At 48.4% G+C, this 70,264-nt stretch overlaps 3 protein-coding genes and 1 long non-coding RNA gene across 4 annotated transcripts; 3 read left to right on the top strand and 1 right to left on the bottom strand.

Moving 5' to 3' along the window:
• Positions 1 to 39,884: 39,884 nt before the first annotated feature.
• On the top strand, positions 39,885 to 41,866 carry Hoxa13 (homeobox A13). Its single transcript, XM_047562679.1, has 2 exons — positions 39,885 to 40,803; positions 41,525 to 41,866. Exons 1-2 carry the CDS (start codon positions 39,885 to 39,887, stop codon positions 41,767 to 41,769), a joined length of 1,164 nt encoding a protein of 387 aa, XP_047418635.1. The 3' UTR covers positions 41,770 to 41,866.
• An 8,641-nt stretch (positions 41,867 to 50,507) lies between these two features.
• LOC124990948 (uncharacterized) lies at positions 50,508 to 55,073 on the bottom strand. Its single transcript, XR_007109847.1, has 3 exons — positions 53,475 to 55,073; positions 51,353 to 51,717; positions 50,508 to 51,201 (listed from the first exon to the last, which is right to left on the bottom strand). It is a non-coding gene; the product is annotated as an uncharacterized LOC124990948 (long non-coding RNA).
• Hoxa11 (homeobox A11) lies at positions 54,432 to 58,179 on the top strand. The gene is made up of 2 exons (XM_047561517.1): positions 54,432 to 55,287; positions 56,754 to 58,179. Exons 1-2 carry the CDS (start codon positions 54,576 to 54,578, stop codon positions 56,984 to 56,986), a joined length of 945 nt encoding a protein of 314 aa, XP_047417473.1. The 5' UTR covers positions 54,432 to 54,575; the 3' UTR covers positions 56,987 to 58,179.
• A 7,282-nt stretch (positions 58,180 to 65,461) lies between these two features.
• Hoxa10 (homeobox A10) lies at positions 65,462 to 68,589 on the top strand. The gene is made up of 2 exons (XM_047561214.1): positions 65,462 to 66,443; positions 67,622 to 68,589. Exons 1-2 carry the CDS (start codon positions 65,462 to 65,464, stop codon positions 67,894 to 67,896), a joined length of 1,257 nt encoding a protein of 418 aa, XP_047417170.1. The 3' UTR covers positions 67,897 to 68,589.
• Positions 68,590 to 70,264: the final 1,675 nt, after the last annotated feature.

The following is a 70,264-nucleotide window of genomic DNA, read 5'->3' as shown; positions in this document are numbered from 1 at the left end:
AGCCAGGCTCCCCAAGCTGATGCTTGTCCCTCCCTCTAGTCAGTGACTGGATGGACCCAGTGCAGCTGTCCTCATCCAAGAGTAATTTCCCAACACCAGCACAGCTTCCTCCACCATCTTCGCAGATGGTATGAGTTATTCTTTCACCATTACTCTCCTGAAATTTGCTTTCATTACAAAACACAGTGACACCCATTTCTCCTCTATTCTACATAAGAGTCCTTTAAAGGACACAGTAGTCCTTTTCTCTCACAGTTGTGGGTGACCAGTGGTCCTTATTCAAATGGTCAGGATCTGACTGAATGTCACCACCAGGCCTGATCTTTATTCAAAGGTCCCAGTCCTCCCTGGCCTTGAAAGAAGCTGCGACCCCCAACAATCCCTTACCTCCATAAGGCATCCCCTACAAAGGCAACCCCCCCAACACTGCCTGCTGGACCTGGTCAGTCCAGGGGCCTCTTAGTGTGTCCTATCTGGCTTCAAAAGTACCTGATGGATAGAAGAGTCAGGACCCACACAGCTGGTCTAGTCTTCACACTGCTATCCAACACCCACAACACACACAGTCACTCACACCCATGTACACACACTTTCTCAGGAGGGCAAAAAGAAACCCCACCTGGAAGTCTAGGACCCCATGATAAGAGCAGTCACTGTTCTAAGCATATCACAAGTATTAGCATTTTCCATCTAAACAACAGACCCTGGGGGAAATATTATGGCTCATCCCTAGTTTGCAAGTTGAGAAACTTGAAACACAGGGAGGCTGCTGGTACATACATAAGAGGATTCAGAATTCTCCCTCTGAGCCAGGCGTGGTTGTGCATGCCTGTAACCCCATGGCTCAGAAGGCTGAGGCAGTAGGATCACAAGTTCAAAGCCAGCCTCAGCAACTTATCCAGGCCCTAAGCAACTCAGCAAGACCCTGTCTCTAAATAAAATATAAGAAGGGCTGGGGATGTGACTCAGTGGCTAAGCACCCCTGGGTTCAACCCCTAGTCAAAACAAAAACAAAAAACAAATAAACAACCCCCCCCCCTCTGTCCTGAAACCCGCACTCAAAACAACTGTAGGCTGGAGGTGTGGCTCAGTGGTACTCACTAGGATGCATGAAGCCCTGGTTTCAATCCCCAGTACTGGGGGAAAAAAAGAAAAAGAAAAAACAACAGCAACAAAATAATTAAAACCTTGAGCTGTAAACAAGGTTCTAGGCATTGGGTTCTGTGAGGCTTAGAAAGGAAAGAGGAAGAAAGAAAGGAAGGAAGGAAGGAAGGAAGGAAGGAAGGAAGGAAGGAAGGAAGGAAGGAAGGAAGGAAGGAAGAAAGAAAGAAAGAAAGAAAGAAAGAAAGAAAGAAAGAGGGAGGGAGGGAAGGAAGGAGAAAGAAAGGAAGGGAGGGAGGAAAAAAAGGAGAAAGAAAGGAAGGGAGGGAGGAAAAAAAGGATGAACAAAGGGACAACTAACCTCTGGCTACTCCCTTTGAACAGGAAGAAGAGTAAAGAAAAACACAGTTGCAAACTGGAAAGTTGCCTTTATATGACAGGGAGCAGAGGTAGAGGCCTGTATGGAGGCTAAAGCCACCCACTCTCAAAGATATGGGGTAGGAGAAAATAACTACTATGCTCAGTCTGTTGGGGTCTTTGGAGGTCTAAGTTGGGAGTTCAGGATTCTCAGGATCTGAGGTCAGAAATATCCAGAATATCATTGCAGCAGCTGATCCTAAGAGACAATGCTCAGTCCCTCTCTGACCATTAAATTTTGAGACTCTGAGCATTTTTCTGAAAAGGAGCAGGACTCACCAGGGCCACGCAGCCATTTTAACCTACGAGGGGTATGGTTCCTTCACATGTCTGGCAGTTTTCTCCCGAGACAGATAAGGGGCACCAAAGCTGGCCTTCAGTTCTTGAGTTGCCTCCATCCCCTACATTCCCTCTAGAGTCACCACCCAGGCGCATCACCTGATCCATTTGTTAGGGATATACCTTTACCAGGGTCTTTTCCCTTACATGGTAGCTACCTCCCTTAAACTGCCTTCCAGGATTGATTGATCTGAGGAACAAAAACTGAAGGACTGGCCAGGCCTTCCCACAACTGTGACCTGGCCTGAGCACATACTCTGCTCAAAACCCCTAGGCCTTGACTCTGCATCGGGGGAGAAAATGGTCTAGCTGTGGCTTCTTCTGTAAAAGGGAGAACTTCCCTTAAGATGAAGACTGGAGTTTAGGGAACTGCCAGGTTCTTACCACATTACCCTGTGAGTCCCTTTCCCCTATGGAGGAAAGGGATAGGTTCTCAGTTTTTGTTGTTGTTATTTGTTTGTTTGTTTTGTGGTACTGGGGATAGAGCACAGGGCCTTGCGCATGCTAAGCAGGTGCTTTACCACTGGGCTACATCCCCTGTCCTGTTCGTTTTTTGTTTTAAATAGATTTTGTCTAGAGGCAAACCCTTCCAGACTCTGGAGGACCCCAGGGTCAGACAAAATTAACTGCCTTGTCCTCCCCTGGGTTAACACCCAATGCTCATCCCAATCATTAAGAGAAATCAGAGGAAGCCTGCCCACTGTCAGGGTGGCCCAACCAAGGGATCCTGGTTCCCCAACTGGCTAAAATCTTTTAAGTCGTGAGACCTCTTCCCTACATTGAGGAGCCCTTAATGTACCCTCCCTGGTACCGGCCTCCCTGCGAATCTCTCTCGTGGAAATGTGGCGGTGGCGGAGACCATGGTTGCGGAGGAGGAAGAAGAGGAGGCCATACCCTCTTTCCCTCGCCCAGGAGTCTTACACTGTGGGAGAGGCGGTGGTGCGAAGGACAGAGAAGATCTCTGGGTGTAGATGGTAGAATCACCCCTGCACCCCCTCCCAAGACTGAGCGGGTGGGCAAGTCCAACTAGTTGGGCGGGATCAGTCTCTCCCTGCTTTGAAATGGAAAAGCCTTTTGTGGGGATATCTGGGAACTGACTAGAGTCCCCACCAGAATAGTCCTCCCTCCTATTTGAACTTCAGAGCGCCCCATGCGGGTACAGTCCCTCCAGCTACATATGGAGAAAACAGACTCTCAGAGAGGTTAAGAAACTTGTCCCGGGACACACAGCTAGGAAGTGGCCGACCCAAGGTTTTAACTCGTTATGCGGCCTCCAAAGGCTGTATTCTGGCTCCAACGTTATTCCTGCGCCCCCAGGACCGATGACCACATCCCCTAACATCTTGCCTTGGGTATGATTGAAAGACCAGGACAGGGACCACCCTTCCCAAATCGGTTGGGCGGCTGCGGCTATGGCAGTTACTGTTAACATCCGAGAAACGGGGCACTACGGAAAGGGCGGCTGAACAACAGGAAGGGCTGCAGGGCGCCGCGACGTGGAGGGTCGGTGCGCTCCAGTCCTGGAAGTCGGTCGGTGAGTATGTAAAGGTGCGCGCGTGCCCGCGGCAGTGGGTTTCGGGAGTGAGGGACTAACGGGGCTTGTTGCAGTGAAGGAGCGAAGGAGGAATGTCCACCCAGAAGACGGGGTGCTGCGGAACCAGGACAGCAGTGTGAACACAGGCTGGGCCCGAGCGGGGAGCCTCAGCTCCTTCCGCTCCTCTCCGGGGCTGCGCCAGCTGCAGCCGCAGCCCAGGCAGCGTCCCTTTCCGGTCTGGAAACAGTCGACTGTCCCGTCCTGTCCCCGCAGCCCCTTTCTGCGTCCTCCGCCCCTCGCTGCCGCAGTGACAAAGCGCAGCTCCCGAACTGCTGTCTTGGTGCGCCCCCCACTGCCGATCGCCAGAGACGGAAGTCGCGGCGCGTCCCAAGATCCTCGCTGGCTCTGATCCCAGGGATCTGCCAGGGGGACATCGGCCCAAATCACCCATCTTCAGGAGGGAGTCAATCTTGACTGGATAGGGCGTTCTACTCTGCCCTATAAGCCAGCATTTTGTGCTGGACCCCAGGAGGGACAGGTGGCAGTGCTCCGTCCCTTTAGCGTTGGTTTCTTGGGACAAGTAATTAACTGCAGGTAAGGGCTGGAGGTAGATCACCTGTGATGTTATCCCCGCCCCAAGCCCTCCTCTGAGAGAGAACGAACATGCCACTCCAACACTCACACGCACACACCACACCTGTGGAGGCCTGGATAAGGGGCATTGCATTGGGTGGAAATGCCATATAGATTCCTCTGGTCAGCCAGTATGTTCAGTCATGGGAGGGACTGCACCGTCCCCCCATCCTGTTGGAGAACAAAATGGAAAGAAGGGCCTGGGGACTAACTGGAGACAAGCCCCTTGGCCCTAATGTGGTTCAGGAAACCCAGGCAGTGGGAATTCCACCCCCACTCCACCCCCTCCTCCCCATACACAAGCACACTGATGCCTCCACAGCTCTAAGGTGACTCTTCCTTGGCCCTCACCTAGTCCTCAGGCCCACTTATAAACAAGACAGCCTGGAGGCAACTCTTCTCAGATTTCCCATGACAGTGGTTCTCCAACTATGGTCCCACTTCACCTGGGAATTCCTTAGAAATGCAAATTCTTAGGTCCCACTCTGGAACCTATCAAATCAGCAAATCTTGGAGTGGACCCAGTAATGTGTGACAAGCCCTTCAGGTGGTTTAGTTAGTTGTAAATTCATGTTTACGACCTGCTGCCCTATGGATTTAGTCATTTCTGTGATTCACCCTTCTTCGGAGTGCCTTTTTTTCCTAAGCCTTCTTGTAGACTTTTATGCATGTTGCCCATGTTTGTTCACCACTGTTCTTTCCACTTTATCACCTCCATGTATCTGTGCACTTATTACCTCATGTTGTCATTATCTAATTTACTCCTTACTCACTCTCTCATTCATCCACTGCCTAAGGACATGGAAATCCTGTCTCACTCTATGACAGACCAGAAAGTGATCTGAAACGGCTACAGCTGGAGCAGAGGAAAAACTTGTCCTATCCAGAGGTTTCTCTCACAAAAGGGGACCAGGAACCTTAAGATGTGACTAATTGTCTTGCTAACTCCAGAGTGGAGAAGAGCAGATCTTGTATATCTGGGTACCATCCCTGGCCAATCCCTCTCCCATTCTGCTGGAAGATAGACAGAATGGAAAGAAGAGCCTGGCGAATAAGTGGGAAAGGTGAGGTATAGAAACAGGTTTTCTGTGGGCCCCAAAACTGGGGTATATTAATCTTAACACATAGGGGACTCTGCAAATGCCTCCTACAAGCAGCTTCTTAGGTTTGAGTTTCACAAAAAACACTTCGTTTCATTTTTCAGTGCTGGGGGATAGAACCCATGGCCTTGAGAATACTAGGCAAGTGCTCTACCACTGAGCTACCCTCCCCCATAGCCCACATAGAGTCTTCTTTCAGGCTATCTCAAGATGGTGATTTAGCTGGGCATGGTGGCACATGCCAGCAGTCCCAGGGGTTAAGGAGACTGAGGCAGGATGATCACAAGTTGGAGACCCTCCTTAGTAACTTAGCAAGCCCCTCAGCAAGTTAGTGAGACCCCGTCTCAAACTAAAAATATTAAAAGGGCTGGTGGTATAGTTCAGTGGTATAGTTCCCTTGTGTCCAATCCCTACTACCAAAAAATAAATAAATAAAAAAAGTTTAAAAAGTGATTTAGTCATCTGCTCTGACTGGTTAAAAGCAAAAAACTTTAGAGGAAACAAAAGGGTCCAAGCCACAGAGCTAAAGATATAGATGCTTTTTCATTCTGTCAGATTTTTCTAGTATTAGTTACACCCTGAGATGCTATTTAATAAGTTAAAAGGTAGAGCAAATATTATAAGTTAGGCAGCATGGGACCAAGGATACCCAAAATAATGTCCAATATCCAAGAATAAAGATAGCTATAACTATCTTCCCAGAACTGGGTAGTATTCTAACTGCTGCACATGTATGTCACTTAATCTTTGAAACTCCACTATAATTACCACCATTATCCCCATTTTACAGTTAGAGAAACTAAGTCCAAGAAGGGTTAAACATTTGCTCAAATTCACACAGCCTACTAGTGGCAGGTGAGATCTGAATTTGAGCAGTGTGATTCCAGGGGCCAGGTTCTTACTTACTGGGCTCAATTCCTGCCTCTGGAAGCCCTGTAAACTCAAAGAATTGATTTTGTTTCTAAAGGTGGCTAAACTAGTTGAAGCTCTGGAAGAATACTTTGCCAGGAATTCATTGCATTAGTAGCATTAATAATGATTAATGGGGCACTGTTGGTGTGGCCTCAATGGCAGAGGCCCTGGGTTTGAGCCCAACACTGCCAATAATAATAATAATAATAATAATAATAATAATAATAATAATAATAAAATGGACTGAGGGTATAGCATTGTGGTAGAGGACATGCTTAGCATGCATGAGATTCTGGGTTTATTCTTCAATACCGCAATAACAATACTAACAATAACAGTTGGAGTCTTTCTCATTCAGGTAACACTTTCATACCCCCTGTCCCACTTGATACAATAGGCTGCAAAATTGAAAGAACATCTATTATTATAATCCCCACTTTACAGATGAAGATACTGAGTCTCAGAGAGATTAAGCACCTCCTCTAGAGTCTCTCAGCTAATGAACGGCAGATTGAGGTACACTGTTATTTCTTTTGACTTCTTTGTCCTTTTATTTTTCTTCCATTTTCATTTCAGACACATGGCCATGTGCCATCATATTAAGTCTTACCATCTATTAGCTGTGCAGAAGAACTTCCCCCATCCAGCATTTTGCTGGCTCCTCCCCAGGTCTCCAACAGGATAAGAGGGGATAGAGTTGTACTTTCCAGTTTCCAGTTGAGGAAGTCAAGATTTGTAGAGGTCAGAGGACTTGACCAAGCATGCACAGGATCAGAGTGTCAGACTCTTCATGGAGCAAAAGCTCGAATTTTGAAGTGAATTCTACAGAATGAATGAATTATTCTTGGGCCCTGCCCCATCCTTAAAGCCTGGCAATACTGACAGACTTACAAAGGAAAGGCAGACAGTTGTAAAATGCTACCAATGACTTATAAGTATACAAGACATAATGTACTGTTAATGCAAGCTTTTATTATAATGGACTTACAGTTGTTTCATTACTTCCATTATTGGCAATATGTCAACTTTGGAATGTTTTCCTAATTATTCTGGAGTCAGTCTTACTGTTCTTGGAAAGAATTAGAAGAGGAAAGAAAGGTCACTGTTACAAAAATAGTTATGGAAAGGGCCAAAGGAACCCAGATCCAGGATTTAACTCTGCCCTGGTCCAAGGCCCTGAGGAAGGGGTTGGAGCACTTTTGCATGTGGCAACAGTATTTATCAACTGAAAGCCAAATTCACCAAAAATTGACCAATTTTTCTTTTATTAGAACTGTGCTGCCATCACAACTCCCATCTTTTCCCACGGGCAACTGAAAAAGCCACGTACCCTGGCACGAAGCGAAGAGCATGGCTTACCCACTCGTTTAAACCTCCTAACAGCCGGGCACTATGGCACGTGCAAAAGAGAGGTGCTAAGCAACTCAGCGAGACCCTGTCTCTAAATAAAATACAAAACAGGGCCGGGGATGTAGTTCAGTGGGCAAGTGCCCCTGAGTTCAATCCCCAGGACTCCCCCAAAATTCACTCTCATAACAACTCAGAGAGAGAGAGGAGACCAGTCTCCTTGTTAAACAAATGAGAAAACCAAGGTGCAAAGAAGTTCAATAACTTGCTTGAGGTTACATAGATAATAAATGAGAGAGTCAGAGAGAAACCCATGCTCGTAAATTTTGTTTCCAATTGTCATGAATTCTCTTTCTCTATGGATGCAGAGTGTGAAATCTTCTGGTCCAGCAGGAGGGAAGCATCAAGAAGCTTGTCTAAGTGGAGTGAGGCCTCAATTTCTAGTCCAGAAAGACAGACCCAACAACGGGTTTGGGAGAAGGAAGTTGGTCTATAACTGCAGTAAGAACCTAACTGAAAATGGAGCCATGCTCTCCAACTTGCCCAGCCAAGACTTCTGGTACTTCAAAGAGAATTGAGGACATGGCAAGAGCATGTACTTGGAAACCAGACAGACCTGAATTTGAACCCCAGTCCTAGCACTTACCAGCCTGACCTTGGACAGCCCAAAGCTGCAGAATAGCAGATCTAAGATGCAGCTGTCAGGGGGAAAATAAGAGGCTGCCTCTTGGAGCTCTTCTGAAGATTTAATGAGATGTTCCATGAACAGGGCCTTGCACAGTGTCTGGCCAACAGTGGGTACCTTGTAAATTCAGGTTCCTGCTCATCACCTTGAATGTGCCCCAATTTTACTCTAATATACCTGTGACTCTCCTCTCTCAACATTACTGTCTTGATAAGTGAGAGGCAGCAGTGCCTAGGGAGGGAGGGTGAACAATGGCCAGTGAACTATGTCATAGGTTTGTGTCCCCTCTCCCTGCATGAAAGTTAACATATGCCGGAAATAAATGGCTACAGAGAACAAGTAGAATGCTTTCACACTTCTGTTGAAAGTCAAAAAATGTAGAGATGGTAAGTGTGAAACTGAAATAAAGAATTATCTGAGGGCTGGGGATGTAGCCCAGTGGTAGAATGCTTGCCTAGAATGTGTGAGACCCTGGAATCCATCAATCTCTAGTAAAAAAAAAAAAAAAAAAAAAAAAAAAAAAGGAGTGGGGATAGAATCTGGCTTCTATCTTGCCATCTTTGCAGTGTTGTTATAAATGGCCTCCAAGATCCTGTGTACTTTTTACAAAGGACATTCACTGGGATCTGAAATAATGAGAAGGAAATCAAGATATGCCTAGTAAGATAGTGGAATGTTCCTTTTATGGTGAACTAAAGGCATTGGCAGTTGATCCATAAATAAATAATAATAGCATACAGTTATTGCTCTCTTAACTACTGTGGCCATTTTTAATTTTTTGGTACTGGGCATTGAACCCAAGGGCACCCAACCACTGAGCAACATCCTCAGCCATTTTTAATATTTTATTTAGAGATGGTCTTGCTGAATTGCTCAGGACCTCACAAAGTTTCTGAGGCTGGCTTTGAATTTGAGATCCTCTTGCCTCAGCCTCCTGCACTGCTGGGATTATAGGTGTGTGCCACCACAACTGACCTATAGTGGCAATTTTGAATAATGGATAAGAATGCAGAATTAACTAGACTGCTTGGGTTCTGATTCCAGCTCTACCTCTCTCAATATACCAACTGTGTGATGTTAGGCAAACTACTTAAATTCTTCATGTCTCCACTGACTCATTTGTAAAATGGAGTCAATGAGGACAAAATGAGTTAGCACATATAAAACACCTAGAAGAATATCTAAAACACAATAAGACTCAATAATTGTCAGATATTACCATTATCATATGTTAATTCCTTGAACGTGAGCCTGAGGGAGCACCATGAGTTTGTGGGAAGAAATAAAGGTAAGTAAAACAAGAACCCAGTGCCTGCAGCAAAAATACCAACAGGCAGCAACATATATTCAGAGCCAAAAAGACCTGGGTTTTTGTTGTTTTGTTTTGTTGGTACCAGAGATTGAACCCAGGGGTGCTTAACCACTGAGCCACATCTCCCGCCCTGTTTTATATTTTATTTAGAGACAGAGTCTTGCAGAGCTGCTTAGGGCCTCTCTAAGTTGCTGAGGTTGGCTTTGAACTCACAATCCTGTTGCCTCAGCTTCTAGAACCTCTTGGATTACAAGTATGTGACACTGTGTCCAGCTAAGACCTGGGTTTTAATACTGGCTTCACCACTAGTCAGCTTGGACAAGTCACAACCGTCAGGAGCTTCAATTTCTTCCCCTGAAGAATGGCGCAAATAATCCCTGATTTGCTTTCTTCGTGTAGTTATTGGCCCATATAGAACCCTACTGCCTGTCATTTTAGCTTTTGACCTTTGGGCTTGTGATGGTTTCCTTCTGCTTGCCACAGAGCACACCCTCCTGGGAGGAGCTGCATGTTGGGGCATTCCCTGCTCAGGACCTAGTGATCCATTAACATTTTGCCACGTTGTAGGGATGAGTGGGAGGGGGCTGGAGTACAGGTGAGGAGACAGAATGGAGAAACTGAGGGGAGACATGGGTGGACTTCCAAGACTGCCCTCGCATTGTTATCCAAGGAGCATCCTGCTCAGTGTCATAATACTTCTACTACTGTGATATCATTCATTGCCAATAACTGTTCCCGTCAGTCTCTTTTTTACTTTGATGAAAGATGTAAAGTTTTGGGGCATAGAACTTTCTTTGGTATCTATGGGGGTGAATGTATCAAAAATAAAAGAAAGCCAGCCACGATGGCACATGCCTGTAATCTCAGGAACTCAGGATGCTAAGGCAGGAGAATCCCAAGTTCGAGGACAGTCTCAGTAACTTAGTGAGACCCTGTCTCAAATTTTAAAAAATAAATAACTAAAGGTAGGGGATGTAGCTCAGTGGGAAAGCACCCCTGGGTTCAAGCCAGGCTTGGAGACACATTCCTATAGTTTCAGCTCCTCAGGAGGTTGAGGTGGGAGGATCACTCAAGCCTAGAGGTTGAAGGCCCACCAGGGCAACCAGGGCAACATAGTAAGATCAAAGAGGGAGAGGGAGAGGGAGAAAGAGAAGGAGAGGGAGAGGGAGAGGGAGGGAGGGAGGGAGGGAGGGAGGGAGGGAGGGAGGAAGGAAGGAAGGAAGGAAGGAAGGAAGGAAGGAAGGAAGGAAGGAGGGAGGGAAGGAAGGAAGGAAAAGGCAAGACAGGAAAAGAAAAGAAAGTCAACTAGCTCACTCTGGTAAGCATTATTTTTAGTTGAATGTTGGGATGGGGAAAAGCTGACTGAATTAAGGGTACAGCAAATTTGGGAAATGAAACTTGATCCTCTCACCAGTACTCACAGCTTATTGTCCCTAAGTCCAGCAGAAGTTTCAGGTATTATTAATCTTCTTCATGAAGGCCACAGAAGTCCTCCAAGGACACTTTAACTCAATCTATATAACATGTGCTGAGGCCCTACTAGGTGCCCTACACTTTGCTTGTAACTTTATTACATACTTAACCGTAACAGATCTCTGTCTCTCTCTACTCTCTCCTTTCTCTCTCTCTTTGAGACAGCAGCTTGCAAAGTTGCTCAGGATGGCCTTGAACTTACCATCCTCCAGTCTCAGCCTCTGAACCACTGGGCTTACAGGCATGCATGCCCAGGCCTGGCTCTCTCTCTCGTTATATGATGAAAGAGCTTCCAGGCTTCATCTGTGTGAATGGTTTTCAAGTCAAAAGCCCATATTCCCTTGCCTCACTTGCACTTGCAACTGTAAGTAGCCTTGCAACTAAACTCTGGCCCAACAGAGTGTAAGCAGAAATGCCAAGGGTCCATTTCCAGGAGCATTTCTTAACAGTAAGGTGTAAGCCCTTTGCATGGTCCTGATTCGTTTGTTTGCTAACCCAGGGCCTCACAGATGCTAGGCAAGAGCTCTACCACTGACTTACACCCCCAGGTCCCTTGCATGTTCTTTATTTTTCCTGAGTCCTGCCTAGAGCTTGTCTACTGGCATTCTGGGGGTACATAGACAAAGCAACAAGGTAGCAGCAGCACACCATGATTGCATGGAGCACTGCACCAACCCTAAAGCCCCCCACCACAGGTTTGTAGGTAAGAAACTTAATATCATAGTTAAGCCACAATTAATTTGGATTTTGTCTTATCTTTGTTTGTCGGCACTGTGGATCGTACCCACAGCCTTACAGGTTTAATATACTAAGTACACCTTCTATCATTAAGTTATATTCCCAGCACCTAGTTTAAGTTTTATGAGACTGGGAGTCAGAGTTATTTCTTATTAGCTTAATATGTGAGACAAAGCTCTTGACCTAAGGAAGCTGAGCCTACAACCCTGATGAGGATATACCTGCCTATTCTGTTCATGTCTTGGAAACAAAGAGCTAAAGAGATGTCATGAGGCTGAGTAGTAGAGCACTAGCCTAGCATGTGAGAGGCCTTAGTTCCATCCCCACACCATAAAAATAAATAAATAAGAAAGTGATAAAAGCAGAGTCAGTAGAACAAAATACCTACAAGAGAATAGGAAATGAAAGAGCCATGTGTTCCAAATGAGAATGAGAAAAAGAGAACAAAATATAAATTTCCCATCTTTCTGAGCAATGATAAAGGGGTGTGTGTGTGTGTGTGTGTATGTGTGTCTGTGTGCATTTGATATTTTCCACTAGTAAGTTATACATCTTCATAGAACTTAGACCATAGTAAACTCTTTCCCATACAGGCAGCTGAGCCAGAGAAAAAGTTGCTAGAGTACAACAAACACCCAATTATTTTTACATGTACAACAATGAGAGATTACACTCCATTTGTGTATGATCTATCAAAATGTAAAAATGCATTCTGCTGTCATGTACAACAAATTAGAACAAATAAAAATCAATTAAAAATTAAAAATAAAGTTTAGATATTTCATTTAGAAAAACAAATGTAGTCTTTTTATCAACTTTTTTTTGCATTCATTCTGATGTCCATATAGTTTTTCTGCTCTAATATTCTAATGTGGTAAATTGAATTAATAGATTTTCTAATGTTAAAATAGTCCTGCATTTCTAGGATAAGACACTTCAGTAAATAGAGATTTTCTTTATTATTCCCTGTGAATTTGATCTGTTAATATTCTTTTCAGGATTTTTTCTCATAGTTGCTATTGACCTGTAAATTTTCTTTCTTGTACCAGCCTCATCTAAATTTTGTATTAAAGTTATGCTAGCTCATCCATAAAAATTGGAAAAATCTGTACTTTGAATATTTGTTTGAAAAATATAGGTTTAATGTTTCTTCAGAGGAAGATTTTAATTACTGATTCAACTTTAGTGCTACAGGACTATTCAGATTTTCCATCTTGGCAAGTTATATTTTTCTAGGAAGCTTTTCATTTTGTCTACATTTTCACATTTATTGGAATAAAGGTATCCTTTAAAAATACTACTTCATAAAGATCATTTTACCTGCACAGATAACACCTAAGTGAGATAGATATTGGGGAGGGACTGTGAAGAGGACAGATGACAAGTTTTTCTGGAGATGGTATGAGAATGAATAAGCCTTTATCAAGAGCCCAGTTTGGAAAAAAAAAAAAAAAAAACAGCCAACTCTTCCATTTTGGCTCTCAATTTGCTGTAAGACCTTAAGTGAGCCATTAAATATCTTGGACCTTATTAAAATGGGTGGTAATTTCATATAGAGAAGGTATTGTTAAGCCTTCTTGATTTCAAATCCAAATTGAGCCTCTGCCACAGAAACTGTAGCTTTTGTAAGCTGTGCACTTACTCCAGGGGAGGTAAGGAGATATGTTTGAATAGCTAATGCAGTTACAGATAGATATTCCATATGCTAACTTAACATAAATGCCTCAAACTTTTATTTCCTTGTTGGAGAAACATCAAGGTCTCTGGCCTGTTTTACATGCTTTAGGCTTGGGTGGGAAATACTCCTAAGTAAAATATAAAGCCACTTTAGAAGTATTTCTCCTTTCCCACACTAGTATTATCACCAGCAACTCATTTTCCATCCACTGTTTTATGGTGGGGAGGTTCCGCCACCATGGGCCTTCTGCTAATCTAGCCAATTCTTTCTGGCTTCCCAGTGGAAAATGGGGGCAGAACTCAGAATTATGACAGAGCTGGGGAGGGATGTGGCTGTTACTTTTCCAGTCTCTATCTACCCTGTAGGTGAAAAGTTTGAAGGTTTGGGGGAATTCCCCTGATGGCTAGATATACTCATTTCCAAATGGATCAGATTTAAACTTTCAAACATAATTATTATATTATTGGGCAGGTCTAGTTTTAGGCTATCATTAAGAATGAGAAATACATGTACATAATTTTATGCAGCTGTTTCTTAGACAAGAACTCAGCACCTGAAAGCAAAACCCATGCCAATGCTCTTGGAGTCTCTTCATCCTCTAAGTGTAGACAGAGCCAAAGGTTGGTTCAAAGCCCAAGAGCCTAGATTAGGGTTATGTGCAACATCTTTGGCCCTTGGCTGTATTTTATTCAGGCCCCTGTGCATCCAGGAAAATGAACCAATGGTCAGGGAGGTGGACTCTAGTCCTGCCCTTAAACAACTGTCTAGCTGGGTGACCTTGGAGAAGTCACTGCACTAGTTTGGGCCCTCATGTGTGAGAAGAGTACCAAGTCCAAATCTTCAACACACTGGGTGACCTTGTCCAATTCAAATATCAGGAGAAGGATTTATTTTTCAGGGTGCCCCAACCGTGGCAGTCTGTGACCCCAGCAAGGGACACACACCAAAGCCTACTTTTGACAGAGTAGGCCATCAAAAGAAATTGGAGAAATAGCCTTGGTAACATTAAGGAATTAAAAAGAGGGAGGCAGCAGATTCTCAGCTCTACTTGATCATGTTGGCAGGTACTTCGTTTTCAAGTGTTTTTACATGTTGGAAACTTACTTGAATTGTTGAAATTTTCTGTATTGACCAAACAATTACTCCAGTCCAGAAGTGGCCTACTGGGCCAACTGGGGCTCCCTCAGCCCAGTAACCCAAGAAAGATGAAGACTCAGTGGGAACCTGGGACAGGGATGGAGGGGATGCAGCCACTACCACTTGGGGGTCACCCCCTCCTGGACAAGGCTAAGGTTCTGAGCTTCCACCCCAATCTCAGTGTCCCTAGTTCTTGAGTTTCTGAGGTGGTCTAGGTCAGTCCGGGCCCTTTTCCTCCACCCTCAGACTGTTGGTGACACACAAAACAAAAACAAAAACGAACTCCCTGGGAGCCCACACATAACCGAGGGGTCCTGCCGAGCCCCAGAGGAGGGACGTGCGCCTGCGGCCCAGGGCCTAGAGTTACACGAAGTAACACGCTGGCAGCGGGTTCCGCAGCGGCTTCACTTTTAGGGACTCGGGTTTAAAGAGGAGGAAGTAGAGCTCGGGAGTGACACCTAAGCGCGCACTCCTGCGGTGGCCGCCTGGGCTCCGCTGGTTGCAAGCTCAGGGAGACCTGCAGGTGCCGGGTGACGCGCGCGGCGCCGGCGGGCCCCGGGGCTCCGGCGCCTCCCGCTGAGCATAGGGCAGCGCCGGCGGAGAGCCCCAGGGCGCGCGGCCTCGCGGCGGGCGGGCCACTCGGGTGCTGGCGGGAGGGCGGGAGGGCGGCAGGACTGGGGCCCAACGGTTCGTATTTGTTGGGAGGAAATTCGACGCTCCAGTAGCGGTGGGCCGGTGTCTGCGCCCTTTCCTGTCTGGGCTTAAAAAGGATTCTCCGTCTGCCGAGAGAGACGCGGCTGCGGGCCTCGGAGTCCAGGCCCTCTAAGTTGCGGGAGCCCTGCAGCCACGAGGGTCCTCACCCCGACCCGCCTCCACTAGGACCCACGCGGTGCTCCTTTCAAGATCCCTTCACTTATTCCAGCCTGTCCTTGCCCCGGGCGAAGCTCAGCCAAGTTCAAATAAAGAAACCCATTTTCAATAGCATGCACTTCCAATAAAGAACTGTAAAAACAGACTACAGTGTGCGGAGACGACGTCACTTTTCGTATTCTTGGTGGAATGGGAGAAAGAAGAGAGCCTAATATTTCCATGTGTTAGGCAAGTAATAAGTTTTGTGCGTTCTTTTTCCTATTTAAAAGGAAAAGAAAAGAAAAGGTAAAGCCTTTTGGGAGGCAGTTTTGACATTTGTAAGTGTATTATTACTCAGTTTGTTGTCTTCAAAGTATCACTTCTGGAAAATTTTCCTATATAATATGCTCAAGAATATTTACTACATCATTTTAGTCATAGTGAGAAAGTGGAAATAACTTAATAGTTTATCAATATGAAAGTAAAATGATGGTTAAATAAAATGTTTAGCATGGATATACTTTATGTACAAAGGAGATCTGTGTGTTCACAGGCAAACAGGTCTAAGCTTACATTAATTGAAAAGAGTAAGTTACAAGAAAAAAAAGTTTGTATAGCATGATTCCACATTTGTTAAAATGCAGAAAGAACTTGTAAACAAGTGTCTGCAACTAATCAGATATGATCAGTGACTTTTCATGGGTGATTATATAGGAAACATATGTATATTTTATATGCACATATATCTGGAAGAATATGCCCAACTGTTACTTTGGGGCAGGGGGCGTGAGGGAATTAACTTGCCACAGCATATATTTTTTCAAAATTTGATATCTTTCTAAATGAGCATGCATTAGTTTAGTATTTCCTCCCACACAAAACAAGAATGATTTTTTAAAATCATAGCACTTTCCCATCCCAAGACTACCAGATTGTTATCACTTGTTCACTTCCTTCTGATCTTTTCATTACTGTTAATTTTCCCTTCAACCTCTTCTGCCTGTGCAGTATCTAAGAAATCGGCATTCCTTTCACTTCCACTTACAATTTCCTGTTTTATACGTGCACATAGTTTTAAATCTTTTAAAATGTTTTTATTAGTGCATTATTAGTTACACATAATAGTTATATGTAATTCGACATATTGATATGTGCATGTAATATAATTTGCTGTGTTCCAATCCTCAGTACTTCCACTTTCCCCCCACTCCCTCTCCCCTTCCTCTACTGATTTTCCTTCTACTTATTCACTGTTTTTTTTTTAAATTGGTGCACTACAGATATACACAAAGGTAGAAATATTGTGATATATTTATACATGTAAATCTTCTTAAACAAACAAAAAAAGAATATAATTTCCACTCAACCTCTTCATACAATTCAAATGGAAAGATTTGTTACAGTATTTTTTGGCCCTTGGAAGTATAACAGAATTTGTTGTTGTTCTTTGCCTGTTTTGGGTGGGTGGGTGGTTAAACCCAGGGCCTTGTGCATGCCAAGCAAGTACTCTTACCTCTGAGCCACACCCCCAGCCAATGACGTCAGTTTTTTATCTATTACTTCTCAAGTTTTTTATCAATATGGATTATGTTCTCTGACTGCACGTATTCTCTCTTAGTGCAGCAAACCAAAAGAGTGAATCTTTAAAAACATAGTATTTGTTTTCTATTCAATTTGGAAAGACTTTATACTGTGCCTTTCCAACGAAAAGGTGAAGAGGATTTCCAGGGACAAGAATGGAGGTGGGAAGGGCACTCTTGGTTGAAGGACAGGCAGTGAGAATGAGGCTGCGGAAAGGGGATGTGACTTGGTGCTTGGGCTGTGATTCTGGGATTGTTTAAATCCGTCCAAATGTTGTTCCAAAAACTTGAGCTCAGTTCATACTATGGGAATGAGCATAGCCACACTTCAAACATAGAAATGAAGGGATTGTCTGGCATTTTAAAATATTCATACAGAAAAATGGCACTGTGCAGCAATAAGCAGGGAGAATCCACCCCCCACCAGGATCTGATGTGGTTCTTATTTACACATGAAACAACACATTTCTTTAAGCAAAAAAAAAAAAAAAAAAAATCTCTGAATATTCCAGGCTCAAACTCATACAATGTAACAAGATTTTTGCCCATACGCTGACATCCCTCTTTTTTTTTTTTTTTTAAACTGGGGATCAAACCCAGGGGTGCTTTACCATTAAGCTACATTCCCCATCCTTTTTAGTTTTTATTTTAAGACAGGGTCTGGCTAAATTGCCAAGGCTGGCCTCCTGTCTCAGCCTTTCCCGTTGCTAGGATTATAGTCATGGACCACTATACCCAGCTCCCTCTTTTTTTTCATAGGCATTATTATCATCAGGGTAAAATACAGGTGCTCTTGGTTCAGATCCTATCCTGCAGTATATTAGCTTATGACTGGAGTCAAGGTATTTACCTCCTCTGTACTTCAAGTTCATCATCATCTCTAAAATGGAGCTAATAACACTACCCAGTTTACATTTGAGGCAGGTTTTAAAAGTCAGTGGATAGGAGGCTTCCTGGCACATACTAATAGTTTCATAAAAGTTAGCCACAATTAATATTTACTCCTTTACACCCCCCAAAAGAGCTTATTCTTCCCCACTCTGCCCTCTTTAAGACACTGTCACCTTCACATTATACAGTTGAGTGGTTTTTAGTGACTACCAAGTGGTGCTATCATCACAATTTGTTTTAGAACATTTTCACCACCACCCTCAGTAAGATCCTTCTTTCCTTCATGACCTTTATAGCTAATTGCCCTTCCCATCTCCAGCTTCAGGCAAACACTAACCTACTTTTGGCCTCTATAAAACACATTTTTCTGGACATTGTAGGTAGATGGGATCATACAATAAATGATCTCAAATCTGGCTTTCTTAGCTTAATACTTTTTAGGTTTACTCATGGCACAACATGTGTCAATAATTCAATCTGTTATGATTAGAATGATTTTTCTGCCATCTCTATGAAAATCATATTATATGACAATATTGAGAATATATAATTAAAGCCAGCTATTATTGCATCTAGACACTCTAGGTCCTAAGTTAAATGCTTTATTTTCATCATCGAACTTAAACTTCACAACAACCTTATGGGCTAATTAAATGATACTATTATATCCATTTTCAAGTTGAGAAAAGTAAAGCTTAGAAATATGAACTGACTTGCCCACGGTTAGGAAGCTAGTAGGTGGCAGACTGGGGGATTCAAATCTAAGTCTCTGACTCCAGAACCAAAGCTAAAATTGCTCATCTTGCACTTTAAAATGAATAAGTGGTCTTTGTATTACATACCTTTCTTCTTCACAAAAACAGAACAAAACTCAGGGAAGCATTCATTTTAACCCCATAAACAGATGGAGAAATGGACTGTAAGGAGTTCTTACTCTGTCATTTTCTCCACACTGATGCTGCCCTGTTCTGAGATTTTCTAACTCCCTTGCAAAAGAGCTGGTGACCTGAGGACTCAATTCTGCTGGATTATGATTTTCATCTCTGAAGAGTTCTCATAGGGAGTTTCCTGGTATGCCTCCAAGCCAGGCAGTCTGAGAAGGAAAACTGGGGTGCTCCCCAAGGAGTTAGGCCACCTACTGTTTATTTTTAGGTTAGAATTATTGGCAAGGTCTTACAACAATAGGGCTGAACCCTTCCCACCCACCACCCTGTGGTTCTTTAGGGAACCATTCCACAGGAAGATTCTACTCACACAAACAGCAACATCCTTTTCTAAAGCCAACCTAGGAGGACTCTTCAGTTATTTAAAGTAGTAACTTTTCTGAGATTTCATGGTCAAACCCAGGCCCCACATTTATTCCAACCAGCCTGCTGGAGACACCTTCAAACATGTTATTATGAAAGTATTAATATTTGTATCAGTAATCATAAACAGAGCAATAAGCTGCACTCTGAAACTGTCTTTCAGAGATACACCCAATTCACCCTCACCAGTCACAGGAGAAAGGGTCTCCAGAATGAAAGCCACCATTTCACTCCACTGAGGAGGGTCAGAGGGATTGCCAGGTAACCTAGGTGCTCTGTAACATGCTGCAGATGAGAAGCCAAGCCCCAGACTCTTGGCAAGACCTAGAAGCAAGTAATCAGACAAATTCCATAGCAACTCAACAGTTGGTAAATAAATAAGGGAACATCTTATTGATAGCACTTTATTGAGAGCATGCAATGCCCTCACACATTGCCAATAAATTTCCCAGAATTTTTTTTTTATAAATATTGTTGGTGGTAGACGTTAGAATAGTGGCTGTCCTTGGGGATAGTGAAGTTCTGGTTATGTTCTGTCTCTTTATCTGTCGCTGGACACAGGTGCATTCATTTTGTGATATTTTGTTGATCTTATGCACCTTTTGTATGTAGTATTTCAATAAAACTTCTCCAAATAGGCACAAAAATAAATATTTTAGAATGTAAAGTACCTAGCATGGCGCCTACTATACCATGGGTGAATATTAAAAATATATTCGTTGACTGTGTGATCTCATTTGAGCCTTAGCTCAATAATGCACAGTATTCTCGGTGCTGTCATTATGAAGTTTTCTTCACAGATTAGAAGTTCCATGGTTTTGCCCAGGATCACGCAGCCCGGAACCAGGGGCATTGGCAAGAAACCTTGGGTTCGTCACCCAGAAGGAAGAGGGTGCGTCCCGACTTCCACCTCGCCACTCTGGCCACATGGGGCTGGGGCTGGCGCTTCCCTCTGCGAAGCCGCCGGAGGGGAGGGCGCGCGGGAGGCGCCTGTGCCAATCCACAGCCCAGATCGAGCTCCAAGGACGTGGCCCGGCCCCGCCGGCCCCGCTGGCCCCGCCGGGTGGACGCCTCGCTGAGTTGGGCCTGTTCCTCGGGACATTTGCGGACCTGGGCCCGGAGTCCTTGGGGCTTTGGTTTCTCGCGGTCGCTTGCCAGGCGTCGCCAGTCCGCCCATCCACCCTTAGAGACTTTATGACCTCCACGCCCTGGGACCTCTACTCCCAGCGACAGTGCCCTCTGACCTGTCCCGAAAAATAATCATTTATTTTTCTCATCACTATTAGATATCTTCCTATGAAGGGACTGACGGTGGCAGGAGGGGAAATACATAAATGTAAGAACAACGCAGCTCTTTCTCATTCAACTTTTTAAAAAAGCCACAAACAGAAGCTTCCCACAGAGTTCCCCTTGACCTGATTAATGGCAGATGCTCCAAGCCCTGGGCTTCCCCCTGTAAACCCTGCTCAGAGTAGTGGAAAGAGAAACTGTCTGCCACTCAACAGAAAGACCTTGCACCAGTAACTAACCCTCTTCCTCAATTTGCATGCCTGTAAAATGGGGATAACACCAGTACTCAACTCATAGAAATGTTGTGGGGGATGGGTAAGATGATCCCTACAAAATACTGCATCTGTACATAGCATGTGCTGGACAATACTTCCTTTACTGTCCACCTCTAGCCAAACAGTGCTGTACCCAACATCTCCCTTGCTTCTCCCCTGTCCCCAGACAACTCACTCTCTCTGCCTGCCCAGGTCAGAGATACCTACCAGACACAGGACAACACCCCAGTCTCCTTGCTTCCCACCTTTGACCCGTATAGCCCCCTTAGCACACTATTCATACAGCTCCATCCCTCGGTTCCTATCTCAGCTTTCAGTGTACTAATTTATACAATGATGTCACCCCATCTTGTGTCACCCACAAAGCCACACATGCATGCACTTACAGAATGCTAGGGCTACTTAAGGGCAAGGTCCACCAAGCTCAGGTTAAATGCCCAGTGGTGCCTAGCACCACACTTTGCTGAGTCAATAAATGTCTTCTCCTAGGAAACTCTGGGCTGTGGATAGAGAAGGCTGGCCCCACCTCCAGCCTCCCCACCCCAACCTCCACAGCCCCTCCCCCAGCCCTGCAGCTGTGGTGCTAAAAGGTAAGCCTCCCCCCTCCACCAACTCAGAGGCCATATTCACCCTAGCCGTGGTGACAGGTTGACGACTCCTATAACAGGCCCCTTTCCTCTTCTGGGGGGGGGGGGGGTTCCTGCCAGTACAGAGCCTGGTTCAGGGGCCACCAGCAGGGCCGGAAACCTGGGGAGAACGTCTCTGGCTGCCACTGATTTCTGTTAGTAGAATGGATGTTTTTCTACAATTACAACCTTCCCTCCTTCATTACGTCTCCCATGTTCCTGAGGTAGTAAATACCAGGGATATGCATTACATTTCCCATAACTTACTTTCAATTATCAGAAAAGCTTCTATTAATAGACCCACTGTTGACAAGGAATCTGGCCCTGAAGCTCAGTGTAAGGCTTCTAGGGCAGTGGCTACATGCTTAGCACAGAAATGACTACCTCTCCAATAGCTGAACTCTGGGCCACTGTCCCTACCCAAAAAGTTAACAAGAGACAACAGAAATTAGGGGTTAAAATATGAACCCTGGGCTGGGGATGTAGCTTAGTGGTAGAGCACAGACTTAGCATGGACAAGGCCCTGAATTTCATTCCCAGCAACAGAAATAGAAAATATGGACCCTGGATCCAATATGTGTATGCAATACTAGCATGATCCCTTACAAGCTGAATAACCCTAGACAAGTTAATCTGCCTGGGCCTCTGTTTCCCCATCTGTGAAATGGAGATGATTATAATAAGTTTCTAAAGTTGTTAGGTGGATTAAATGAGTTAATATTTGTAATGTGATTAGCAGTCTCTAAGAAACCAACAGGTGCTTTTTGTCAAATGCCTAAAGATATTTGTCAAATAACTAAAGACCATGTATTCCTAAATGCACCTTGCTAACCCTAAAGGTCTACAACCCATTCTAATAGTGAAATATACATATAAAGATCACACAATTTAACCTCCAAGTTATTATTGATATTCAAACCTAATGGAACTGTCCTTGTGAATTAACCAATTTCTCTTCATTTTTCTGTTCTTCACTTGTGTTGAATGTGGACACATTCTAGAAAGAAATCCAAAAAGAAGGAGGAGGAGGAGGAGGAGGAGGAAGAGGGAAATAATATGACTGAAATGGTTGGATTATGATAAAATTCTTTTTAAGTTGATTTTCATCTGCATTATAATGGTAGTGCCAAGTCCAAGTGTTCAATAAATTATGTCAAATTCACATTTTCTTGGTCCTTAGCAGATTCCAGAAAGTGAGATGAACTGGCTCAGAATCAAGTTGGCCGGGTCTCAGAGCTGGAGGAATGAAATGGGTGCATAGCTACAGAACCACTTACTGAATAAGAATCTGCCTAACATCATTCTAGAGAGTCTTTCATCCCCACATGTGCCCAGGCTCTCCACTCACTGACAACACCATTTACCAGTATAGGTTGCACAAAAGCCTGGCTGTTTCCCACTTAAGGTCAAACACACCAAGGAAAACAACCTGATTTTATTCAAAATGCAGATGGTGAGGTCTAGATGCCCCTCCCCTAGCATTTATCCTGGACAGATGGACACACACACACACACACACACACACACACACACACACACACATTTATCCTGGATTCTGTGTGTCTAAAGGTTGGAATTTGAAGTTACATCTTGATGAGGGTGTTACCATGGGGGTTCAAGACACCCCTGAGAAGGTATTCATGATCCACCTGACTGTAAAGCCCAAAGGAAAAAAAAAAAAATGAAGTCCCCACTGGGTTCCCCTAGCTCTCCAAAATACTAAAGATCATATTAAGCCACTTTTATCCAGAAATGCCTGCCTCATAGAGGCTCAAACTAGCTGTTCTTAATTGGAGGTGGGTTTTTTTCTTTGTTTTGTTTTTGTTTCTGTTTTTTTGTTTTTTTTTTTGTTGTTGTTTTTGTTTTTGTTTTTGACTCCCAGGGGACATTTGGCAATGTCTGGTTGTCACAACTGGGATAGGGGCTACTGGTCTGTGGTAAGTAGAGGCCAGAGGTGCTGAACCATCATCCAATGCACAGGACAATTCCACAGCAAAGGATTATCCAACCCAAAATGTCAGTAGTTTCTAGGTTGAGAAATCCTGACCTAGGATAAATCCCACCACCTTGAGAGGAGCATTCCCTCAGGACTCTCCAGCTACTGAAGAGGAAGCAGCCTGGAGCCTCAGGAGGGAAGCCCAGGAGAATCCCCTCTCAGGCCCCAACTAAGAATGAGGAGGTACAGCAGACCCCTTCCTCCTCCTGCTTTGCCTCCAGAACACAAAAGCCTGGCATCTGAAAAGATTAAATAAAATCCATGATTCCCAGCTCCTCAGGCTACATAACCCTGCCCCTCATATCCTATTTCCCTCCTGCACCCCTCACTCTTGGAGCACAGTTGGAAATTTGAATTGCAATCTTTACTGTCCAGCCCCCTCAAAGGCTTGGCCTGGCTTGCTTCCTCTCCCAGGGACAAAGTCTTCTGGACGTCCTGCCTCCCTTTGAGATGAACCCCCAATCCTGCTTCTTGCACCAACTGTAAGTTTCTCTCCCCCATCTCTCCCCACCCTTTCTCTTTCTAATTAAGCCACATCCAGGGTGTTGTGTGTGTGGGGGGGTGGTACTGAAGGCTTCCGTGCTGCAGGTTCTGGGGGCTTACAGCCTCATGTTTTTTTTTTTGTGAGGTGCCAACCACGCTGTGATCATTAAACCCCACAGTGGTGGTGGTGGGGTGGTTTTTCTTATTGCTGTTAACCTGGGAGCCAGCTACATCTTGTTTATCAGACTAGTTTTAATTCAGCTTGGTCAGGTTCCAAGTGTTGAGGTGGAGATTAAAGGCAACTGAAGAATCCAATTAGCTGCCCAGTCTTCTTTAAGCCAAAAACTCAGGTCACAAACTAGATCAAAGTGAAATTATTTCTCGACAGCTCTGTTCATTAAGGGGAGGGTGGGAGCTCACACTGCTAAGCTGGGCTCATTACTGGGACTGGCATTTTAAATACAGTATCTCCCCCAAATTACATGTTTCAGAGGTCAGAGGGAGAAACGCAGATTATCTTACATGAAGTCCCTGGCTAATAGAAAACAGAAAGCCAAAGAATGAGCATATAGTTTCTAGGAAAAGATTTAAACAAGGATCCAATTTTCTTGGGCAGGAAAACCAAATCTGGAAATGAATTGACAACAAGTACTCCCAACCAGAGAATCCCTCCTTCAGGGAGCTAGAAAACTGAGAAATCTAGGTCTTCCAGGTGACCCTATTCACTCATTTTCCCAGAGTCTTCAAAACTCTTTCCACCTCTTTCCCTAGTTGGGTACAGTTGCAGAGGAAGCCCCCTTGCTGCTCAGACAACCCAATCCAACCTCTCCACAGCCTCAGAACACAAGCAGCCTTTGTAGGAAAACCACTCACCATTTCTGGATTCTGGATCCCATGCAGAGTCATTTCCAGCAGCAAGAGACTCCTCTGGCTTTTTCTGTGTCTCTCCGAGCTCTTTTGAGGCAGCCGGAGAATAGAGGAGGAGGACCGCAAGGAAGACCCTGATCTGATTCACTTCCCATAGAGAGGATCAAATATTGGATTGCTGTGAGGGTGTTTAGAAACTCAGAATTCTACGTGAGAGAAAGAGGGAGAAAGAGGCCAAAAAATTACATTCAGGACAGCAGTCACAGGACACAGGTCCTCCCTCCTTCCTTTATGAACATGGATTTTGATCCAAGTCAGGAAATCTACAGAAACAATAGCTTTTCTCCCTGTGTCTCTTTAAGCTTGGGAAAATCTGCTTAACCTCTCAGGCAACCAGGAACCCTTGGGTTAGAAAATGGCATGTTTGGGGCCTTCAAGCCACATGCTTGTGGAACAATGGATGTGGTTAAATTTTAATTTTTTAGCCTTTAGAATGTAGCCACCTCTAGGGTCTCTAAAATAAGAACCATTAGCGAGAACTTTCCTCAAACTTCTCCATCTTGCGCAGATAGGACCTGGGAGTAAAGCTGAATACCCTTAGAGGTCTGACTCCTTCCGGTGGTAGGAAGGTGGGAGACCGTAGAGAACACAGGGAGCAAGAAAGAACAAGGAGAGGGAGTCTGAAAGCCTTAGTCCACACCTCCTGCCAAGGTTTTCTGTCCCTAAATGTCTAGCTGCTGCATAATTAACCTCCCCTTTCAGGGTTGGGGAAGCCTTAGAAACCTCATTATGCAGTCACTTCAAGCATAGGGTTCTCTTTGGGGATGCAGCCACAGGACCCCCACTAGCTCTTTCCATCTGTGGTTAGAGCCTGTACCCTCAAAAGAGAGATTGGTAGTCTTAGGGACCTCCTTCCACCGTTGGTGAATCTTAGGACCCCAGACCCCAAGCGCCAATAACTGTAGAGGAAAGGGATTCTCTTTGGATGGTGCGTTTGGAGCAGGAACAAATCACGTCTGCTAGGTTTTGTTTTTCTTCTCTGTGTGAGCATTTCCCTCCCTGGGATTTCGTCATCCTCACAGATCCTTCCACGCCCGCCTATTCTCCATGCCCTGGGGCGGCAACAGCGCTGCCAGGCCTCAGAAAATGCGCCCTGGATCCCAGATTTTCTTACGTGCCCCACGACACACAACAAGCGTCCAGTGGTTTGGTTTAGTTTTGTTTAAAATCAGCGACCTAAAACGCGTTTCAAAATGCGAACTTTTTCTAAGGAAAGAAGAGAGGACGTAGGCTCGAGGCGGAAAGTCGCGTTAGAGGAAGCGGGGCCCAATGGTTCCCGTCGAGTCCCTGCCCGCCTCCAGCAAAGAAGCCCCTGGGCGGGCATCGGCGGCAGCCACTTCGCTGGCGCAGAGCTCGAGGAGTTTTGCGCCCTGGGGGTCTCCGAACCACAGGCGCCCCGGCCTGGCACCCGGACTAAGCGCTGCCTCAGCATGACGCCACGGCCTTGTTTTTGTCCTAAAAGCCCGAATTAAAATGGAAATTTGGGGCGAGGAGTCGGGTGGGGAGCTACTATTGGCTTGCAAACGCACACCTTTGTTGCTCCAGGGCCGGGCTACCGGCAAGGCCTGTTGTGCCTGCACTAGTCACTTTCACTAGGCGGGAGGGGCCGCAGTCTGCACCCGGGGACCCAATGTGTGTCATAGAGTGGGGAAAGGTGCCAGTACAAGACCTTACAAGGTTCCCGGAGAGCCCTGGCTCACGTCTTGGCCACTGGGAGGGTGCGGGGTTGACTAGTCCAGAGGACGTGCAGGCCCGGGATGGAGGCGGGGGTCCCCCATCCCAGCTGTTCTCCTGGCCCCACAGGACCTGGGACCCGAAATAGCAAGTTCAGCCGGGGTCAGCCCTGCCAGAGCTGACCCGGCACCCCACCCCAGCAAAGCTAAGTCCGCGCCTTTGAGAACTGCCCGCGGGCCCGGACCTTGGCCTAGAGGTCTTATTTCAACCCGGAGCAGCCTCGGAAACCAGTCTGGGGATTCGGGGAGGGCGACGTTGGGAGGGTGCGGAGGAGCCCACAACAACCCTGAGCAGCGGGAGTCTCTGACCCTGCCCAAGGTGGACCTGCGGGCAGCCGGGAGGGCTACAGCGCCAACGGCCCCAGCCATCAACCAAAGCCCGGCCCGGGCGTAGGCGCCAAGGCCCCGCATGGGCCGCTCCTCTGCTGGGCTCGCTGCTTCTCTTTCTCCTGACGCCTCCTTCCTCCCTCCCTCCCTCGCTCCGAGCCCCTGAACCTGGCAAAGAGGACGCCTGATAGACACTTCGAACAATCCGGGATGGGGGGAAAAAGAGAGAGAGAAGAAAAAGAACCCAGTCTGCCCGCGTAAACGCTGCTACTCATTCTCAAAAGTTTTCCTGACTTCTCGTAAAGGTGGCCGGGGCCATTTACAGTAAGAGCAGAATAATGTTTGCGACTGTACGACATAATTATCTCCAGACCTGCCTCTCCCCTGCCCCCAGCTACGGTTTTCACCAGCGAAAGCGGCTAATGCATTTGCACACATTAAACATCTTGAACGCATAATTACAGGCTGCAGACAGGCTGGACAATAAAATATCTCGGCTCGATATTTTTGGAAGCCTTTTGCGACTGTGCCTGGAATAAATAACAACTGCTTTCTATATCCTCAGCCATCTGACTGCAGTCACCATTATTTCAGTTCACCCCCAGCCCACCCCACTGTTGCTTTTGAGAAACTGCGGGGTTGGGTAGGTGGTAGGAATCAGTGGGAGAGGTCTGCCTGGCCTCAGGCTCTGCAGTGAGATGGTATGGGCAGAGATGAATAGAATACAAAGAATAAAATGTGCTCTAAGCCCTGGGGACCTACTTCCTCATTCCAGTCCCACAAGTGGGCCTCATAGCCTTTGGACACCAAGCCTCTCCACCCTCTCCCTATCCAAAGACTAAAGCATTTGAAGGAGCAGATTGTCATGTTCCTGTCTCACGCCAGGCTTAAAAATTCACCTCTAGACTGAATTGGCTTCAGCACCTGAGAAATCTGCTAAAGAAGAAAGAGCTGGCTACTGAAGTAAGACTGAGAGGAAGAAGCTCAGGTAGTTATTTTCATCCATGAGGTCTGGAACTCTCTAGCTTCCCCATGAGTCTTGGCTGACTGGTCTGTAAAATGGAGATGATTATAATAACCTTGGGACCTACTTCACAGGTCGTTATGACGAAGCACTTAAAAAAATTTTTATTGCCATATAACTTACATATAGCCAAGCATACAAATCTTAAGCACCCACCTCACTGAATTTTTATATATGTATATGCTTGTGAAACTACTACAAAGATCAAGATATAGGGTATTACCAGCCCCCAGGAGGCTCCATGAAGTTTTAAAACTAACTTTAACCAGTGATAATATCATCTCTAACTAGAGAGGTCAGCTCCCTAGTCTAGGTTATGCAGCTTCTTGACACTTGGGGATGAGAATTGATAAACCATGGACTGGGGATGTAGCTCAGTGGTAGAGCACTTGCCTAGCATGCATACTGTCTTGCATTTGATCTCCATTCCCATCACCTCCACCAGAATAACAACAACAACAAAAATCAGTAAACTAAATATACACTATTCTCCCATAGCTAGGAGCTAAGGAAATCTCAGGTCTAAAGGAGCATGCAGGATTCTTATCTACAGACCCTCAGTACTAGGGGCTTGGGGGGAAATGGAAGAAAATTCATTTTGAAGCAATGAACTTCTGCTGCTGTGCATAGGTGAGACTTTAAGGCTTTGGCAGGCATGTTCAGTTTCCCGGTTAGGGTGTGAGCTCAAAAAGAATCTGAGAACCTCTCCCAGGGGATAGGAGTCTGTGTTGATGCCCATAAGGCTGAGGTGCAAGCCTTGGGTTATCTCCTTTCAGTGTTCTCCCCTGAATTCAAATCTAGTTTGATGTGTGGAGAAAATTACCCCCAGGGGGACTCTTGACCATGTGTGTTTAGGAGGGAAGAACTTTCTGAAGAGTAGCTAACACATAAAATTGGTACACTTCACAAATAATACAACAAAAAATTTCATTTTAAAAGCACAGTGGGAGACTTCACAATACATGCTGCCCTGATCTTGGGTGTTTTCCTAAATACTGACCGAGACAATTCTTCATGACAGGTGTATTGGCTCAGAAAGTTAGATTCAGGCCCGGTGACTCAGCAAGTGAAACTGAAGCTAACCTTGTGTGGCCCAAAATGCAGGAGGGCTACTACAGCCTTGGTTCTAGATCCTAACTTAGTGTTAATGAGCTTGGCAACCTTCAAAACAATCAGTTATAATGGCTTCTCCATCAATACCAGATCACCCTCCTTCCCTAGGTGAGCTGAACTGACCATGACTTTGGAACTTCAGTCATTCTCTTGGATTCTGGGGAAATTGGAAGTGCCTCTTGAAATTTTAACTATTCTGTCTTAGTAGCTATAAAACTGTGCTCTGGTCGGTAACCCACCCTGTGTTTCCACCTCCAATCCCATTTCTCCAATTCTCTTTGGAGTTCAGTGGGGTGACCAAGGCTTTGGCTCCCATTCAGGCCTAGGCAGAGGCAGGGGGACATGGTAGGGACCTAGGACTGTGCCCTGAGACCTTGGACCCCATATCATCTGCCAGAAGAAGTCAGAGGAAACGCGTTTACCACCTGGGCGACCTTGACTGCAACCGATTAAAGTTTAATCCGAGGTGTGTGTTCAGCCTTGCCATGTTATTTAAACACATCAAAGGTCATAAAAAGATTCCAATGGCATGAGCCGGTCGGACGCGGGCCCGCAGGGAGCCAACATTTGATTCTGGTTGATTTCCAGAGCCAGGATGTGGAGCACGGGACGAGGAGGGGGGCATTAGAAATAAAGGAAAAGGTTTGCTTTCTCAACAAAACGCCAGACTTCAAAAAGAGGCAGGGGAAACCGAGTCTCGGATACTGGGACAGAAACAGCGTCCTGCAATTCCGATTAACTGGGAAGACATCTAGTGGGAAGAGATCGCAACTGCAGCGGCGTTCAGCGATCATCCCCAACTTCGGTCCACCGCGACCTCCACCTGGGCAGACTAGGCAGGAGTGGGACGCTGCAAAAAGGAGCCCCTCTCTTCCTAGCCGCCCCTTAGACAGTCGAGTTCTCACTCGACGATCTTAAAGATGACCAGACTCCGGACCGTGCTCTTACTCAGGGCAGAGGCGCCATTTCCACCTTGTAGAGGAAAGATCCGACTTTTGTCGCTTTCCTCTCTCCATGTTCGGGTCCTGGTAGCCAACTAACCTCTGGAGACCCAGGATCCCCTGATCCTCCCCACTACCCCCGCCGGATTCTGTCAACCGTGAAGCGCGCGGAGCTCTGGAGCGCGCAGATGTGGGTTCTCCTGGAGCGCCCTGAGTGGCTCTAGGAATCAACACATCGCCCCAGAAGCCAGGTGAAACCAGAGGCCTGAATGATTTCTCGCCAACTGCGGACTCCTCCCGGCACCCTAGCAGAGAGTGGGAGCCCCACTTCCCAGGATGTGCAGGCAGCATTTTCACCCCCATCTCCTTCGTGGAGTAGTTGGTCAAATTTTATACTGGCTGCCACCTCCCACCCTATTTTCTGTAGAGCATTGGACTGCCCAGTTCCCCCTGTGGAAAAAAGTCTCACATATAGAGTGCTGCTCATCATTGCTGTCCCAGCACTAGCAGCTGTATCAAACTTTAAGGCTGCAACAGCACTCTGTACAGTCCTCCCTGCATGCCACAGAGATGCCAATTGCAGTTTCACCTGCTTTGAGTGGGGTCCTCTTTCTAGGAGGCCTCCTGGCGGACCCCTTTGGTTGGGTCTAAGTTTTCCCTTCTTACTCCACTTGTTGTAACATCATATCATCCTAGAATTGTCGGGAAGAAAAATGTCATCAGGATGTCCCTTTTCTGGATAATACAGAGGGCCCAGACACACTGCTTCACATTTCAATATATGAAACTCAGGACATTTTGTAGCCACAACTGGGCCCTGAAGAAGGGGATCTGCATCTCTGATTATAGACTTTTTAGGTCTTCTGGGGGTTGGGACGACTGGGGATACTAATGGCTGCAGGGAGTTGCCCTCAGTAGGGCAATCCCCCACACCCATTAGTGCCAGGGACCAGGGCTATCCTCCTCTTTCTTCATTTTGCCCATCAAGTGGCCTTTACCACTCCTACCCATATGCCTCCCTGGGATTGGACTCTTCTTGATTATCAAAGGAGGGCTGAAGTAATCCTGGTCTTTGTTTTGCACTACCCCCAACCCTCCCAAATGAAAGTAAAATGAAAATGGTGGGGTATCCATTCTAGGCAAAATGCCTTGAAGCTTTTCATAGATATTATATTACCAATGCTCCTCATACACAGAAGTGCATTCCCCAAAAGATACTTGGTCTATGACTTCTTTTGTCCCCTACTGCCAACCCCCATCACTTCTTGTTGGGATGAATATTATCCGCTTAGATAGGGAGACTCCCTTAGGTTTTATTGAATCAGCTACAGACTGTTGAAGCAGGAGTAGGTTGGGGGATGGGAGGAAGGCCTGCCCTGGGTTAACCAGATTTAACTTCAGAGAATGAAAATCTGATACGTGGATTGCAAATGGGCCTGCAGTGCCTAGGTCCCATGCTGAGCTCAGAGGAACTGATGTCTGAGCTTGGAGCCCAGTGAATCCCTCTTCCCTTCCAACCTACCCCAGGACCCAGAAAAACCCCTCCCAGTCCACCTGGATAGGCCCCCACTGGGCTCCTGGTTAGATCCAGCAACCTTCACTCCATGCGCAGCCAACCTCACTCTTCCCTACTCCCAGCACAGGCTGTGGGGACTTCTATTTTTCTGGGTGACAAACGAGTCTGCTTGCTCTCAGTGACATCAAATTACTTTGCACCAGCCCAGGGTCCCATGACCCGACATAACCTCACATTAGATCCTAAAAATGTAAAGAAATATGGCCTTTTTAAAAGTGGCTGAGAGCACATAATTGCTAGCAGGCTTGAGGGGTTGTCCCCAACTCAGCTCTCGATCTATGCCTCCAAAGCCTATACTGGCTGGAATTCACACACTCCGACTCTCTATGGACAGAAGTGCATTTAACTCTGGACCCTAATCAGGTTCTCAAAGCCCAGATTATTTTTGTGTAGTTACAGAAATCACAGGAGGCTTGCAGCCTAAACTCTAAGTGGGACTCACCAGTCAGCAGCAGTGAGGGAGGGGGTAAGACAACCAGACTTCGGCAAAAAAAAAATAAGTTTCCACACAGTGCGGGCTTCTGCAGAGCTTCGAAAACACAGACCTTCCTTAGCTACAATGGCTTAAATTTTTCTTGGGAATTATAAACCGTAATTATTAATTTTTATTATTCTCTCCCCAGCCTCCCTTCCTTTTTGTCTCCCAGCTTGTCTCTAATCTCTCCTTTTCCTTCCCCCTCTTCCTCTGAATATTCTTTCTTGTGCAGTCTCCACCCTGACCCTGACATAAGCTGTCACCCCCATGGAGAACTCCATCCTAGGATCAGGGGACCTGGGACGCCCCTCCCCCCAGACACTGAGCCTGGAGGCTGGGTAGGGATCAATCTTCCTAGTGCCCCACAGGCTTTAGTCAGGGGACACATGGGTAGTATTTCCAAGACTTTCTGCTGCATACAGTTGAAATTGTTAAATTAATAGAATATATGTGTACATAAATATCTCCTTTTGTTTAATTTACACACCCCTTATGAGTTCAGTCAAGTAGCTCTTTTCTTATGCCATAAAGCAGTTACATATGCTTAGTATAAAATCATCCCCAGATATTTAACAACTCAAAAGAAAAAAAGGGGGCAATTAAGGAATCATAAACAACCCAACACTCTGCTATGGAGAAGAGGACTTGAGGTTAGAACTTATTAAACAGCTGGTACAGGACTTCTCAAATTCAATAGTGTGCAATTTTTTGGTTTTGCCTTTTTGGTTTCTAAAGTTGACAAAGCTTTTAGTTACATTACCTTCAGCATTCTCTGGGAAGATCATGCTCCTAGTCAATTAGGTCACTGAATCAAAAGAAACCACAATATCTTTATTAATTCTTTTAAAAAGCTCTTATCTCAGAGGGGTATTTTAAAAAATATACAGAATTGCATTTCTTCTTGAACACTGTATCGCCTGTGATGGGATATCAGTCCAATAAAAAAACTTTCTCCTCCTAGTTTAATCAAGAGAAATCTCTTTAGAGTTGCTACCAAGGAAGGAGATGTGTTGAAAGGAGAAATAGCCATTTGCCCACTAATAAGTGGATATATATCAATTTAGGACACAGAAAGAACCAAGGCAATGTTTTTCATCTCCCTACAAAATCCCGATGCAGTCATAGACTCTTCAATGAAAGGACAATTACATAGGTTGAAAAGGGTAATATAAATCTCCCTCATACATATACATTTTTATAAAGATGAGACATACGAAATTTTAGGCAAGATATGATCACCACCCAAACGTCTTTTAGGTCCACATTTTTCCTGGGTAGAGCTTTAAGTTCATTTTAGATTGTAATCAGAACAACTCAAGTTCAAGTCTTTTTTTCTCAATCCTGAAATATACCTTCAAAATCCCGTGTGAGAGTGGAATGATTTTAGGTCTGGAATTTAATTTTAAATGTTAAAAAAGAATGGAGGTGGATGATGAAACATGTAAGACAAGATGATAGTAGGAGTTGAAGCTAGAATTTGGGCATATGGGGTTCATATCACTTTTGTATGTATTCAGGACTTTTCATAACAAAAAGTTGTCTTTTTAAATTGTGTTAGGCAGAGGTGGCAAAATTATTCCTGCAAGGGGTCTAAAACAAAAATGATCTGTTGGATAGCATCTGGAGTTGCCTATTTAATCTATGATTTCAAGGACCAGAAAACGACCTTGCTCGTTTTTCCATTTCTCCAGAATCAGCCGACCATCCCCGATGGTTTCTTTCCGGCAAACTCCCTTTCCCAACCCATAAACTGAGTATCCAAACCCAAGGTTGAGGGTTGATTAATGGAGCTTCCGTACTGGGCTCCCCTCACCAGAGTGTAAAGACCCATAAAAACTAATATCAAAAGTTTTTATTGAGTTGCTTCGTTTCCCTGAGCATTGGGCCAAGCGGGGCTCCAGCTCCGGGGACAAAGGGACGGCGGCTGCTTCATGAGCAGCATCAGACGCTCCAGGCCGGCTCAGTGAGGATCCTCAGAGTCAGCCAGAGGTTCCGGGGAGGACATCCGAACCAGGTAAATGCCACAGGGGACTCACCTTCCACTGAGAACAGGTGTATTTACAAAACCAGAGAGGGAATGGAGAGGAGTTGGAAAATTCAGAATGGGTAAGGGGGATGCACCAGTCACCTCAAAGTATGTCACCAGGCTGGTCTGACAAGGTGAAATTTTTTTCTTAGGGGTTGGTATGATGCCTGTATTTCACCCACATGACATCGGATGTGAACATTCACTGCGTGTGTGTATTCGCTGGATGTGTGAATGTGTGCGTGCATACCAAGGCGCACACATCATGATTACAATGTATAATGTGCCCGTAAAAGTCTGATTACAACTCAGTGTGTACTGGAAAGAATCCTGAATTCCTCTTCCTCCTGTCTACTGGTGAATTTCCTTCCCTTGGTTGCTTTGTGCTTTAAGAATTCGCAGCCCAGGTCTGGGGCGTGTGTGTCCCTTAGTGTTCTAGGGAGGGATGGACTCCCGTGGGCCCAGGCCGCCTGGCTGCCTGCACTGGTTTCTCGGGGAGAAAGCCGCAGTCCGATGGGGCCAGGCTTACATACAAAACCCCTACTTCCTTCAAACGCTGAAAAGTCTTCAGTGTATTTGTTGACATAAAGTATCCACAGCCCAGCACTGGTTTCCTGTTTTGTTGCGGGCGTGAGCATCAAGCTCGGGTGGGGGTGGGGGCCGGCGGTAGGATTCCTTTCGTGCAGTGGAGGGACTGACTACGTCGTCGTCGTCGGGTACAGAGACTCCTCAACCTTCTCATGTCGCAATCGCACGGGATTCCCAGAGCCATTCCACTCTCTCCCAGCTCCCTGGCCCAGTAGACGGTGGCTTCACTCCCTGGGTAGATTGGGTCCCAGCAGACTGGTGCCCTCACCCGCTGACCAGCAGGCACTTTGGGAAGGCGGTTCCTCCTTTTGGTAGAGGTTCTATTAATACCCGGGAGTTCAGTTCCTCTGCTTCTCATGCACCTTCAGATGCTTTAGGCGGAGGCTGTTTCTAGGTCTAGTGAGGAGCATGATAATGTTGGGTGCAAGGAGTCCTCCCTCCACCACTACCTGGACCGCTGGCGTCGGAAACACTGAGACCGCCTAAAGCCAGGTCTCAGAGACCGAAGCACGCGCGCTCCACACTCCAAGTTCGCCAAGGTTGCGAAAAGCCAACCCTTGGGAGTCCGAACGCTGCTGGCCGCCACTATGCAGTGAGGTGTGCATGGTTGGGGGGGGGGGGGCGTGCTCCTCATTGGGAACCTGGGACCCTGGGCAGGTTGTTCTAAGCGAGGAAGTACTGCGTGTCTCCTTTCTCAAAGACTCCCCAGAGGAAACAGGACAGGGCAGAGCCGAAACTGAGGATCTCCCCGCATTTCTGCTGTCCTTCGTGAAGCCATCTTCCCTAGTGGTTTTGTGGTACTGGGTGAAACCTCCCAGGCACAGGAGAGCTGCTCCTTCAAATACTTGCTGTCCTCAAAATCCACCCTACGAGGGGATCTTAAAGGCAAGGTGGGGTCAGTGTGGGTCTTCCTCAACCTTGCATTTCCATTTTCAAGTGTTAGCATTTGGACACCATGGTGCAAAGTGACTTCCCATGGTTCAAAACTATCCCTACAGCCTTGAACCTTTCAATACCTTATTATTGCTTCAAATGCTCAAAAATCTAGAACAAAAGCTTGAATGACTCAGGATGCCCCATTTCCCTACCCACTGGCCAGCTGCAGCCCAGGTTTCAGAACCTACCTACCCCTTCCCTTTAAGAAAAGAGGGTCCAGCTTCCACGCCAGTGGAGACAGGATTGAGGATACTCGAAAAGTCCACCATGAACAGAGCAGTCTCCCCTTGCTCCTTTCCCAAATGGTGTGCTCCAGGGAGGATTCAGAAGTGCTACTCTGAGAATTTTCCCCTTCTCTGTCCTTCCTGGCCAGTCTCAGTCCCTCAGCCATTTTTTTCTTTCTGGATTTTTTTTCTTCATTTGCCATTATCTCTGTGCTCCCAGTCCCCCTGAGGTGGAAGGGAGAGGGTTAAGATATTCTGCAAAGGCAGCTCGTAAAGCTGCTTGGATACATTAGAAACACATGAATATCCTGAAATACAAAGTGTCTTTAAAACCAACCAAGGAATGTTTATCCTAATGCTGGGTAGATGCAAAGAAGCAGTGCCAGGGAGCAGTGCTGACAGCCTCCTCCAAGTTAAAGTGAGAGCAGGTAAATTTCATTTGCAAATTAAAATCAAATTCAATTAAACCCTGATTATCCTTTGTTCTTTTTTTCTCCCAATCCTGGGAGAGGAGGGTCCCATATCCCAGTCTGTCATGGAATCCCCCACCCAGAAAGACCCAGCCAAGGTCTCTGTCTTCAGTGGGAGGCTCCAGGGAAGTCAAGGCCCTACAGGGTGCCCTGGCCCAACTCAGGAGGTAAGAAGTCAAGTTATTTTGGAGCAGTAGAAAGGCTGTGGAAACTCTTTGAACAAAGGCTTTGCTGCAGCCGGCGCCCTCAGGTTCTGCGGCACTGCCCTCTCAGGGCTCCTCCAGAGAAATCTGGGCACAACAGGCAGAGCTTGGAAAATAACCCCCGTCTCTCCCACCTCCAGTCTTCCGCTTTGCTCTGTTGCTCAACTGGCCACTGCTGCCTGAAAATCCCAGTGGGTACCTTGGCTTGCACCCATGGGGTGTCTGAGGATTAAATTGTTAAATTTGATGGTACTTCTCTGCAATCTTATAGGAATTCCTGAGCCTGAGGGACCAAAAAAAAAAAAAAAAAAAAAAAAAAAAAAAAAAAAAAAAAAGCAGGAGTATGGCTCAGAAAGGTCAGACCCCACTAGCTGGGCAGACAACCAAATCTTCACCTTACTTTTGAGAAAAGAGGAAGAATGCTGGGAGGGTCCATGGTCCCTTCCAAAAACAGTCCAGTCTTCATTGTCCTCTGACCTTTCTTTTTCCACCGCAAGTCATTTTAGTGGCTTCCTGGTGGAGTAAGAAACCATATTGGGAACTATTAAGGAATCTCTTATATTCTTCAGTGAAAAACCAAAGAACAGGTATTATTCTTACTTCAAAGTTTGTAGAAATTCTAGAAACTCAAATCCAAAATTATCCACAGAGCTCATTCAAGTTCTGTAAACCATTCCTGCAAATTGATGGCTACAACTCAATATCTAGAAGGACATACAGATATTTAAAAATAGTGAAGGCATGCCAAGACGCCTGGTAGAAAAATCACACCATATATATTGAGATCCAAGACAAGAAAGGACAAGCAGCCTGCCTCTCTCTAAGTAACCATATCTTGAGAATTTAAAAAAATCGATAGGGAGTCATAAATCTCAATAATTCTAGCTCCAAGTCCTTCCTTGGTGGGGGTGCCACGTGTGGGAAACAAAGCAGAATTGATTTGATAAGCGACCCAATGCCTTCCTCCCTGCCCACCAGGCGCTGTCCCTCCCAGACAAACCTGCTTGTGGCTCCTCAGAGGACAAGATGAAATCTTGTCTCACCATTTTTGGTGTGGAGGGACCCAGTCGACTTTGGCAGTCTGGAGCTGAGGCCCTTCCTCTGCTCGCTGGGCTCCCGGCTCCGGTGAAGTGGGCGGGGGGAGGGAAGAATGTAGAGCTGGCCTTGGCCGCCGTGTGCACCAGCAACCGCGCCACGGCCAGAGGTGAGCTGGCACAGGCGCCGGCTGAGGGGGGGCTTCCCAAGCTGTGTTTTCGTTTTTCCGGGTCTGGCTGGAAAACAGAATAGACTCGAAACCCCGGCCAAGAGCAGGGCGGAGGCAGAGAAGAAGAGTCGGTAAACACCGCCCCAAAAACTCTACGAAGGCAGCAAAAAATGCTGGGTAGCCAAACAGAGCCAGAAACTAGAATTCCGGAGGAAAAGGGAACTAAGAGTGAGGGGAGGTGAGCGGTGGGCCTTTTGCAGCCGCCTTGGTCTCCAAGTTTGCAAGGCACTTTTCTCACGCTGACTAGACTGCAACTTTCAACTTGACCTTGGCCTCCAGCCGCGTCTGACCCGTATGTAAAACCGCCCTCAAGTCCCTAGGAACTGGGGCCTCGAACCCTACTCTTTCTCTTTGTCACTGTGAGTTTTACAATGCCACTTGGAGAGAGGAAGAGGGTGGGGGAATGAGGAAAGAGCCGGAAAGTAACACAAAAATCAAGCCTTTACAGAGTCTGGTTCCTTAGTCTGCAAATGGCCAGTCAGGGAGAAGGTAAACTGGGGGCAAATCAATATTTACCCAGAACTGCTAAAAAGTCAAGAGGGAAAGGAAGCACTGGGTCGGGGGGACTGGTGGGGGTAGGGGAAGGTTTTATTGGGCGACACTTACATTGGTCAGGGCAAGTTTGGAATCTGGGCAGATAAAAGCCTAAGCCAGCTTCTTCAGTCTGAACCATGCAGGAAACCCAGGGGGCTTAAAGAGCAAACCAGTGAGATGGTATATGCAGTGCCCTGGGTTTAGGGATGAGTCTGCAAGCTGGAACCAAAGAGCCCATCTAAGCCTGGCTGCTCACTAGTATGCCTGAGATGGAAGGGAGTCCAGTACACTCCCCAGCTTGCATGGTCCCAAATGTGCCCACTTTCACTTTGAATGCCTGTTCCCTTTATGGGCAACTGACCAGCTCACAGTCATACAATCAGAAGTGGAAATATTTGGCCCCAAAGTGGAAGGACCCTCAAAGTCCCTCACTAAAACATGGTGACTCCAAGAGGGGTAGTTGCTTTGCTCTGTCAGTACCAACACTCAGCATGGTTCCAGGACAGAGTTGCATTTCCTAGGCACAGAGGAAAGACTTCTCGAATTGGTTCTTGTGACTGGGCACCCTCTGCAGGCTGGAGTGCCTACTTGGTGGGGAAGGTATTGAAGTAACCCCAAAGAGCCTCTTTCTTTTTTCCCAAACAGAATGCAATTGCGGGATCCCAGAAGCCAAGAGTCAGGTCCATCCCAGGTTCTATGCAACAGATTACTGAGGCCCCAGATCTGAGGCTGGAGTCCCAGTCAGCAGCCCATCTGGGGCCTGTTCCTCCTAAGCCCCTTCCAGGAGAAGCCAGCAGAACTGGTGAAACAGGAGTACAGGAGAATGGTGCTCTTTCCATCTCTGTCTCTGAAGGAGGAATTGTTACTGGGTCAGAGTGAGAAACAGGCTATATTCCTGTGTGAATGACTGTGTGTGTGCATGTGTGTCACTGTGGGATATGATGAGTTGTTCAGAGTTTGTGGACCTAAATGTAAGTGTTTAAAATTGCCCGCTAACATGGGTACAGAGATGGGAAGGAAGCTCCTAAATGCAGTCCAAGTTTTCCAGTGGAATGTCCTGGGACCCATGAGCCAGGCCTTTCCGAAAGAACCAACAATCAGCAAACGCCCTGCCCCTGTTCCCCTGAAAAGAGAGCCCAATTGAGAATGTGACATTGCCGAAGCCAAAATGCGTACAGCAGACCTAGGGTCTCCCTGCAGAAAGATACCTGGAAAGAAAACCGCCCAAAGACCCCAAGAAATGCCCAGTCTGAGCTAGGCTGGTCCCGCCCTCCCCAGTCTCTCATCCCAGGCCATTGCTGGATTTACCTGACCAGTCCCCACGGCCTCAGGTCACAACCCAACTGCGTGCCCACGTCCCCTCCCCGACTCTTGCGCTGAGTTGGTCCTCGCTGAGATAAGGGAAGGGAAGGGGGGATGCGAAAGACACGCAAGGAAAGGGGGGACGCGAAAGTCACGCCCTTGCCTTCCTGTGACACCCACACGCCGGGTTTTCTGCCCCCCACCCGCCTGTGTCCCTCTCCTGTCCCCTGGGTGAACGCTGCGCGGTCGCGCGGCGAGTGCTGGTGCTGGCGCTGGTGACTGCGCGGGCGGCGGCGGGGACCGCGGGTGCACAGAGCGGAGCTGGGGTTGGAGCCGCCCGCTTTGCATACGCCGTGGGCGGAGCGGGGGGGCCGGGCCAATGGGCGGCCGCCTGGCGCGACCCCGCGGGGCGCGATCCGCCCCCCTCGCTCGGGCCCCGGTCCCGCGCCGCGCGCTCTTCACTTCTTGGGGGCTTTTTAAAACAGCGCCACTGGGGTCTTCTCCATGCGGCTCGGGCTATGACAGCCTCCGTGCTCCTCCACCCCCGCTGGATCGAGCCCACCGTCATGTTTCTCTACGACAACGGCGGCGGCCTGGTGGCCGACGAGCTCAACAAGAACATGGAAGGGGCGGCGGCGGCGGCGGCGGCGGCGGCAGCGGCAGCGGCGGCCGGGGCCGGGGGCGGGGGCTTCCCCCACCCTGCGGCTGCGGCCGCGGGGGGCAACTTTTCGGTGGCGGCGGCGGCCGCGGCAGCCGCGGCGGCGGCGGCCAACCAATGCCGCAACCTGATGGCGCACCCCGCGCCCCTGGCGCCCGGCGCCGCGGCCGCCTACAGCAGCGCGCCGGGGGAGGCGCCCCCGTCGGCCGCCGCCGCCGCTGCTGCCGCCGCCGCGGCTGCCGCAGCCGCAGCCGCCGCTTCGTCCTCGGGAGGGCCCGGCCCGGCGGGCCCAGCGGGTGCGGAGGCCGCCAAGCAATGCAGTCCCTGCTCGGCGGCGGCGCAGAGCTCGTCGGGGCCAGCGGCGCTGCCCTATGGCTATTTCGGCAGCGGCTACTACCCGTGCGCCCGCATGGGCCCGCACCCCAACGCCATCAAGTCCTGTGCGCAGCCCGCCTCGGCCGCCGCCGCCGCCTTCGCGGACAAGTACATGGATACTGCGGGCCCGGCGGCTGAGGAGTTCAGCTCCCGCGCTAAGGAGTTCGCCTTCTACCACCAGGGCTACGCAGCCGGGCCTTACCACCACCATCAGCCCGTGCCTGGCTACCTGGATATGCCGGTGGTGCCGGGGCTCGGTGGCCCCGGCGAATCGCGCCACGAGCCCCTGGGTCTTCCCATGGAAAGCTACCAGCCCTGGGCGCTGCCCAACGGCTGGAACGGCCAAATGTACTGCCCCAAAGAGCAGGCGCAGCCTCCCCACCTCTGGAAGTCCACTCTGCCCGGTAAATGGCGCCCCCTTTTCAGCCCCGGTCTTCCGGCTCTGCTCTAGCTTCTGCTCTGTTCACGCCGGGGGTCATCCGGGTGCCCCTCTGATCTTTCCTTGGCCTGCCCTAGCGGCGCTGCACCCCCTGGGAGACGGACCCCGGCTGACTGGCGCTGTCCGCACCGCCCTAAGTTGAACTGGCCCTACTTGGGTAAGGGGTGCTGGGAGGGAGCTCGTGGGGACCCTGGCTACCTTCCTTCTCCCTCTGCCCCGCCCTCCCCAACCCTTGACAAGAACTTAAGAAATTGACCTGATATTCGGTTCATCAAATTGCTACTGTTCCTTATCAGAGAAATAGTCTCACTGTAGAAGCACTGAGCGCTGAGGCTCGGAGCTAACTGAGAGGATCCAGGCACAGGAGTGTTGTTACTCTAGATCGGGTGTTAAGGTGTGGGCCGCCGGGCTAGGCGATCGAGGAAAAACACGCTCTGCGCTCTGCGTATGCAGGATAACCCCTTTGGGGTGGTCACTGGAGCTTTGGGAGATCTCATTTCAGTGCAAAACTAACCGTCCTCCGGACTAACCCCCAGATTTTGGCTTAAAGCCGGATTGTACAGATTGTACAGAGCATGGCAAAGCGCAGCCCGGCACTGCAAGGCTGGTGGCTCAGATCGAGCTGTCTTGTGTGTCCTGGCCTGGGTCTGATCTCTGTGTAACTTGCCTTCTCCCCTGTATTCCAGACGTGGTCTCCCATCCCTCGGATGCCAGCTCCTATAGGAGGGGGAGAAAGAAGCGCGTGCCTTACACCAAGGTGCAATTAAAAGAACTCGAACGGGAATACGCCACGAACAAATTCATAACCAAGGACAAACGGAGGAGGATATCAGCCACGACGAACCTCTCCGAACGGCAGGTTACAATCTGGTTCCAGAACAGGAGGGTCAAAGAGAAAAAAGTCATCAACAAACTGAAGACCACTAGTTAATGGATTAAAAAGTGGAGCACAGGGCAACTTGAAGAAATGCTTCAGAACTGATGGTTTTGCCCAGATAATGGTAATAATGCTGAATAATAATTGAAGAATTGGAAAGAGAGACACTGGCATTTCGCTCTCCTAAGAGGGAATTTCCTTTTAATGGAATCTACAACTTTTTAAAAACTTTTTAAAATGGTAAAGACTGCCATTTCTCCCACCAACAGACCATTAAGTGACAAACTCTAGAGTAAAACGTCAACACCTAAATACGAAATTTCAGATAAGTTACGAATTTACTGAAATCTTGTAAGTATTTATGTGACCGTTATATTTTAGGACACTATGTTAGATGGTAATAATCTGAAAGTTGGTTACAAAAGCAAGAGTCTGTTGTAAACATCTGCTTGTTCTTCTTAGGTCGCCATTCCCTTTGCATGTTAAGTGCCTGCTCAGGTAAATTTAGTGAAATTTCTACCGTTTTATGTTCTGAGAAATGTTTCATGTATAGGTTTAAAGGGAAAAAGAGAAGGTACTGAAATAATGGTCTTTAACTATTTAGTATGAAGGGAGAAAGGAGAGAAAGGTCTTCTGAGGATCATTTGTCTTGATAGTAAATACAGCCCCTAATCCTTTGAGGCTAGAAGGAAATACCAGGTTGGTAATGTCCTTCTGATAATAACAAGCGTATTTGTGGCATTTGGGCTACCCCAATATCAGGGATTTTCCAAAGAATTGAGTACTTTTAAAATGTTTAAATCACCAGATGATTTGCAGGATTGACGTTTTGTCAGATCTCCCAGAAAGTCCCACCCAAACATGAAGGACTTCAGTTTGAATACAATTCCCTTTTTCATTTAAATTGGCATTTTCCAATATTTGCTGAGCATTTTGCTGGATAAATCATTTTCCTTTTTTTTTTTTTACTTAAAAAAAAAACTCTGAATGGAAATCCATTCCCCTGAAATATTTAGATGTCTACATTCTATATTTTGATCTATTAAGGGGTTAGTATTTTCCTTGTTTATTGTGTTATGAGACTGCATTAGAAAGTTTAGGGATTCATCTTCACTGCACATTTTTAACCAAGCAGTTATTTCAACCAGCACATTCGTTTTGTTCATATTCACTATAAAATACTATCTTGTAAATAAAAACATTCAGCACACTGTGAAAAAAAATGTATTTGTGCACCTGCTTTTTAAATATTTCTACTAAAAATTAGACTTGTAGATAGTGATATAGTGGTATTGATTCTGTTAATAAAATAGACACTGCCATTAAAATCTGAAGGAAATACTCGTTACTTTCCTGTGCTAAATGTGCTCTGCACGGAAAGAAAAGGAAAAGGTTTGTATTATACAAACCAAGGACCATTACTTCTATTAATTCAGCTTTTTTTTTTTACTACAAATTTTTTAAGAAAAGAGGAAAATTCCTCATAACCAAAATCCCAAGTGTTTCAAGGAGATGAAAGTGTCAGGTACTCTGAAAAGGATAGAAGAGAAAGGAGGAAGAGCTAGTACAAATTCCCAGGCTCCCTGTGGAAAATGAAAACTAGTTGTTTTGTACCAGCAATGCCTAGACTGTCATATTTTAAAATCTGCTGTTGGATTTGAATGTGTCTGAAAGGGCAGGTTTTGATATTTGTTGAAATGACAGGACTAGGTAAGGCTTTAAACCTTGACCTTGACAAAAAAAGACAATTTGTGACCTTGACTTTTGACAGCTCATGAATTGGCCTGGGTTGGATTAGTAGATCAAGGGCGCCACCTCGTGTTGACAAGCCTTCTTGTAATTCTTCAACTTCAAGGGAATCAAGACCTCTTACCTCCTTGACTTGTTGTTTTAGAGATTTAATACTCATTCATTTGACTCCAGGGGGAGTAAATCTGAATATATGTAAATTATACATGTGCCTGTATATATGTGAATATACCATATATGTGTATACATGTATACATTTGCATATCAGTGCTTGTGTGTGCTTGTATATATAATTGTAGAATCTGTACAGATATAACATTAATTACTGACGACCCAAGACAATGTAACTTAAAGTGATTTCTAGAGTTCAGGTACAAAATGTATGTTACATGATGAAGTTTTGTTCCTTTCTTTAATGGCCAACTTTGATTTGTCTTCACAGCAGCTCAATCGAATTACTGAAAATCTGTTTTAAAGCTGTACAGTTTTGTTACAGTCCAAGAGGTGTTCTTAAATAACCATTCTTTCCTGGCCCTCACCCTCCAAGGTGGTCTCCCACCCTAATTAGAGCTATTGGGGAGTCTTTACGGCAAATAAAAAGTTTCGGATGCCTTGCTAACTCTAGAGTTCTAGAGTTACATTTCAGAAATTCAAAGAAATCCACCTCTCAAGAGGTCAGTAAGGAGAACTTATAAATATCTCATATCTACAAAATGACCATAATATGGAGGCAGAAGAAGAGTTCCTGAATAGCTCAGAGCTGAGTGCTGCTCCAGGGTGGTGTGCAATCTTATACTGATGCTTGCAAATCTGCCATTTGATTTGTGGGAGAAATAAATATGTTTAATATTAACAACCACCATCAAAACTATAATAATAATATTATTATTATAAGCATTATACTACTGTTTATTGACCCCTAATTACACATCAAGTGCTATGTTCAGAGTCATAAATAACAATATGTATGTTTATATAATATACACATACGGTAATTTTTTGTCAAATCCACACATGTATTAAAACATTGGTAGAACCAGTAACCTTGGGATGCAGAATTTTCAGATGCCAATTAATTTTGCCTTTATGTTAGAGGAGAGTGAGTGAAAGAACAGATTCAGGATGGAAAATGATATTGGTTAATTACAAACATGGCTGCTGGAAACTTCTCCAACCTTTCCAGAAGACTGAAAGCTTTATAAATGAAGAATTTTGGAAAGAATCTAAAGCTTTAAAAAGAAAGGATGGTTCTGAAACTTATTGAATGGTCTCATGAAGTGCAATCATATTTTGCTGCCCGGAGGATTTTCACTCCACTTGTGGAAACAAATGAAAATGCTGCTGCAGATCCACCTCCCCACGTCTTGTTCCACAGTTCCACTTCTAAATGAGCTACCATCAAGCCAAAGTAATGACTTTCTCCCGAAATGTTTAAAGTGGTGGAAAATCCCCTCAAAGCTGGACCATACAGTGTGCTTATGAACAGTGCCAAAGGAGACTCTCCTGTTGATGGGGGATATTTTTCCTTAGATGTAAGAAATATTCTGAACCTCAGGCCTAGGAAAGAGGCCAACAACATCTCCTCAGCCGGAATACCGTCCCTTTCAAAAGCCACCATCACTGCAGGAACCCTGGGTAAAGTAGTAGCCTTCTTTTTCTCTTTCTCCATTTTTCGAAACTGTAATGACAGAAGATATGTCAGGGCACCCCCCCCACCAAGTTCTAAAATGGTTGTTTATAGTGTCAATCTTACCTAACTTCCATCTTATTTAAAATAATCCATGGATCTACCAGATAAGCTGAGGTGGGCATGGATTTTGATGGTTCCTTAATGCCTAAATAGCAATCTGCCTAAGACATTTAGAACAAAGACAGCCAGGAGGACACCAGCCTCCTCTTGCAACATAGGAATAATAATGTCAGACACTGACCCATATAGTGAAAACCTGATTTGAGTATTTTTGTTTCTAAAAAGGAAGCTCTTCCTGAATAAAAAATTATAAATATGGGACTTTTTAAAAACCCTACTTTTCCAATATGCTCTTCATATTGTCAAATTTATTAAGTTATTTTAACTGGATGATTATAAAATGTCACTGGGTGTTTCACCACTGTTTATGCCTAATGCAGAATTGAACCCATCCATTTAAATTGTTCTTTTAATATAAAAAGGAAGAAAAAAGAAAGGGGTAAAGGAACATTGTTCATTTTAAAAACTCAAATGAAATGATTTCTTAGAAATTCACCATAAGGCAGTGAAATTCAGCTGACACCGATACATTTGTATGTGAGTACTCAACGACCAAATTTCACTATATAATAGATATGTGCAGATTACACTCTGCTGTGTGTGTTTGGAAGGTTGGGTGAGGATGCGGCAGCGCCCTTCCTCTGCGAATTCCCCAGTTCAGGAGTGGAGACGAAGGTTGCCCAGGACTACTAATCCCTAGACCCCGTTGGTTCAGAGACGCCTTTCTGGACTTCTACGAAGGAGACGCAGGAGTCGCTAGCGGATTCTGATTTATGGGCATTCCTTTAAACTTGATCGAATGCGTGTCAACAGCCCAAGACCTGGAGAATCAGAGAAATGTGCAGCGAGTTTCTCGCGTCCCATTTTTCATAAGCAAAGATGTAGCCTTATCCGAAAGGCCTGGGGAGATTTATTCCTAGGTTTTAAGACAGGCATGCTAATTCAGTTTTTATCTGCTCAGCCGCCCGGTAAATAAGAGCCAGTTGCCTCCTTTATGTAAATGTTCATTCAATCCTCACGCATCTACCCAGCACCGACGAATGTCTGAGAGATGCTTGCTATTTTAAATTTTATTTTAAAGGAAGAAAAAAGGTGCTGGCACAGAAAAATTCCTCCGTGAAAGCCGCCAAGGCCTTGCCACAGTTGATTTCATTTCTGAAGGGCTCTGTCGCGCTGCTGAAGAGCTGGATCCACCCGGCAGAATAATTACAACGGGTGTCAGGTTTTCAAACCTTTGGTAGAGGTTGTGTGGCAGCGCGAGGCCTCCCCAAGTGCAGGGGTGTGGACAAGTGGGAGAAGCCCCGCTGTGGACTCAGTGGCCTGGTGTTGTACCCCTCAGGACAGAGGTCCTAAATCCTCCACGCTTCCACATGACCCCCCTACTCAAAATGGAGGCTCCAACCCTTCTAGAACCTGCTTTGCTCGGATCACTCTAGGGCGGGCCAGAGACCGACTGAGGCTGAGGGCCAGACAGTGGAACCCCGTGGCCCGCTGGACGTTGGAGGGCCGGGGACCTGCTGGTGAGTCTCCCCAAAGCTGCAAGCTGACGTCACCGCAGGCCAAGCGGGCCGAGCGGAGCTCTCTAGGAGCTATTTGATGAGGACAAGTCGATTCAAATGAAGGTTTTGTGCGGGTGCCCCCTTCTCCGCCCCGCCCCTCCCTCCCCAAGAGAATAATCGGGTATTTAATCTCTCCTGGTCTTAATTCTTGGCAGCGTGGAAGGTGGTTTGCAACGGGAAATAAAACTTGACAGGAGCATTTTCTCTAAAAGGGGTTTTGAGACGGGCTGAAAAGAAACCGTGTTTTTCTCTACCAAATACTTCCGCTTTCTGAGCCCAGAGTTGAGCGGTGGGATGAGATCCGAGGGAGCCGCGCGCCAGCTGGGCACTTAGGCCACGTTTTGGACGCGAATTGCTGAATCCCGGCGCTCCAGGCAGCCGCTTTCTCCACCTGGGCGAGGAAGCCGCTTCGGGCCTCGCTGCGCCCGGCGCATCTGCCAGGTTGGGCTCTGTGGGCCCCGGCGCCGCCCGCAGCCTGACGCCAGGACCGGGTGCACCGGACCTTAGCACCGGCGGGGGCTGGGTTGGCATACAGAGTAGTACCAAGCGCTGGCTGAGGGTACCTGGGGTCAGGCGAGAGAAGAGGGCCCTGGAGAACATTGCTTAGCTTTAGCTCTGCGCCTTCTGGACTGGGGGGATTGGGACAAGAGCTCCCAGGGGAGGTGGTGAGAAGCAGTGTTGGGGGCTTTGTCTCTCGGCTGCGGGCCTGGGAACACTGCACAAAATGGAGGGGGGAAAGGGGTGAGCGGCGCAGCATGCGTGGGTTGTCTGGGCTGCGATTGGGTGAAAGCGGCTGGAGACAGCCGCGTCCCCCTCCCGGCGGCACAGAGAGCGCTCTCCTCTCTCTACATAAAGGTCAAGTCCTCGGCGTCACTGCCGCCTCCATGGTCAGGGCCGGTGGCGGTAGCGACCGACCGCAGCGGCGATTTCAAGAAGGCGCAGATGTACATTTGGCGGGGTCATCATTCCTGCTGCAAGTGGGTTCTGGTAGCTTGGGTTCCAGCACTGGAGCAGTATTCTTTCTTGACTGCCAACGTCCTTACTCCCAGCCCTGTTGGAAAGGAGTCCCGCGACCAAGGGTAGCCCAGGCTATGTCCTCGTCCCGGAAGAGCGGGATCTTCCCCATCCCAGGAGACTTCGGAGCCTGCGGAGGCCTAGCCAGGGCAAGAGAGAGCGCCTGCAAGCCCAAGGGAGCAGATGTGGCTGGATCGGAGTTCTGGGTCCGGGTAGGAACAAGTGGCCTGCAAGGCCAGCGGCCGGGTATAGAATAGGAAAGCAAAGACCCTGCTAAGTTCCCTGAGCCCAGACTCTCTATCAGGATATGGTAGGCCTTTAGTGACCCTTTTTGCTTTTCTACCTAAAATCTGCACCGAGGTGGACTCTGTTGATGTAAAGACGTCAGGTTCCTGGACCTCAAGAAGCCTTCACTGTGCTGTGCAGAGGAGGGAACCCCTTAATGCCCTGCCCATAGCCTTCCTGCAGTAGGTCAGTGCTTCAGGCTCAGCAGCAAACAGCTTAAGCCTAGTCTGCTTCTGTGTCTTTCACCCCAGGTGCACCAAAGAGGACCTGCAAACGATCTTTTTTTTTTTTTTTTTTTTTTTTTCCAAAAAACTGAAAAACTGGGATTTACCCCTAGGACTGCATAGGCAGGATTGGGCCTAGGGTGGGGAGTGGTGGAGATATATAGCAGAAGGGATTGTAAATGTATCATGGCAGAATGACCTGGCACTGTGGGTGAGGGAGACTCCTAGGGCAGAGCTAGATAGGAGCAGAAGCTCTTCTCAAGCATGGAGTGTGAGCCACCAACATCACTGAGTAGAAATAGAGCTGCCCTAGAAAGTATTAGGAGCTTGGGGGTATGGGGGGTCCTGTGAGCCATAACCTTGGGGACTAAGACCAGGAAATAGAGCCAACCTTCTGGTTGGACTGCCCTCTTTTGTTGTCCTTATTGCAGATACACTCAGCAGGAGAAACCCGTTTGGGCCGAAACTGCCGGGAAGATAGAAGGCAGACACTGAGAACCAGGGCTTTGCTTTTTAGTTTTCCCCACCCTACTTGTTTCTCCTCTGAAGAAAAATAAATAAATAAAATCTTCTCTAATGAGTTGGCAACAGTAAAAATAAAAATAGTTCTCAAAGGCAGTTACCCCCCCCCATCAGTTTGAGACCCACTAAACTAAATGATAACCAAATTGCTTGGGCAATTGAGACACTCAACTGAGCCTTGTGCCCCACCCCCCAGTGGTGAACAGAGAAGAATATGGACTTCTTCAGGTATTTGGGGGCACTGGAGGATGATTGAACCCATTAGTCAGAACAAGAAGCAACCATGAGGTCAAGTTCAAGGCATTACCTGTTTCTGTGCTTTAGGGAAGGGTAAGAAAGTTGGGGGGGGGGGGCTGATGCCTTGACAAAGGGACAAATTAATCCCTGCTTGCTTCCACCTGGTTGTAGAGAAGTGTTCCTCTGATATATTATTAAAGCAAAAATGGTAGATTGACCATGATCTGCCAATAAACCATTGCCTGAAAACAAATACTGGGAGATCTCCTAGGCCATCCCAGACAACCCATCTCCCTAGCACACTAACAAGGACAGTAACCCCAAGGACACCTCATACTTGGAAAGAAAGATTCCCCAAATGGAGACCTGGCCTTCAACCCTGTTCAGAGATCTGGGGCCATTTCCACCTTCATCCTCCCAGCCAATTCTTGCACTTGTGTGCAATATGGTCACCAGTGTAGCAATAGTCTTTTCTTTGACTTTTTCAAAACACTGCAACATTTGGGGACAGAGGAAAGTAAGGGCTCATATTAACAAAGGGAGGCAAAATATTAATGATGCCCTAAGCAATCCACTGAGAAACACTGCAGATAATTAGGAATGAGATTTGGGCTGTCCAATGTACCCAACCCTTCTCAGGTCAGCTACCATGGGAGATTACCCAGGCTAGAAAAGTAGGAACTGGGTCCCCAGAAGAGATGTGTTGTTGAGAGAGGGAGAGATAAAGAGAAAGCAGACATAGTAGGGACTTGGGATAGAGTATTCCAAAGAAGGAGGTGAGAGTCCCAGTTCAGATCTGGAAGGAGGGGTGGGAAATCTAATAGACCCCTTTCTCTATGCCTGAGTACTAGGTGCCCTCCAGTGGCATCTTAGCTCTTGCACACCCTAGAAAAGGCATCAGAAGAAGAGGGAGGACTGAGAAGGGGAGACTGACTGGAAAGAGGCAGGATGGGAGAAGAGCTAGCCAGACCTGCAGGGGAACAGGACCAGTTTGAGAAGGAATGTGTTGAGTCGGGGAAACTTGGTTTGACAGTCATACTATGGACTGCATGCTGTGCGTTCAAAGGTACTTGGAGACTTCAGATTTCCAGATTCAGGAGACAAGGAGCATCTGATGTCTCCCAAGCCAGCCCCAAGGATAGAGAGGACAGCCTATCGGCCTTTCCAGTTGGAGTAAGGAAGCTTGGAGTCCAGAGGTGCTCTCTTCCCCACAGCTCTATCCTCCCTTGGAGTGAGAAGGTGTTAAGCTGCCTGTCAAGTGATGGTTCTTGCAGCACCTGTCCCTTGAATGTGTTGGAAACGCCCCAGCACGACAACCGGGGTAACAGGCTTCCAAATGCCCAACTGCGCAATGACTGCCCCGAGGCCACCCCGCCCAGGCTTTGTGGAGCGGCTAGCCGCTGCCCAGACCTCTCCTACTGCAAGAAGAAGCGGATGCGGCAGAGGCGCCTGGATACACTTTATTCTGATATCCCGCCTGGGAAGGCGGGTGGAGCGCGGGTTGTACTGTCCATCATCCCCAGACAGTCGCAGTCAGCCCTCCGAAGAGGGTCCGGGAAGCGATGCACAGCACCGCCCCCCCCCCCAACTTTAGAACCAAATCAAGTCGAAGCCTCAGAAAGGCTTGGCCTGTTTTGCTGACCGAATCTCTTTAGCCATTTCCGCCTGACAGGGCTGGCGAGGGCGAGGGCCTTCTCTCCGGGTGGCCACCTCCAAAAGCTGCGCCGGGAAGAGACAGGGCCAGCCCTGCGGAGAACTGCCTAGAACTTGAAGTTCGGAAAAACAAGATCAGATTGAACCGGCTCCCTCCCTTCTTTACAGACACACACGCACCGTCAGGCCGCCGCCACTTCCTGCCTTTGTTTTTCTTCCTTCAAACATTTTTGGCCTCGCGCATTAGCCGCCGTGGGTCTCCGGACTGACGATTAAAGGAAATATACGCTGAAGTGTGTTTTCCGAAGATGGCCCCGCGCTGTGGAGCTCTTGAGAAAGAACAGCTCATGGGAAAACAGTCGCCAGGGCCAATGTCACAACCTTGCACGCCACGGTCTCTTCAAGAAATGGAACTCGGACTTGGCCTTCCGGGGTGGCCTTAGCCCTATTCGGGTCTTCCTCAGAGCCCAGCTCAGTTTGGCTGTCGGGCTTCCTGCAAAACCGAAGAGTCAATTAGGCTCATAGGAAAGTCAAAACCAAGGTCCCGCCATTCTGCCTCCGTTCTTCCCCAAGATTAGGTCCGAACCTCAGAGCGGCGCCCACCCTTTACCCCTGCCGCCTGCACAGAGAAACATGTACACTACCTGTCCATATTCCGCGCAAGTGGGGCAGGAGCGGTCAAAGCCGGGAACATTGCGCAGCCTTGGGATCTGAGCACCCGCTTCTTGTTCCTTCTGGGGAACTAAAAGCATTCGGCAGCTCCGGGGCGTTTTCCCTGCTGCTGGCATCAAAAGCCTCTTCCCTCATCCATCTTCACGGCAGCGCCCCCACACGCCCCCTTCCAGGATGCAAGTCCCTCTGGGCACCCGGCTTCGGTACAGCTTGCCCAATTACCCTGCCAACTACTCCTGGAGCTCCTTCCTGTGCCCCAGGCTTTCCTTGAGAATTCTCCTCGTCTCCTTCAGACACCCACAGGATCCAGACATGCAGGCACCCACTCCGCTTGACCCTGGAGGACACAGAAGGCAATGGTTATGCAGAACACGCACAGACCCTTACCCACCTTTTTGTGAGGACCCCGTCCCGCTGGTACCAGGGAAGGCGATCTAATTAAGAGAGGGACTGTGTTCTGCCTGGGGAGGTAGCCTGGCGTCCCCCAGCTGGTGGGCCACCTCGGCCCCACTGCTCAGACACAAGCTGAAGTTGACTGCCAAAACTGCTATAAAACCGCAGGTCTGTCTAGAACTGTTTTCGGTTCTCCTAGACGCCCCCGGGTTCAATTATGGTCTTAAAAGCCCTAATACAAGTGCAAGAATTTGTTTGCCTTCACCCAGGGGCGGGGCGAACCCTGCAATGGTGGCGCCTTTGTTATGGCAAAGTCACTGAAACCCTTCATGCATTCCTTTTGTTCGAGGGTAGGGGTGGTGAGGACTGGGTGGGCTGCTGAGAGAGAGTTTGGGAGAGTCAAAATCAAGACAGCAAGACAAGGAACTGCTTAGATACTGCTGTTTGAATCCTCTCTCCCTTTCATATTCTGTCTCCAAGAACAGATACTGTAGACAAATATTTTGCCTTGTTGGTCACTGCTAGAAATAGAAGTTTTTTCACTGCAGGGCAACCCACAATTGTGATTCCCAGCTTCAGGAGGTCTCAAGCTACCCTTCCTCAATAACCTTCCCTCTCACTGGACCTTCTTATTAACACTGCTACTGCCCTCTACGAAAGCCACAGTGGACAAATATGTCAAGCTGAAGATACACGAATAATTTCAAGTTTAGCTCTCAGGGATTCAAGGGGCATGAAAGTTCTTGCAGCAAATCCTGAATAAAGAGTTCATTAAACCAATGTGTCTGAGTAACTTGATTTGTGATAAGCAACCCTTGTAAGGGGGGGGCACATAAACATTAATGCTAATAAATTAGTTTACTCCACTACAGAGTAATTACTTGATATTATTGATATTTACAGTGGGTATTCAAATGCAGTGGTGGGTCATTATTTGGGGAAAATACATAACGAGAATATTTCTTTTCCAGTGCAATACATGATTAAATTTGTTATTGAGTCAGTTACAGTCAGCTCAGCAATAAATAAATAAATCGATGTTGACACTTAAATACCAGAGATCTTAGAGTTTATACTCTAAATCTCCCCAAGATATGTAAATACCTTTGGCTGTTGCATAGATGGGAAAAGGGAAAAGGTTTCTATTTTTCATTTTCAGATTTTTTTCCTGTGATACCCCCACTCCTTCATAGAGTTGTAGGTAGGACTCAGGTCTAGGTCCCCTTCCTGTTCTTGGCCCTACCTGGCTGCTCTGTGCCCTCTCCCTTCTTTCACTTCCCCTACATATCGTTCCTTCAATCCTGCAGAATGACAAGCATTATTTTGCCTACTTAATTTCCCAATGTACTCCTCCCAAGAAACGTAGGTTCAAACCAGTAACTGTGGCCTCTGCTTTTATCTTTAGAGCAAACCTAACCGTTTTAAGGCATCCTTATTGCCCAAGGTGCAGGGAGTTGGAAAGCATCTCTCTCTCTCTCTCTCTGGTATTGTACTCCTGTGGAATGAGTAGACACATAGCTTTCTGAGTTTCTGCCTTGCACATCTCTCACTTTCACTCTTAGGATTTGTAAGGAAAAAGAAGAGGCAAGTCACCCCCAGGACTCCTTGGCTATCACTCCCTCCTTGCTGGCCCCCCTTTCACCCCACAGCCCCATAGCTGGGCAAGCATCCTGGTGGGGGTCCCCCAAAGGTGCAGCATACCCAGGGGAAGGCTCCTCGGATGTCAGCGCCTCTAAAACAGCCCAATGCTCGCCTCAATTGCATGGCTTCCCGATTCCTCAGCTCCAGAAGACCAGGCAGGCGTGCGAACCGGAGAGCAGAGGCGCAGACTCAGAGCGTCTGGCTCAGCCGAGTCACTGGAACCCGGGCAGGCAGCTAGGAGAAGGTGGTTTCTCCAAGGACAGCGGGTAGGGTGAGGAGACCGGCAGGGAAGATTAAGGGAAAGGTGGATCCCGGGTGAGACGAAGGCCCTTCCGGACCCCGCGAATCATTGACAAACCGCGGGGGAAGCCGCCTTGGTTGTTGACGGTTTAGGGACGGAAGGCACTAAAGCGCTTCGGAAGTGACCGTGAATGCAAGCGTGTAATCAAGTCACCGTGCAAATCGGACAAGCCTCGAGGCCGGCACATCCACGGCTGCGAACCCTGGCCCCAAAGGGGGTCTGACCAGCTTCTGAGGCTGAGGTGCTTCCCAGAGCAAGCCTTTGGGAGGGGGGCTGCGAAGAAGTGGGTGCGAATGTGAGCCTCTAGGAGAACAGACTCTGAGACCACCGGCCACACAGCTTCGGGCTTCCACCTGGTCACCCCCAGTCCAGAGCATCCCTCACCTACCCGGGGAGTGGGGGTGGGGATGTCGGGAGTTGAGATCTCTCACCGCCCTCGGCGCACTCGAGGGCCAGGATCATGCAGCTGAGCAAAAGCAAGCTGCACCCGGGCGCACCCCAGCCTCACCGCGCGCCGGGAGGCCCCCCAGCCAACATGAGTTACACCGGCGATTACGTGCTTTCGGTGAGAACACCGAGTGACGATCTGTTGCTTCCCCTGAGGTGGCTACAAAGAAAGGAAGCCGAGGAGGGAGGGGAGGGGAAAAAAAGGAAAGGGGGGAAAAAAGGCCCGGACTAGCTCGCAGCTTGTCAATTTCAACATCGGGTCACATGACCAGCACCTCCCTGCTAAGGATGGGGATAGATTTCCACGTCAGCTTACGTCTCCAAATTTCTACTTCACGGATCCGCTTCAAAGAGGCAGCTGCAGTGGAGAATCATGTTAAGCTCGGCTACTGCGGAGAGCCCAAGGTAGCCCAATGATGGATTTTGATGAGCGTGGTCCCTGCTCCTCTAACATGTATTTGCCAAGTTGTACTTACTACGTCTCGGGTCCAGATTTCTCCAGCCTCCCTTCTTTTCTGCCCCAGACCCCGTCTTCGCGCCCAATGACATACTCCTACTCCTCCAACCTGCCCCAGGTCCAACCCGTGCGCGAAGTGACCTTCAGAGAGTACGCCATTGAACCCGCCACTAAATGGCACCCCCGCGGCAATCTGGCCCACTGCTACTCCGCAGAGGAGCTCGTGCACAGAGACTGCCTGCAGGCGCCCAGCGCAGCCGGCGTGCCTGGCGACGTGCTGGCCAAGAGCTCGGCCAACGTCTACCACCACCCCACCCCCGCCGTCTCGTCCAATTTCTATAGCACCGTGGGCAGGAACGGCGTCCTGCCACAGGCTTTCGACCAGTTTTTTGAGACGGCCTACGGCACCCCGGAAAACCTCGCCGCTTCCGACTACCCCGGGGACAAGAGCGCCGAAAAGGGGCCCCCAGCGGCAACGGCGACCTCCGCGGCGGCAGCGGCGGCGGCCACCGGCGCGCAGGCAACTTCAAGTTCGGACAGCGGCGGCGGCGGCGGCTGCCGGGAGGCGGCGGCGGCGGCGGAGGAGAAGGAGCGGCGGCGGCGCCCCGAGAGCAGCAGCAGCCCCGAGTCGTCTTCCGGCCACACTGAGGACAAGGCCGGCGGCTCCAGTACGTATAAAGGCAGCGCCCCGCGCTTTATGAAAGGGGAGTTGGAAATCTAGCGCAGCACCGCTGTTAAATTTTTATATGCTGTTTTATAAGCATATAAGGTTTATGAAGGGCCTTTAGGTTTCCCCCAACAAAACTTTGTTATAAAAGGCGGGATCACGTGGCGAGTGCTGAAATTGGCCGTGAAATACCCACCGGCCAAAGCATGCCTGCAAAAAAAAAAAAAAAAAAAAAAAAAAAAAAAAAAAAACCAAAAAAAAAAAAAAAAAAAAAAACACAACTCCCCTTTTCCCTTTTTTCCTTTCCCAGCTCCCAAACTCGGCAGCTCGATCCCGCTCGGGGCCAGCTCCAGGCTGGGGAGCCGGAGGTGGGCGCCTGTAAATTCCCCCTGCAAGGGCTTCAGGAGCCTTTGATAGCGAGGTAATCCGGAGATTTTTATAAAAGCCATGTGTTGCGCCGGGACTCTAGTCCCGGCTGGGATTCAAAGGCATCGCTGTTTAATGACCGCGCTAGGAGCGCGTTTAACAGATAAAGTGGCCCGCTTAGCTCGAGCAATATATTAAAAGAAACAAATTAACCCAAAGTTGGCCTTTTTGTCCAAAGGAAGCCATTTTCCTCTGGCGCTGTGGCAATTACGTGCCGTCTTCTGTCCAACTGCATGTTATTCACAATTGTTATTAAATCTGTCAAAAGTGAATTTTTTGTTTTTTGTCTCGTGGGGTTTTTTGTTTGTTTGTTTGTTTAAGGGGGGAGCAAACAGAACCTTCCTGAAGCTTCGGAAAGTGTCTGTTGCCTCCACCCTACCTAATATAGCATTCCTGCCCCCCGAAAGCGCCCTGGCTGCCTGGTGGTGGTTCTTAACCGAAAACCAAGGGTAGGGGGGCTTCTGCTGCCACCTCCCATCTCGAAGGAACAGGGAGGCTGGCGGAGGAGGCAGGAGCTTATGGCTAGGACTCAGGCTGACAAAGACCCGGCAGCCGCCCCAGATGTTAACGATAGAGGAATAGTGGGCGCAACAAGGAAAGACTGGGGCCCGGGCCGCCTTTACTACCTCGGGAACAGGCGGCCCAGGTGCTGAAGGTGAAATGTCCGCAGGCGGCTGTTTGTTTAGTCTGGCGGGGCAAGAAGCAGCCAGCAACCCCCACTCGGCTGCTTTCAAAGCGCCTTCAGCAGTGCAAACTCGCCTGTTGCTGTGAGGAGCTCTCCTTTCGGCTCAGGGGGCAGCGGGAGCACCTTCCCCGGGGGCCTATCTAGGAAGCTGGCTTTTATCTGTGGCTGAGCCTCCCACTGCAGCTTGTCCCCAGCCAGCAGTAGGAACCTGAGGCCAGGGCCTGGAGAGAACTTAAGGGGGCTTAGGCTGGGCCTCCAGACCCTGTGGCCAGCCCCTTTCCCTAATTTGGGTCTCTGGGGGGTGGGGGATCGTAGGCACTGTACCTGGCTCAACCCCTGCCTTTCTCCCTCCATAGGTGGCCAACGAACCCGAAAAAAGCGCTGCCCCTATACCAAGTACCAGATAAGAGAGCTGGAGCGAGAGTTCTTCTTCAGTGTCTACATCAACAAAGAGAAGCGCCTGCAACTGTCCCGAATGCTCAACCTCACCGACCGTCAAGTCAAAATCTGGTTTCAAAACAGAAGAATGAAGGAAAAAAAAATTAACAGAGACCGTTTACAGTACTACTCAGCTAACCCACTCCTCTAAGGCTCCAGCCGGCTGGAATTGGGTGGGTGGCTTCCTACATGTGAAATCATATGCAGAGTTTGCCCTTGACAAGGTCAAGCCACACAGTGACTTTGGGGGGAATAAAAGGAGGTGTACAAGAGAGGGGAAGAAGCTACACTGAGATAGCGCAACAGGAGGGGGCCTGGGACTCTCTTGGTTAAGATCTCAGTGGTTAAGTTTCCTAATAATAATTGGATTCTGGGAGTTGTGCATCAACTAGAATGAATGGTTTGGGACCCCTGGTGGTTCATTCTTGGAGCCTGCAGAACTTGGGGCTGGGTGTGGTCTCCAATGGGGACTAGGCCCCCTGCCAGGGCCCCTGGAGACCAACCCCTCCCAGGACCCTCCACACAGAGCCTGCCCACCCCTAGGACTCCTAAGAAGCTGTGTGCTCTCCAAGCCCATTTCAGCTTGGGGACAGGGCAAGAAAAGGGGAGGATTCCTAGATGCCCAGAATAAGGCTGCTTTCCAAAGCCAATGTGAAAGGCAGTTGAAGAAGTAGCAATTAGGTGGAAGAAGGCTGAGGATCCTTGAGGGAAAAAGAAATCTACTGTCCAGGTGGTACTGGTGTCTTTCTATCCCTCCTAGCTACCCACCACACTGTTCCAAGCCTAAGCTCCTAGCAGTCACCTCCTGCAGCCCACCTGGATTTTCTTCCTGCCAAACGGGGTCTCCATCCCAGCCTGCTGCTCAGGCCCAAAGGCTGGTGCAGAGTGGACTATTCCCTGAGGTGGAAGACATGAAAAAGCAGAGAGGCTGCACCCAGGCGCTGGCCCCTGAATCTCCGCAGGAAATGCCTGTGGAGTGCAGCAGTTTGGCAAAGTCCCCACCACATTTAATGAAGCTTGGACTTGCTCAGTGTGAGACAGCAGAGCAGCTGGCCTGGCCAGCGGGTCCTCAGTTATGGCTATAAGGGGCTGGAGTCCCCCAAAGTCCCTGGTTTTCTTGCCACTGTCTGTTCTCATTGGCTTACAACTGAGCTTGGAAGCTTCCGGTGACCTTCCAGGAGCTGGAGAATGATTTGGAATTATTTTAAATGATAAATATTATATTATATTATATATATATTTCCCTGAAGGAACCAAAGCGAATTTTAAAAGATGCAATGTAGAGGGGGGTGAGATGAAAATATTTAAAGGCTCTAACTGTTTACAGTGTTCCACGGTTAAACATGCTCACTGCTAAGAATATTTGAATGTATGCTTCATACAGGGATGGTGTTCAAAAGACTTGTAAATAAAGAAATCATAACCTAATTTGTTTGAATACATTTTTTTTTTTTTTGCCATTAGTTGATTTCCCTTGGGGTGTTAAGAGGGAGGAATGGTGTTGAGAATGGTCTTTTTAATCTCTTGCAACATTTGAAAAGTGTTGGGGGATGCTTGGAGGCAGTTCAGCCCACCAGGATCTGGGGACCTCATCTGGGAAAGCCCAGGCACCCTCCCTCTGAATCTTTTCCGTCTCCCTGTGTTAATAAATGTCCAATGGTTCTGTGTGATGGAAGGGTTGACCTGTCCTCGATTCTTACCCATTGAATATGCCACAGCATGTACACAGGCAACAGGGCACAAGGAAAATAAAGACAGTGGAAACCTGAGTATTGGGTCCTGGTGTGACATTCCTCTCCTTGCTTGCCTTTTACTGCCAAATGTCTCCCCTCCCAACACCCTTTTACTAGTAAAAGGGCAAGTTATGGAGCCCCGGAAGGAATGAGGAGGTAACTGAATCAGAATTTAGCTACAATAAAAAACAAACTTAAGGAGTCAAGGTGATTGGTAGACCATGTCCTTGTGGAAAGTGGGCTCTTAAGGGTGGAATCTCAGGCCCTAGCATGTGGGTCTTCATTTTCTCAGGGTGACCTCGGTCCTAGAGAAAGCCTTGGGGCCTAAGGAGGCCAATGGGTCTGACCCCAAGTTGCCCTTGTTCACTTCAGGACTAGGAGGCCTGAGTAGAACCCCTCTGGGATGCCCTTTGGATCCCCTTCAACAAGAAGAGAATCAGTGTGGGTACCAGAGCAGGGCAAAGTCTCAGGAGCCGGGGAGCGTTCTTTCTCCCCAGCTCCTAGATGAGGCAATCTTCCCTTTGGGGGAAGAAAGATGCCGGTTTCCTCTTTGTTTGCTGCCTTTGAACTTCTGCCTTAAATTTGGACATCACCCATAACCTTGAGGGGCAGGGCCGAAAGGACAGAGCCTTTTGTTGCCCATCCCACCCTCTCTCCAGCCACCCAGGCAGGGCCAAAGCAGCAAAGAAGGTCGCTTTTGAAGAGAGGCCCCAGACCCTGCTCTGTTTATTTGTTTGTTTGTCTAACTGGCGCGATAGGGGAAACCAAGCTGAAAGGGAAGCGGAACAGACCCCTAGATGAATGTCTAGGTTGATAGACACACAGAGAGGAACAAGGGCCCTCCTGGGGGGCTGGGAGGGGGCTGGCAGGGAAGCCCTGGTTTAGGGAAAGACTTCCTTTGGGATGGTTAAAGATTAACCAAAGTCTCTCAAGTTGCTAGAGAGAGTCTAGCCAGGAGAACTGCTCGCGGGCGGGCGGCAGGCGGGCGCGGGTTTGATTTCTGAGCCCTATAAAAGCCCATCCTCCGATGGCTGTGACAATGTGGTCGTAAACCCGTCCTGGGCCGGCCAATTTGCATATTTGGAATGCGCCGCTATAAACTCGGCTGGGGTTTTGCAGCAATTTCTTAGATGTAAAAATGAGATCTCAATAGCAGCGGGCTGGGCACATTCTCTCCCTCTGTCCTCTCTTCCTCTCTGCCCGGAGCTGGCTTCCCTCTCCCGGCTGGAGGCTGGAGGTTGGAGCTCCGTCTGGGACTAGTTGCGCAGCCGCCACGAGATGGCGCACTTCCGATCAATGTCAAAGCCGCCGGGGAGCCGGGAACCCCAGCGTGATTCTTGGCCTTTGTTTGCTTCTGATTCTAAGAGCAGCACGGTACATTATTTCACTTGTGCCGCTCCCCTTCGTATCAAAAGGGGGGGGGGGTCACGCATAAGAAGTAGTTGGTGTAATCTAGAGCAACGTGCCTTCGCTAGGCCTCGCTGGCGTCGCCGCGTGGAGAAGCCCCTTGGCAGTGATTTCGGAAATGTGTCAAGGTAAGAGGACACGAGTTTAGCACTTTCACTGTTGTATGTGTGGGAGTGAGGAGGTGGCCGTTGTCTAAGCAGGGGCCGGGAACATAACTGGGTTTGTGGGGTGACGCAGTAGACGTTCGTCCCATCCCCCTTCTCCCATCGCTCTAAGGTTGGAAAGCAAAAGGAGGCCTAAGTGGGAAAAGTTGTTGATTTTAGCTCCATGCGCCAGAATTTCATCCAAGGCGATCTTTTGATTTGGTGGAAATATTCAGAGTAGAATGAGCCGAGGGTGGGAGGCCTCCAGGCTAAAGGGTCCCAACCCTGCTAAGATAGGGAACTGTGAGGCAGGGGAGAAGTAGGAGGACTGCGGGAAACAGAAAGTTTCCACTCAAAACAATAGGGTGGTCGGTCTTCGTCGGCAGCCCGCTGGAGCAGGCTTATTCCCTGGGGCAGACTGCCGGAGGTTGTTGGTTTCCTACTAGGTGAAGTCTGAGGTCTGCCTAGCAGACTAGGGAAAACCTTTGTTCCCAAAAAAGACCAATTCGGTGAAGTCGCATTTGATTCTAGAGACTGCTGGAGAAGTCTTTGTATTGCTTATCTGGAATGTGCTGTTATAAACCTGGCTGGGATTTTGCAGCAATTTCTTAGATGCGAACGTGAGATCTTTTTTAGATTTCGCAAATATGCAAAAACGCATTGGTAAATACCTATCCACTTTTAAAGCGGGCCAGAGGATAAAGTCTAAACAAGCGGTCACTCCTTCAGGGCTGTCATAATTTGAATTTTAAATTATCAAAATGCTTAGGTTTTGGAGTAAAAATTAAAATTTCCTTTTCTTCCTGTATTTAAATTATTTTAATACTTTAACAGTTTCTTGAAATAGTTTCTTTTCCCAAAATATGCAGTGTGTGGAATTCTACAGAGTCCCAGAAAAAGTAGATGCTGCCTCTCCGCGTGCATGTAAATTTTGATTATCAGAATAACTAGCCTTTGTTGAGAATGGGCTCCCAAACTATGTCAGAAAACGGCAGCAATGAAAAGAAATGAGCACCCACACCGTGAGCGGCTCTCTGCAGTAGAAGCTATTCCTACAATCTCAGAGGGACCTTTCCTTTCAAGGCAAGGGGTCATTTATCGTGGGCGAAACTAAGAATATTGCAATTTAAGGAGTGTGCGAAAAGGTCCCAACACTCTCCCCATGATGGGGGGGAAGGGCTAGCTCAGTCGTTGTACTTGGAAAAAAAAATTTAGAGCTTGTTTAAGAATAGATTGCACCTGATCAGTTCAAAGAAGACACATTAAATATCCCTGAAACTGTTGACATTCTTAAAAAAAAAAAATCAGAAAAAGAACGTCATTGCTTTTGGAAATTATTTAGTTCTGCATAAATTCGTGAATTAGAGAAAGCACTGAATTTTTGTTAATGCTGAATATGAGAAAAAAGCATTAATTTTTTTTTTCCTCTACGGAGCATCAGCCCAACCTCACAGCCTGCTGGATAATTCGGAACCCAGAAAGTATTGAGAATGTCTGCCAGATATAAATTGTTTACTGGCTATCTCAAGCCTAGGACCTCATTATTTTCCTGTTTAAAAAAAAAACAAAACAAAACTTGTTTTTTGTAATTTATTTCTCCTTGTTTGGAAGGGCCTACTCAGGAAGAGGAATCTGCTTCTAGTGAACTGCAAAGTAATCCTCCGCCAAAGGGCTTGCATGTTCCACGGGCCTGGTGTTTATCTCGGCTCCATGGAGGGGACCAAGTGTTATCACCAGGTAGAAAATGGGCAGTGTTTACTCCTGAATAAAGCTTAGACTCTGGCGGCAGCGACAGCGGCGGCAAGAGAGGCGGCGGAACCGCTGCACAAACCTGGTTGAGGCAAGCAGGCAACCCAGGGTTTTAGGTCAAAGGCATCCTGAGCAAGAGAAAGAAATTCAGGAAAGAAGGGTGAAAGGTAACGAAGGCAAACGGGCAAGAGGGAGAGAGAGTGGACAGAAGCCGACCATGCGGTAGTTGAATCGCTTTTCTTACTCTCTCCGGGAATGGGAGACCTCCAGAAACCAAAGCGATCCATAAACGAAGGGAATATTTTATTGAGGAGACTAACACCTCGTTGTTACAATCTAGAAAGACCCAAGAGCTTTGGGCTTGGTCAGGGATCCTGGGGGCTCCAGACCAACTTAGATAGCTGAGGAGGCACTAAGTGGCATTTAACTTGAGTTTCTGCTGCGTTGATTTTTAAACCAGCCGCAGCAGGCCAGTCTGCGCAGGGAGCGCGGCACGGACTCTTCTTCCTTCCCCGCGCAGCATGTCCGAATGGGATGGGAGAGAGGTCCTAGGCCATAGAGGGTCTCCCATACAGACCTACACACTTTTTTTCTCTCTTTAAGCAAGAATGCTCAAACTCAACACTCGGTTTCGGGGGCGGGGGGAGTCACGCTGGAGAAACGCATACCAACCACCACAAAGATCGATGAAGACCCAAGTGCCAACCCTACGGGCTATGATGCTGGTGGCAGGTCTTCCAGCTCCTTCACTCTTTAGCAGGGGTGGCCTTTTGTAGCAGACACAGTACACTAAGCTAACTTTTGTAACCTTAGTTGGCACGTGCAGGCTCCTGGATCCCATCCAGCACAGAAACCCATTTGGCGGTCCTACAGGGCCCTGGCCAAAACTAGCCTAAGTCTGCCTGAGGCAGGGCATCAGCGTGTCTTACCAGCCAAATTGGCAGGGTCCCTTGAGTCCCAGGAGAGTCCTGGATGCTCTGGAGAGCTCCAGGAGAAGACTTTGAGGGGTTTGTGAATTTCTTAAAAATGAGGGTTGAATTGTAGGAAGCACAGATAGGCATTTTCACAGTGTAAGTCAGAACTTACCTTTTATTTTCCAGAGGGGTCCCTGACATCCTTAAAGTTTAAGAAAGACAGGTTTTCATCAATGTCTTTCATTTTATTTTTGTAGCTTTCTACCATCTCAAACATTCTCCAACAGCAACTTCCCTTCCTAAATTTGCACCTGGAAAATTGCTTTCTGCATTAGATCTGGACAGACAGGGCTCTAGGCCCTGATCCTGGCATGCTGGCCTGCTGGGGCTCCTTCTCCTGGAGGAACCCTCCTCCCTCTTGCCATCTACACTTCCCACATAACCTTTCCAGAGAGGCAAGGGCAGTGCTGAGGAGCAAAGTATCTTTTTCAGGAAGTCCCCAGTTTTGTGGCATTCCCAGGTGGCACTGCTAAACACAATTCCAGCCAGTTTCACCCTCTGTTGAGCAGAGTAGGGACCAGGCAGATTCTAGAAGCCCGACATGAACGACCCTAGGCAGCAGTGCTCTAAGCTTTTCAGTGCTCAGATTTGCTGGCCCCTTAGGCCTAGGAGGATAAGAATTTGTCTTTGCCTTGGGTGCAGAGTTACCGCACGATGTGTCAGCACAGACCCGAGTCTTGATTCTGATTCCACTAAGTGGCCGCTACAGCTTGAGAACTCTGTCAGGATGGAGAAAACTGGCTCTCTCAGGCTCTCCTCTCTCCCTCTCTTTTTTTCTCTCTGTCCTTCTCTCCTTCTGTCCCTCTTTCTTTCTCTCTCCACTATCCCCTTAGTTTGTATTCTGATACCTAGTCTGCGCAGAGCCAGTCATCACAGGGATAGAGGTGGAAGTGGCTGGAACACTGTATAACTATAGCAGTGGTAAGGCCTCTTGGGCACTGATCAGAGAGCAGCCACAATAGCAGCTGCTGGATCCTTAGAAACCAGAGTCTGGGCTGTACCTAGCTAGCTCTACCGTGCACTCTCAGGATGCCTTCCTCCTCAGTTGAGTTCATCCTGGAAGAAAGCAGAACAAGACCACCCAAATGTGAGAGTCTTTCCCTGCCACTGGCAGAGGTCTGATCACTCTACTTCCTGGGCTCTGAAGTCAGTAATTGAAGCTGACTGGGCAGCCAGCCTGGGTCATTCCGGAGACCTGTACCCCGCAGGTCAGGGGCAAGGCAGAGATCTCCCCAGGCTTCACTGGATCCAGCAGGAAAAGGTCACATTTCCTGAACCTGGTATGGAGGCCCATTCTTGGGGGCTAGAGTCCCAGGCTGGCCAATTGGCTAAGAAAGCACCCCTGAGTAGGATCCAGTCAGCATCTGTTGAGCAAAGGGCCTGGCTTGGAACTCTCCTACAAAAGGGTTGAAGCCCAGCTTGGACTCTGAGGTAATAGATTTCTTCACCCTGGGCCTTGTTAAAATGTGAACACCTTAGGAGGAAGAACTGCCTAGCCATAGGTTTGGAAGGAATGGGGAAAGAGAAGTGGGGAGAAGCAGAGGAGTAGTAATATCAGTTTTTGTTATAGCTTTCAGGAACATAGGAATGCCAGGGCTAAAAGGAGAGGGAACAGTGGTACAGGTTTGTGTTGGGCACATTCCTCCAAGTTTTCCCTTCCAGATCTCCCCATCCTACTAGAACAAATACCCTAGGGTCAATCTTTCAATTCCCCTAAAGGACCTGAGTATGGGATCTGCTCAGGGTGATGGGGGCAGGGGTGCCTGGACCTGGCTCTGGTCTCCTGTCTGGTGGGGATAGCCTTTTGACCAAGGCTGCCGGTCACTTCCCATGCTCACTTAAGCCAAACCACCAAGGTTCCCCAACAGGAGATGGAGAAAAGGCAAGCCAGGTGAGCATTTAAGAGGGGTAAATCCTGACTGTATCAATCCACGGGGTAGGAGAGTGTTGGAGGCTAAAGGACCAGGAATCAGTCATTGCATTTTGGGGAATTTTCAGTGTGAGACGTCAGAAGTATAGCAATAGCCAGCTTCCAATTCACTCCGGACACTGCGAGAATCCCAACCACTTTAGGACCAGGTTTGCTGCTTTTAGGAGCCAGATTCCAGAGATGGGGCCATCTCCAGGTCCACAGATGAATAGGAAGAACGTGAGACCCCGACATGGTTCCCTTATGTACTCATGGGGTTCCTGGGCCTAGTGGCCACTTCTGCAACAGGGTTGGGGAACACTCAAGGCGAGCGGGGGTGCGCACCGTAAACACCCCACTTGTTAACTGCGCAGGGCCCAAGAACGCTTCCAACAGACCCTCGCTTAGGGCTCACATCAGAATAGGGGCGGGGCGAGCCTAAGGCCTGGCCCCCCCACCAGTCACTTTAGGGCAACCCCCACAACTCACGGCCTTCAGGCCAAGGTGTCAGGCGTGCGTCTCCTGGCCCATCAATACAGATTACATATTTATATCAATCGCGGGCTCTGAGGGCGCCCTCGGAGAGCGGCCCTGCGCCTACGAAATCAAACTGGGAGTGGTCGCGCGGAAACTCTGGCTCGGGATTGGCTACGGACGCCCGCCGCGGTGCGGGGGGATTGCTAATCGTATTCAGCATGTTTTGCACAAGAAATGTCAGCCAGAAAGGGCTATCTGCTCCCTTCGCCAAATTATCCCACAACAATGTCATGCTCGGAGAGCCCCGCCGCGAACTCTTTTTTGGTGGACTCGCTCATCAGCTCGGGCAGAGGCGAAGCGGGAGGTGGTGGCGGTGGCGCTGGGGGCGGCGGCGGCAGTGGTTACTACGCCCACGGCGGGGTCTACCTGCCGCCCGCTACCGACCTGCCCTACGGGTTGCAGAGCTGCGGGCTCTTCCCCGCACTGGGCGGCAAGCGCAATGAGCCGGCTTCGCCTGGCGGTGGTGGCGGTAGTGGGGGCCTGGGCCCCGGAGCGCACGGTTATGCGCCGGCGCCCATAGACCTGTGGCTAGACGCACCCCGGTCCTGCCGTATGGAGCCGCCTGAGGGGCCGCCGTCGCAGCAGCAGCAGCCGCCTCAGCAACAGCAGCCGCCCCCGCCACAACCACCCCAGGCCCCACCACAGGCCACCTCGTGCTCTTTCGCCCAGAACATCAAAGAAGAGAGTTCCTACTGCCTCTACGACTCGGCGGACAAATGCCCCAAAAGCTCGGCGGCCGCCACCGATCTGGCCCCCTTCCCGCGGGGCCCGCCACCCGACGGCTGCGCCCTGGGAGCCTCCAGCGGAGTGCCAGTGCCCGGCTACTTCCGCCTCTCTCAGGCCTACGGCACGGCCAAGGGCTTCGGCAGCGGCGGCAGCGGCAGCGGCGGCGTGCAGCAGCTCGGCGGCAGCCCATTCCCCGCGCAGCCCCCGGGGCGCGGCTTCGACCCGCCACCGGCACTCGCCTCTGGCTCTGCGGATGCCGCCCGGAAGGAGCGAGCCCTAGATTCTCCGCCGCCCCCAACGCTGGTTTGCGGCGGCGGCGGTGGGGGCTCGCAGGGCGACGAGGAGGCGCACGCGTCATCCTCGGCGGCGGAGGAGCTCTCCCCGGCCCCTTCCGAGAGCAGCAAAGCCTCGCCAGAGAAGGACTCCCTGGGTAAGCAGGGCGCGCCAGAGGGCTGCAGTCAGGAGGGCAGACAGGCAGACCCAAGAAAAGGAAGGAGCAGAGAACCAGGAGTCCGCGCAGCAGCCGGCCAGCCTTGGCCCAAGCTGCAAGCAGGCTGACCTTATGAACTCGCTTTTTAATATTTGGGCGTGGGGACGCAGTAAAAATTCATGTCCGGCTTAGCGCCCCACACCAAGACGTTCTCAGCGCTGGCCCCGGCTCACCCTGACTAGAGGCGACGACACTAGCGAGCAGCCCCCCTCCTATTCATGATCTTCCCTGTGGCCCGCAGCACCCCAACCCCTGGTCCCGGCCCAGCCTGCACGGCGCGGCCCACGCGGGGGGGAGGGGGAGGGAGGGAAAGTGGCTCGCCCGCAGATAGTGCGGATGTTTGTAAGGCATCCAAAATAAGCAGCCGCCAGCGCCAATAAATAAGCCCATTAACCGGCGAAGTTCGAGTTTACGATCCCCCATGCCTTTTTCAAAGTTGCTGGAGGGGCGGGAATCCTTGTTGCAAGAGAAGAAAAAGCAAATCCGGCCTGGACGCGGGGGCCCTGAGCAGAAATGTAGAGAGGGGTTATTTCGTTTCCCCTGAAACTCGGAATCGCCCAGCTGCATACCCCTGGCCCTTGCAGAGATGCAAGGAGGGCCCTTGACCCCAAAATCAGTTTTTCGTTCCTTCCCTACTGGCCCAACTATGCCATTCTCCTCTTCATCAGGCCTTCAGCAAGCAGGGGGCTGTGGTAAAACATCCGAGCTGCCGGCCCCCCATTAAAGTGAGCACTCCTTTTCCCCAACCTGGGGGCCGCAGGAAATGCTTGTCTGCCACGGACAAGATGTAAAGAATGGCGTTAAGTTCAAGATGTGCAGCCTGCCCTCCTAGGTCTTTCATTCTACAAGCACCCTGGCAGCTTTGTACTGAAACAGGTGTTTGGGCGGAAAAGTGGAAGAAAATGTAAATTGGGAGGGTGAGTATAGATTGGAGGCCCATTCAATTTGCTGTGCCTTTTGGAGGAACTGCTTGTTCTCCGCAAGCCAAACAGGGGCATAACCCTTCTCTCTGTGACTTGGGGCATCCCTCTTATGGGAAAGACGTCTGGAATTCACCCCAGCGCGCTGCTCGCGTGGCCTCGACTTAACCTTCCCCTCTGTATTCTCTTAAATGCCAGGCAATTCCAAAGGCGAAAACGCAGCCAACTGGCTCACTGCAAAGAGCGGCCGGAAGAAGCGCTGCCCGTACACCAAGCACCAGACGCTGGAGCTGGAGAAGGAGTTTCTCTTCAACATGTACCTTACTCGAGAGCGGCGCCTAGAGATCAGCCGCAGCGTCCACCTCACGGACAGACAAGTGAAAATCTGGTTTCAGAACCGCAGGATGAAACTGAAGAAAATGAACCGAGAAAATCGGATCCGGGAGCTCACAGCCAACTTTAATTTTTCCTGATGAAGCTCCAGGCGACGCCGTTTTGTTCGCTTCCAGAGCGCCCGTCCCCTCCCTCTGTCTTCAGCCTCCTCCCCAGAACTCGCACCTGTGCCGGAGCCCCATTCTTCCCTCCCACACACGCCATCTCCAGGGCCGTTACATCTGTGCAGGGCTGGTTTGTTCTGACTTTTTGTTTCTTTGTTTGCTTGGTGCTGGTTTACTTGTTTTCTGGGGGAAAAAGCCATATCGCGCTAAATTCTATCGAGATAGATATTGTCCTAAGTGTCAAGTCCTGACTGGGCTTGGTTTGCTGTCTAGGGGTCTCAATGCTTGAAATAGCCCCTATCCTCCTTCCAGCTGGTTTCCTGCCCACCTCGGACAAACCTAGCCAGAAGACCGAGGTCCCATTGTCGGCGCTGAGGTGTCTGGCCTGAGGTCAATGGTGCAAGGAGCCGCCACTGGCTACCCTGCCTGGAGTGCTGGGCTGTGTTTAATCAGGGGATACAGGCCCCTGAGTTTCTCTTTTCTTCTTCCTTTCTTCCTTGGCCAAGAGAAGGGCATACAGGCATAGACATGCAGGTTGGCAATAGGGCTTGGCTTTGGCTGATTGAAAAAGCAGAAAGAGAATGATTAATTTTTCCTTCCTCTGTAAGATATCCCAACTTTAAAAGAAAAAAAAAAAAAAAAAAAAAAAGAATGACCAAGAGAAGGAAACTTCTCTTCCAGATTGTGTAAGGTCTTGCATTGCCTGACTAAAATGTTTCATTTACCTCTGAATTTCCATTTTCTTCTGGCTGTTGATAAATAATGTAGTTTTGTTTATACATGTGGAATTGGTGGATTTTTTTTGTCATTAAAATCGTTACCACTGGTAACGCTCGAAAAGCACACCACAATTCTCCCTATCTTGTGGAGGTTTTATTATTATTATTATTATTATTATTATTATTTTACATTTTTTTACATTTATTTGTGTGTGGCTTTCTGAAATTCATGGAAGCCTAGGAGGGCTGAGGCAAGCAGAATAAACTAGAGAAGGGAGACATTGTTTGGATTTCCTTTATACTGTGAAGTTACATGCATAAAAGGGTCAAACCTGTAGGTGCAGAAAAAGAAAAATTATAAATACAAATCTGTATAAATGTCTATTATTATGAAAAATTGCCAATCATGTTTTAAGCAAATGCATTCTATCATTATTATAAATGTTAGTTCTAGCTCTATTTACTTCTAATCTTAAATCAGAATAAATTAATATTGTATTGCTGCTGTGCGTGGAAAAAAGACGATGTTTATGTTCTTATAGAATAAAAGCTGTGGAATGAAGCTTTTAATTTTACCTCTTTTTTTAACTTCTTATCTTCACCTTCCACTTTATTCCATCCACCACTTTTACAACAGGAGTACTAGCCTGAGCCCCCTGCAATTACTTTAGGCATCTATTTAAATATTACCTAGACGGTCGTAATTTGTCTGGGCCCTATAGCCCTGGTGCCGTAAGGTTTGTCGGCTTTTGTTCAGTTTTATGACTTGCTAGTATATCTGGATTGTGGCTGTCTTGGACCAGTGGTTTCAGTTGAGAGGGGAGCTGCATAGGCAGAGGAAGCTAAACAGGATTTCTTTAGGGAGCCCCAGAGAGGCTCTCAGAGGCCAGCTATTTTGTGGGTGTCCCATCCCAGATGACCCTCTGCCTAAATCCGGGGAGCAGGCCCGGTCCGCAGCGCATCTTAGTGATGGGGCCGCGGTTAGATGGACCCAGGCCTGGCCGCCCCCTCCCCCAGCACGGCCTCCCCCACCTGGCGGCCCTCGACAGGGCCACGCGTTTCCTGCTCGCCGGAGGTGGGGGGGGCGACGTTCGGGGGGAGGGGGCGCGGGAGCGCGCGTCTCGGCGGGCGGGCAGCTAGGAGGGAGAGAGGGGGAGAGCGAGCGGCCGAGGGGAGCGAGCGTGGAGGCCTCCGCCAGAGAACCCGGCTCTGTGCTGTCCCTGGCGCTTTGAGTCGCCCAAGGCTGCCGCCGCTCAGCGGCGGTTCTCGAAGCTGCAAGATTTGGGAAACCAGCACGCACACTGCTCTTCCCGGGCTCTCTTCTCGCCTTCTCCCCTCCTTCCTTTTTCCTCTCAGCTTTGCTTTCCCTCGCTGCCTCCCGCTGTCTCTCCCTCCCTCGGGCTTACCTTACTGGGGACCCGTGGCTTCTCCCTCCATGACGGGTTTGTGGCAGTCCGAGGCTCGGTGGCAGCGGTGGGCGCAGGTTGCCAAGGGGCTGGTCCAGGCATGATCTCAGGGTCCTCTCCTTGGCGGCGGCGGTGGCGGCGGCAGCGGTGGCGGCGGCGGCGGCGGCGGGCGAGGCAGCCCCGCGCGGGCAGCACCAGAACTGGTCGGTGATTTAGGTA

This window comes from Sciurus carolinensis, chromosome 8 (assembly GCF_902686445.1).
Source record: "Sciurus carolinensis chromosome 8, mSciCar1.2, whole genome shotgun sequence".
NCBI lineage: Eukaryota > Metazoa > Chordata > Mammalia > Rodentia > Sciuridae > Sciurus > Sciurus carolinensis.
The sequence above is the reverse complement of the archived record's forward strand: the minus strand, read 5'-3'. Positions and strand labels throughout refer to the sequence as shown.

Excerpts from the sequence above, each read along its gene's own strand:
- Hoxa13 (XM_047562679.1), top strand. The coding sequence starts at position 39,885 with ATGACAGCCTCCGTGCTCCTCCACCCCCGCTGGATCGAGCCCACCGTC. Across the intron at positions 40,804-41,524 it reads CTGGAAGTCCACTCTGCCCG|ACGTGGTCTCCCATCCCTCG; the intron begins GTAAATGGCGCC and ends CCTGTATTCCAG.
- Hoxa11 (XM_047561517.1), top strand. The coding sequence starts at position 54,576 with ATGATGGATTTTGATGAGCGTGGTCCCTGCTCCTCTAACATGTATTTG. Across the intron at positions 55,288-56,753 it reads GGACAAGGCCGGCGGCTCCA|GTGGCCAACGAACCCGAAAA; the intron begins GTACGTATAAAG and ends CTCCCTCCATAG.
- Hoxa10 (XM_047561214.1), top strand. The coding sequence starts at position 65,462 with ATGTCAGCCAGAAAGGGCTATCTGCTCCCTTCGCCAAATTATCCCACA. Across the intron at positions 66,444-67,621 it reads GCCAGAGAAGGACTCCCTGG|GCAATTCCAAAGGCGAAAAC; the intron begins GTAAGCAGGGCG and ends CTTAAATGCCAG.